At 48.1% G+C, this 70,847-nt stretch overlaps 1 protein-coding gene and 2 long non-coding RNA genes across 5 annotated transcripts; 2 read left to right on the forward strand and 1 right to left on the reverse strand.

The window, feature by feature from the left end:
- The first annotated feature begins 647 nt into the window (after positions 1-647).
- On the forward strand, positions 648-3,912 carry LOC110341381. 2 transcript variants are annotated; one of them, XR_005876238.1, is made up of 4 exons: positions 648-924; positions 1,741-2,418; positions 2,932-3,022; positions 3,238-3,912. It is a non-coding gene; the product is annotated as an uncharacterized LOC110341381 (long non-coding RNA). The 2 variants fall into 2 exon arrangements; XR_002383305.2 differs by having other exon boundaries at positions 2,365-2,418.
- Positions 3,913-9,098: 5,186 nt separating this feature from the next.
- LOC106021350 lies at positions 9,099-21,989 on the reverse strand. Of its 2 annotated transcripts, XR_005876239.1 has the most exons (3): positions 20,392-21,982; positions 19,682-20,168; positions 9,099-12,833 (listed from the first exon to the last, which is right to left on the reverse strand). It is a non-coding gene; the product is annotated as an uncharacterized LOC106021350 (long non-coding RNA). The 2 variants fall into 2 exon arrangements; XR_005876240.1 differs by lacking the exon at positions 19,682-20,168 and having other exon boundaries at positions 20,392-21,989.
- A 348-nt stretch (positions 21,990-22,337) lies between these two features.
- On the forward strand, positions 22,338-27,705 carry Zfp36l1 (ZFP36 ring finger protein like 1). The gene is made up of 2 exons (XM_005072734.4): positions 22,338-22,714; positions 24,949-27,705. Exons 1-2 carry the CDS (start codon positions 22,658-22,660, stop codon positions 25,906-25,908), a joined length of 1,017 nt encoding a protein of 338 aa, XP_005072791.1. The 5' UTR covers positions 22,338-22,657; the 3' UTR covers positions 25,909-27,705.
- The last annotated feature ends 43,142 nt before the right edge of the window (positions 27,706-70,847 follow it).

A 70,847-nucleotide genomic window follows, 5' to 3' on the forward strand; every position in this document is an offset into this window, starting at 1 on the left:
CCTCACTCCTTGGCAGGCAGCCTGGCTAGGAGCCCGTGCAGCACACAGGGGACCATTGTGGGCTCCTTTAGGAAAACAAATGCTGGCTTGCTTGAAGGATATGGTGAACTGTGTGTGGAAAATCTGGGGTGAGCCAGACCGCAGTGCAAATCCTCCGCACACTAGCCCTGTGGCCCCGGGAAGATCTTTGGTAAAAATCTTAGTGGTTTAAGAACTACATGCCTAGAACCTCGGAAGTGCTCTGTCACCAGGGATGGCACGGTGCTGGTGGCAGTGTTTTGTCCTGAGAAAGACCCCTGCCATTCAGCTCAGCCCAGCACCCCATTCTGTCTCTTGGAGTGATACCACGGGCCCCTGGTGATGCAGAGTACCATTTTTTCCTCCTCGGATTCCTTGGCTGGGCAATGCTGCCTGCCTCCAGATACGGATGCAGGCAGAGGAGCCCGGCTTCTGTTATTGGCCTGCTTTACCAGGAAGCCGGCTTTGGTGGAGATAGACGGGGATGGAGGGTAGGGGAGTGAGGAGGGTGGGCGGGGTTGTGAGATGCATCTGAGCATCCTGTCCTCACCCTCTAGCTGCAGCTGCCCACAGGTTGGGTACTTCCCCTAACCTTGCTGATCTTGCTGATGACATGTGGCCATTGCTGGTCTGGTCCTTATGCCATCTTAACACTTAGCTATGTCCTTTACTACAGGTGCATTTCTTAGCCTGAGGCAGAGGGGACTGCAGCATCTGCTTTGTCAGATAGGCATCAGGAATATCCTAGGCTGCAGACCTGGCCCCTCAACCTGTGTCTGAGTTTGCCCACTCAGTTTTACCTGCCTCAGCGGCTGATCTGTCTGTCCGGGGTGTCTGCGGAAAGTGAAGTGCTTGATCTCTGCATCTGACACGTGACTGCCATCCCTCTCATGGAGAGCAGAGACTGTAAGCCATTGACCTCCTTATCTCTCCTTCTTGGGCCTGGGGTCTGTCATGCAGACAAGCAAACCCTTCCTTCTGTTGGGCTGTATTTCCAGCACCCAGTTAGGGCCTATGGAGTACACAATGGGCATAGTAGGTGCCTGCATCTCCCCGTTAAGCATTGTCAGTCAATGAGGGAGTTCAGAAGGCCACAGCAGAGCTAGCATTTAGACCTGGCAGCCCCAAATCAGAGCCCTTTACCCACTGTGACCCACCCCATCCAGGCCCACTTCGGGCCTTGGAGCTCCTGGTACAGGAGGCGGAGCAATACCTGGGACACCATTCAGCCTTCTGATCCGTTCATCCCCCCAACGCCTTCCACTCTTAGGCCGTCTACAACCCCACTCCCACCCCCTGGAGACTTCTCAGATTCACAGCCACTGCAACCGCCTCTCTTTCCTGAGAGCCGCTGTCGTAAACAAGGCAAGGCCCTGATCTGGCCTGCCTCTCCGCCCCCGGCCTTCCTCACCTAAGGGAGCCCTGGTTATAAATATGGGGGTCACGCCTTCTACTCAAATTCAGCACCTTTCATCTGGGGCGCTCCTGGCTGCTGGGTGGCTAATTAAGCTTCTCCCTGGGTAGAGTGGGTAAGAGCTGACGTCCCAGCCCGGGGAGCTGGCTAACACACAAGGGCTGGCCCTCCTGAGGAGAGAGAAAGGGGTGAAGCATCACCTGGGCCGCCTACCTCTCTGCGTTCTTTGTCACGGGACTTTGGCACACAGGTCCCCACTCTCTGGCTTGTAATGGAGGTCATTTATTGAGTGCTTGCCGTGTGTCTAGGTCTTGCTAAACGTCGTCCACCTATTAAGTGCTAACCACGTGCACTGAGCACCAGCACAGTTGTGAAACTGCACCCGTGGCTCCCAGGATGGGGCTTGACTCCTGGCTGGCCAGAGGCCAGCACTTCCACACATGACCTCATGAGAAGCCCTGCGTGCCTGGCACAGTGCCAGCAGCGGAGAAGTGATGGCTGCTATTACTAATCTTCGGAATCTTCCAACCAGGCAGAATGCTGTGCTTTCCCATTTCCCAGATGGGGCAACCGAGGCTCGGAGAGATTAAACCACTTGCTGGAGATAACACAGAATCAGGAGCTGACTTGAACTGGTTTGAATTAGAAAGGGAAACTTTTTTTTATGTGTTCTCCCTAGCTCAACTGGCCTGGAGTCCACGGACCCCCAAAGACCTTACTTTGCCAAACACTGGAGTGGTGGGGGCCCTGGAGAGGAACTCTCCTCTCTCCTCACTCCACGACAGGGTGCTGGGGGACTGAGCTGGACCATCTAACACACGTGTCCTAACGCCATTCCTCTGACGGGGAGCTGGACCATCTAACACACGTGTCCTAACGCCATTCCTCTGTGCAAGGTGGCAGGACTAATGGGAAACGCTTCTTTGTCACAGCCTGAACAACAGCGAGGCCCTGGCTGGTGCTTACCCATCCTCTTCTCCAAGTTGGTAAGAGTGCCCTGCAACAGCATTTCATGGTCGCCATGCGCCAACCTGGCCAGCCCTGGGCTCATTAGGAAGGTGGATAAACAGGGGGTGGAAGGGAGACTGCCCTCCAAAGTGCTTGGAGCAGCAGGACAAGGACGGGGCGGGCCCCTCCTCACATGTCATAATTGTGAGACGAGTGCCAAGTATACAACAGGTGCTTAACAATGTTCACTGAATGGGGGCTGGAGAGATGGCTCAGAGCACTGACTGCTCTTCCAGAGGTCCTGAGTTCAATTCCCAGCAACCACATGGTGGCTCACAACCATCTACAATTCAATTTGGTGCCCTCTTCTGGCATGTAGGCAGAACACTGTGTATGTAATAAATAAATCTTAATATTTATATATATATATAAATGTTCACTGAAGACATGGGCCCCAGACAAAGCATAGAACACACAGATGGGTAGTTGACACTCTGTCTTTTTACCGCTACCCGACAAAACTCAACACATCAAATGTGATTCTCCTTCAGGCTTCAAGCAAATCTGATTCCGTGAGAAGTTCACGGTCCAGGAGCACAGGGCTGGGGTTCCTAAAGGCAAGATATCATCCTGGGTGTGGCTGTGAGTATTCAGGGTCCCTTCTGAAGAGGGAGGTCCCTGGGGACCAGCTCTGGGCCCTTCTGTCTGTCTTCAGCCTTCACAGGGATGGTGATGCTCTTGTCCTATCATTCCCAATGCTTTGTTAGGTTCTCCCCACGGCCTTCCTAACCCCTCTTTCTAGACGCCGCTTAAGGGTTTCCTCAGAAAGTCCTTGGTGACAGTTTTCTCACCCCCAGCTTCAGTCACAGATGCTCCCTGGTGATTTGCAGTGAAGCCATGTCCCAACGAGCCCGAGATAAACTGGAAATGCCAGGTGGTATGAGGAATGGAAAGCGCACTGGCTACCTTAACTTACTGAACATCGCCACTTAGCAACTCAGCACACCGTAGACCACAGGCTGTTTTCCATCTGCGACTGTAGGAACTTCCTGTAAAAGAGTATCGTGTTTATTGCTAGCAGGGGAGGGGGGGGCAGAATTAAAAATTCATCTCTGGTTTCTGCCAAATGCAAATTACTTTTGTACCACCTTAAAGGTGAAATCATCATAAATTGGGGACTTTGTAGTTCCCTATTCATGTGTCATCTTTGAATACCTTAATATTTCCCTTCATAGGAATTTGGAAACTTTTTCAAACTGGGGCCGGTAGGTGGTTCAACTGGTAACAGTGATGGTAACACAAGCTTGATAACCTGAGTTTGGTCCCCAGAATCTACATGTTGGAAAGAAGGTACACAGTCTTGAACACTGTCCTGACTTGATGCAAGTGTTGTGTGTGTGTGTTTTAAAGTCACACATATCAAGGCTATATAAGTGTATTTTTTTATAAATGTATTAAAACTTTTTCAAGGAACTAGAGAGACGGCTCCTCAATTAAGAGCACTGGCCACTCTTCCAGAGGACCCGGGTTCAATTACCAACATCCACATGGTGGCTCACAACCATCTGCAACTCCAGTTCCAGGGGATTCAAAGTCCTCTTCTGGTCTCAGAGTGCATTGCACACATATGGTGCACAGAAATACATACAGACAAACACCCATACACACAAAATAAAACAGAATTTCAGGTTTCCAAGCGCAGTCTTAGATTTATGAGTGTTCACACAAGCATATCCTCTCTTCTAAGTGCCATATGGGTGGGAACTTTGTCAGAGTCACAGTTTATCCTCTGTGCTCTGTCTGCAGGGCATACTGCACACATAATAGATTCCCGGCCTGGGTAAGTGCGCAGAGCTGGCGGTTCCAGGACCAAGTGGCCTGCAGCAGCCATATTCTCTCTGGAACTCCGTAGACTACAAACTCTGAGTTGGGGCCAGGCCAGCAGCTGATTTTGGATGAGCCGCCTGGGAAAGTGTGTTGCACACTCAAGTTGGAGAACCATCTACAAGGCACTTCCCCAGCTGTTTGAGCCCAGTTCCCCGGGTGGGCAAAGGCAAGTTTTGAGGGTCCCACGCATGCTGTTCGGCATACTGTCCACTGGAGGGCAGTGTTGCCACGCCCATCGCACCGCCTCCGCTCGCTGCGCTGCAGGAAAGGCCCGGGGAGGCCTGCTGGGGAAGAGCGGCGCGGCGGCCACCGTTGTCACCAGCCGCCGCCCGGGGCCGCAGACGCTCCGGGATGTCGAAGGGCCCGCAGCGGCCCGGAAGCTCCGGGCAGGCCGCCCTGCCGCGCCTGGGTCTAGAAGGTTCGCGAGGCTCCGGGACCAGGGGAGGAGGCTCCGCCGGGCTGGGTGCCATCGAGGGCGGCGGAACCTTGACCGCGGCCCGGGAGGCAAAGGGCAAGCCTCCGCGTGACGCCTGGGCGAGCAAAACAAGCCGGCCATCTTGGCGCCCTTAACCCGCTCCTGGCCGCTCTGGGCGCGGCCAGGGGTCGGGCCACCGAGCCCCGCGGCAGGTCCGGGCTTTGGAAAGCGAAGTGTCATGGGCCTGCGGAGGAATTTCTAAGAATGGGCAGAGAACCCGAGGCCCTGGCACGTTCCTCGGGGTGTTGGGAAATGCTGACAGTCAGCCATTAGCAGGCCGGGCCAGCGCTTCGGTCATTGATTGGACGTGGCCCAGTCGCCTCCTCGTTCTTTTTGCCCTATATTCACAGAGCTTAAAGTCATAGGTGGTTGAAGTAGGTCAGAGTGATCATCAGGCTGTCGTATGGCAGCCCAGGGTTAGGGTCCGAGACAAGGTGGTATAACGGTGGATGCCCTCGGGTCACACCAACCCAGGGCCAAGGACCGGCTGCCCCGTGCTGTACGCGGCCAGCTCATTACTGGCTTCTCAGTCATTCTGATGCTGTCTGAGGAGCAGAGGACCCCACTGCTCCCCCACGGCCTTCAATCGGTTGTAGTTTTCATGTTCTAGAATAGTCTTTGTCAGTTCTTCAAGGTCTGTCTTAAGTATCAGACCCACCAGAAGCCTACCTTAATTACCCGCTTTGTTTCAAATGACTGCCTCTCAGTGGCTAGCCCACCTACAGACCATCACGAGGGCCTCCTCGGTCTGTGGCTGCACCCTCCCCTTCTGAGGGTCACACCCAGCATGGAATTGGTCTTCCTTACTGGGAAAGGGTACCTGCAGGAGAATTGCCACGCGATTGAGTGGGCTCTAATCTGGATTTGGGCATAGTGTTTGGGCAAGGTTCTCATAGGTTTTGAACCTTGAGCAAAGGAAGATGTAACGGTGTTTTCTTAAGCCCCGGGATGGAATGCTTTTGTGTGTTTGACTGCTGAAAGTTATTTTGGGTGGAAATGTCAGGGTGGCGTAGGAACCAAAACCATAGGTCTGAAGCAGGCTGAGAAGGTTAACCTTCCCAGAATCCCTTTCCGCTCCTCTGTATGGTCTGGGCTGTGGGGCCCAGGGCCTGCTGAAGATTAAGCCAATGATTTTCAATCTGTGGGTCACGACCCCTTCTGTCTTAGGGGTCACCTGAGACCATAGGGAAACACAGATACTTACATTAAGATTCATAACAGCAGCAAGATTACAGTTATGAATCACAATGAAAATAATTTTACGGAGGGGGGTCACCACAAGATGAGGAACTGTATTAAAAGGACTGCAGCATTAGGAAGGTTGAGAATCCCTGGGGCTAGGTGCTTGGCTGGACTCGAGGTATAGGCTGAGGTGACAGGAGCAGGGAAGGATGGCTTGTGGCCGCTTGGAGAAGGCTGATGCCATAGGAAGGAGCCTCCCGTCTTCCTTGGAAAAGATGAGGTCCGGACTCCTCCCATGAAGGACCCCAGGGAACCCCGTCCCTGCCTCTGCCACAGGTGATTTGCTGAATGCTCACTAAGGGGAAAACAGAAGTAGTTTTGTTTATTTATTTAAGGGAAAAAATAAATGAGCTGTGACAGAACAATTTGAAACCGGGCCCCTCTGAGACCTGGGCTTTCACTTCCTTGATGGGACGCAAAACCGAATGAATCCCCCTCCAAATAAAAGTGAAGTTAATAACCAGACAGCTCAAGCCCGGGCCACATCCTGTCAACTCCCTCCTTCCCTCTCAGGGCTCACTGTTTATAGTTGCTGAGCCCTCCCTCCTTCCCAGCCCAGAGCAGCTTAACTCTTTCCTCCCTGCCTGGGGAACCCCCAGCCTGCAAGCATCACACCTCTGGCCTTGGTATGGCCTCAGTAAAGGGTGGCTGTCTGTCCCTAGGTATGTCATTGTGGGAATGTCCCCCACAGGCACCTGCCTTTCTGCTTCTGGCCATGTGCTTAATTAGCCTCGCTCAGACTGTCCCACAGAGAACCCACAATGTCCCCTTTCCACTCTAGCCCAATGGAAAAAGCAGGCGAGCCCACCACCATTGCAGACTCAAGCAGCCTTTTTAGCCTGGTGGCTTCTGGAAGCTGTATTCTGACGGATATAGGCACAGGTCTCTGGGGTTCTGAGCCTGAGTTGGAAGCAGTACTCTGCTTCCTTCAGCTGTTTTCAGTGTGTTTATTTCTTCCAGAAGGCCATGCAGTTGGCATCAGTGCGTCCCCATTGGGTTGGGGGCTTGGGCTGAGCCAGTTGAGTATTTTCTATCATCCAAGCAAAGGTCAGGCTTAATTTACAGAAATGAGCAGCCTTAGTGCCTTGGGTAGTGTTAAGCTAATAGGTGGGGTTTGAAGTCTCGATTTCTGGCTCCCAAGCCTGCACCCTGAGCCCTTGCTCTCAAGGTCTCTCGGAGATTGCTTTCCCTGGAGCCAGGAGTTTAGGAACTTGGGATAATTTCAGGAATGCATTACATAGGTCTCAAAGCCCAGAGGCTTTCTGAGTCCATTCTAGCTGTGTTGTAAGTTCTCCAGATTTCTCCCCACCCTAGGGAAGGCAGCAGGGAGAGAGGGTGGGCGGGTGGGAGCCCTTCCGTCTCCCCTTCTCTAGGTTCTGGGACAGTGGTTGTAACTCAAGATGTGATACAAACCAGCTTCGCACCCTTCATCCCTTCATGTGGCTGGCATCAGGCCTCAGAGCGGGGCTCAGACATGGCGGCTTCATCTGCAGCTCTTTGCTCCAGCCCTTATCTTTTCCCTGGCAGGCCCCTTGCCTCAAGTCACAAGCAGAAACTTGCTTTTCAGGATCCCGTTGGCCGTGTGACCTGAGGCAAAAACTTTAAAAATGATCGTGGAGGCCTCTTGCAGCCTCTGTATGCAGCCATGGTTACCGACCATGGAAACGTGTCTCTGGCCAGGTCACTGGGCCCTTTGGGGGATCCCTCCTGTTCTCGAAGGTGTGTTGTACTGCCCTTTGCTGTGTGGAGGCCTTCATGGCTTGCTTGCCAGCCAGGGCAGCCCTTTGAGTACACCGCAAATCCAGTCTTTAGGGATGACTTCATCTGTATGGCTCTACTTTGTGGGGGCTGGGGTTTCAGAGCAGGAAGTGTCCTATTCACCCACCTCCAGCTCGTTCAGCCAGAGGGAAAGATCCCATCCTTCTGGGTGACATGTTCTAAACCAGAGGCTTCTCTGGGGAGGACAGTAGTCATGACTTCTCCAATGCTTGGCAGGATGCTAGACCCAAAGAGGTTCAGAGTAGTGTGCCTTTACATTTATTTTTGATGTTTAAGAAAATCTTTGATGGGGCTGGAGAAATGGCCCTGAGGTTAAGAGCACTGGCTGCTCTTCCAGAGGTCCTGAGTTCAATTCCCAGCAACCACATGGTGGCTCACAACCATCTATAATGAGATCTGGTGCCCTCTTCTGCCCTTCAGGCATACATGCAGGCAGAACACTGTATACATAAAAAAAAAAGTGGTGTTTGTCTTTAATCCCAGCACTTAGAAGGCAGAGACAAGGGCAGCCTGGTCTACAAAGTGAGTTCCAGGACAGCCAGGGCTACACAGAGAAATCCTGTCTCAAAAAACAAAAACCAAACAAAAAAATCTTTGATATCTATGCATCATGGCTCACACCTATAATCCCAACACAGAAGCAGGAAGCTCACTGTGTGTCTGTGGCTACTCTGAGCTACAAAATGAGATACAGGCTCTGTCTGAAAAGTAAAAACAAGTGCTTGCTCTGGCAGCAAATGTACTGAGACAAAACCAAGTAGGAGAAAAAGAAAGGGGGAACATCTGTAACTTAGAGTGTCCTAGACGGGGTCTTCTGCTAATAGCTTCAGAGGCTAAGGCTGCCATCTGCAGAAGACAATTTGACAGCCACACCACTGACAATGCTTATTAGTGACAGGGACCACAATATACTAAGCCATTTTACCCTAGGAGGTGGATCCGGTATGTGTGATTCTCCCCATTTTCCTGAAAGAAAAGGGTTAATAGTTTGCCTTTTACTACAGGGGTTAAAAAAAAATCACTGTGTCTTAGAATGCATTAAACCAAAAATTGAAAAACAATTTTACAGAACCTAAAAGCAATGTAACAGTTAATTGTGCTCCACATCCTGCAATGGCCCAGAGATGGTGAGAGGAGGGGCCCATCCATCCATGGTCCTCACATGAGAATGGGGGCGGGGCTAGAACTTTCCTGACCCTGGGTAGGGCTGTCCTGTCCCTTCTCTCCTTGACATCTTTATGGCCTCATCTTTAGTCTAAGATAGTGTGCACATGGGAAGTAGTGTGCTGTAAGATCCAATGAGAAATCATTGAGTTAAAAATCATTCCAGCTTTATGAACTTAATACATTTTATTTGGGACAATTTTAAACACACACAGGAGACAGATATATTAAACAAACAAACAAACACACGGGCCCATTATCCGGCATCAGCCACGCTTGTTCACCTACAACCCAGCCACCTCTCCATGTGCTGTTTTTTGGGGGTTTTGTTTTGAAATATGGGGAAGCCCCACACATGCTAAGCACCTGCTGTTCCACTACATCCCTAGCCCCACTCTTGATGTTGAAAGAAATCTTGTATATTAGATCCTAGTCTACATAAAAAAAATCTGCTGTAAAAAGAATGTCAGTATGGGTCACTTGCCGCCCAGCCTGCTGACCTGAGTTTGATCTTTAGGACCCACAGTGGAAGGACAGAACCTCCATGAGTGCTACAGCATGTACACACCCCTCCCCTAAAAATAAGTGCAACAATTAATAGTAAAGATAACGTAAGTACAAGGACCTCTTACTCATGCCACTCACAGAAGGACCAGGTTCTGCATCCATGCAGAAATGCCTGGTTAGTGGGTCTCTAGAGTAATGCCACTCTGAGCCCACTCCAGCTGCAGTTCCCTAATAGCCCTTGAGAGTGGGTGGTGCTACTTCAGCATTGTTGGGTTTCATGCAAACATAAACACACACAAAAGTGGGGTGCAGCCGTGCTGAGTTAATGAGAGGAGACTATCCCCCGACCTTGTCAGACACCCTGGCTTTGGGCAGGTGTCCCTGGCTTTCCCATCTAGCGCTGCACCTACCAGCTGCCCGGGCCTTCTCTGGGGACCCGACTGTCTCTCTTGCTTGGGATACTTGGTTTTGCTCCAGTGGCTCCATGGAGTCCTCCTTGGTGGGGCTTCCAGCCTCCTCCTTGGCCTTGTCAGTTCCTTATTGCTTAAAGCACAACAAAAGTTGACTGGCTTGCTTGGAGGCTGCTGGTGTCGCACTCATCAACTTCGTGTCAAGGGCTTTGCTCATTTGTCCTTACAGCAGCCCCAGGAGATCGGTGTCATGGTTACTGTCATTCTCAGGGAGGAGACTAGGGGAGGGCAGGTAGGTCCCTTGCCTGCCCAGGAAGTTGCAGTACCAGGATTTGAACACAGCCTGTAATATGATGATTCCCAATGTTTAGAGTCATTTAAGAAACTATTGGGCAACTTGACTTTTGACCAGGTCTGTTGCCTTTTGAGGCCCAATCTCAAAGAAGCTGAAATCTGTGGTTGCTGTGTATTTTCCTTGTTGTGTTCACAACTTGAGAACAGAGAGTAAGGTTTATGTATACTGCTTGGGAGATTAACACATTTAGGTCATCTGGTCTCCGATTTCCTGGTTTGTCTATTTTTGTGATTAAGTAATAGCTTGAGTCAGGGATCCCAAGACTGTGACAGGTTTGGAGGTTAGCAGGGATAAGAAGACATTGAGTTAAGTCTGTAAGGCCATAGCCTAGACATTATTCCTTCCGTACTTTTTGTCATATCTTCCAGCTTGAGGTAGATGAAAGCGTGACATTTGGCATGTACAGAATCAGGGTCCAGTACTTCAGAACTCTAGGACGACTAGCCTGGGCCCTGCCTTCTTTATTTATCCGAGGAGTTCAGCCCATATGCCTGGCTCAGCAATGCTGGGGCTGAAACAAAGCCCTTCGTGCTCACCATGTCTGTCCTGCTTCTGGTTTCTCACAGCTCTGGTGTCCTAAGGAGGTAGGAGGGTGGCCAGGTGTGTGTCACTAAGGAAACTGGAGAAGAGGCAGTGGCAGAGCAACAGAAGAGGGACAACAGGGAGTGATGGAGCCCCAGCCACCAGAGGGAGCACGTCAGTGACTCCTGAATCCCTCTGGGGTCCCCAGACATAGGCATTGAAAGTAAACTTCCACAACTGTTTGTCAACCCTTGCAAGGAGAAAGGTAGGGATCTATTTATGGAATGTCGAGAAATCAATTTAAATCCTCTGTTCTGTTGTTTCCAATTGCCGGGATCCCCCTGACTTTGCAAAGAGATGAGAAGGTATGCCAGCCCTCCATACCTTCAGTAGGTTAGGTTAGCCTGTGCTAACTCCCAGACAGGAGCCTTATACTCCCAAGTCTAGCACGGGGCTCGGCTCAGATGCATCATGGAACCTTCCACAGGGTGCCATGATGGAAGCTGCCAAAGTCCCACATTGAACGCACTGATTTTTGGCCTTGCTGTAGGAAGACAAGCCCTCACTTCACAAATGGCCAGGGGTAGGAGTGACTTGGGAGAACTGCAGGAAAAACAAAGAGAAGAAGTTGGCTTTCCTAGGACTGTCCCTGCTCAGTGTTCAGAAGAGTCTGAAGTCCCTCCTAAGAGCAGTAAGACCCCCAAGAACATTCCTGAGAGCATTTGGTTAAGGATCAGAATTCCCTGCTTCTTTCCTAGACCCCACCCCATTCACTTTTATATTCTTGTTTTCACAATATTGATAACTGCTCTTTTTTTTTTTTCAATCATTCTCAGGTCCCTTCCCCACCTGCCTTGGCCTATTTCCCGGCTTTTCTCTGACGTCCTTATCTATCTGGGTTCTTGAATGATTTATTTTCCTGTTTCTTGAATTTATCCCTCCCATTTCTTAGCTTCTGTTTTCTTCCCCCCATCTCATCCTTTCTCCTGCAGATTTCCTGGGGCTGTACAACATTTATTGCTGCTCATCTGTCTGAGTAGAGCTGGCATGGAGGACTGCAACCAGCAGGCAGGGGCCATGGTGCCAGAGGCCTTGGGTGCCTGAAGATGTTCCCCTTAGCCCTGATGCCCTGGAAGAGGAGCCCTCAATCAGGCTAATGCTAGCTGCCAGGCCCTGGTCAGGGGTGGGGACAGATGGCATTTCCTGCTCAGTGTGTGGGCCTAGGCTCCTTTACTTGGGTGGATGGTGAGAGTTGACAGGGTTCAGAGAAGAGGCGGGAGCTTAGGGTGGTACTCTTTTGGGGAGATACTGTCTGCAGAGTTCGTGTTGGAGGGAAGGGAGAACTTGAAGCAGAGGGGTCTGTCTCTTGGGGGGCTCTGGTACCCTCTGACACCCCCTCCTACTGTATGCTAGTTCTGTTCTTGCCTCTAGGTCGATCTGCTGAGAAGACAGGCAGCTTTCCACTGGACCCCAGGGACCCACTGCTGGCCAGCGGGCATTGTGACGCTCAAGGCTACTGGCCACTGGGGGGCAATTCAGACCCTTCTATGGGAGGCTCTGAGGGTCAGCCTGGGCACTGATGGAGGCAGGTGGCACTTCTTGATGGGTGTGGTAGCAGAGAAATCCTAGAAGTTGCAACCGCACCCCTCTTGTCTGGAGTGACAGGGGAGTGGCCTGAGCCCTGCTCCCCAGCTGTCCAAGGCAAATTGACTGGAGTCCATCTGGCTGTCCCTACCAGTTCAGGCTCACTTCCCATCCTGGAACACCAACGCTGTTGGGCCCTGGCTACATCCTCAGCAAGCCCAGCAGAAGGCACGGCTGCATCAGGGTTTAGCCAGGCACACCTGGGGCTTGGCTGTGTCAGGGCTGGGGTGCCCAGGAGCAGCAGTGAGTACTACGGGACCTCCTTGTCTTCCTAGGTTCTGCGACGGTGGCCTGACGAGTGTCATTTAGGGCCTCCTGGCCACCTCACTCATGCCTGTTCTCTTGCCAGAATCTCCATTATTAATGTAGTCATCCATTTACAGTGTCCTCTGTCACTCTAGAAGAGCAGTTCTCAACCGGTGAGTCACAACCACTTGGGAAGTCGAATGACCTTTTCACAGGGGTCACCTAAGACAATCAGAAAACACAGATATTTATGATTCATAACAGTAGCAAATATTACATTATGAAGTAGCAACAAAAATAATGTGGTTGGGGTCACAAGAACATGAGGAACTGTATTAAAGGGTTGCAACATTTGGAAGGTTGAGAGCCACTCTTCTAGAATATATTGCTTATAAAAAGGCTTGAGAGGTATATCTGCTTGCATTTCATATCTTTGTATTTTTTCTAGGCTTCAGCCCTGGAGTACAACTCTTGGGGTTCCCAACTCCTTTAAGGCTCTGAAGTCATAAGCCACAAGGGGCTCTCTCCAGGTCCTTACCCCTAGACTCTGTCAGCTTGTTTGCTATCTGCCTCAAGGCAGACCCCTCCTCTGTATCAGTATCCATGTCAAATACACAGAGGATAGACTCAACAGTGGGAATGACTGGGACACACGTGCTGAGCTTTCTAAGACTAGGACAGGAGAACTGGAGGCCGGGAAGCAGCCTCTAATGTAGGATCATAGGCAGGGATTAGGATCAGCAGTCCTTGGCCCTCCCCGCTTGAGCCCAAGTGCAAGCTCTGTCCATCTATCCATGCCTCCACCTCCTACCACCTCCTCCGTGTAGCCTCTTCCCACGCACCATGTTGTATAAATATTTACACCCCCAGGAATCTTCCTCCAGCTGCTTCCCTGGTCCCTGCCAGTGCTCCTTCTCTCACTTAGCAGCTGCAGCAGATCTGGTTGCCTTTGGTCAGACAAGGGCAGACCCTGGTGTGGGGGCCCATGGTCCCCTTCCCCTGGGGGGAGAGTGCAGTTGGCAGAAGCAACATTGAAGAGGTCACAGGGCTGTGACTGTGGCCCAGCCACTCTCCCTGTTGGCTGGCTTCTCCTGCCACCCCTGCCCCCACCCGCAGCTGTCCATGGGCAATTTGCCAGGAGCTGTGGCCCCCTGGTCTGTTTCTTGAAGAAGTGACTCTCGGGGTTGGGATCTGTGGTATCCCCAGCCTTCTAGACAGGAATAGTCCCAACAGGCTGGTACTAGGGTAGAATAGCAGCTCGGCTGACTTTTGAACACTTCACACTCACTAGTGTATGGGGTGGTCTCCATCTGCCCTGAAGACCACCCCGAGATCAGAACAAGAACCTGCGGGCAAATCTCCATACTGGGCAGCTCTTACACTTTTCTCCAGGTCATCCTACCTCTCACTGGTAGGATAGGAGGAGGCCCCCCTACCCCGTTTTCCTTGCTGCCCTGGGGAGCAGGAGTTGGTCAGGGAATCCCACAGGCAGGCCTGGTTGGTACTCATTGCTTCACATTCTCTTCCTCAGGCCTTGGGGGCAGGCCGTTCAGAGAAGTTGGGCCTGGCGGAGCCAGGGATGCTGCGCACACAGCCACCACCTTCCCTTTCTGTTTGTAGAAGTGGCTGGCATAGCCTGACGAAACCACCCTGCCCATCTGAGGCCCAAGGTTCAGAGCAGTGGGGTTTTCACCCAAAAGCTCTTCATTTTCAGAGCCGAGAGCTTTGTTTGACTTCTGTTTGGGAGTGGGATGTTTTCGAATTAGAAGTCATTCTTTTACCACAGTCACCTAGTCTCACAGACGAATGCTTTGGCACTGTGAAAGGCTTGCTAGAAAGCCTGGCCTGTAAATGCTCTGCAGCTTCAAATAGTCGCCTGTGGACCGGTGCCTCGGCGGATTCTTGGGGGTGTTTATTGTCTGATTATTTTCTGAGATGTCTGAGTGTCCCCTACTGTTGGTCAGGTAGGGAGGTAAGCTAGCTAACATGACAGACGACAACCAAATCTTCACTTTTTCCTAGGAGTTCTTAATAAGGGCCTACTATGTTCTGGGCATTATGCCAGCACTAGGGAGACTGAGTTGAGAGTAGAGAAAGCCTGCTTTCATGACACCTACATCTTACTGGGAGGGGAGATGTTAAAACGTTGAGTGACTAAAGACAACTAGCAAGGGACCGTACTTAATGCAGAAAAGTAGCAGTTTTCTTCCTAGGACTAGGAACAAGGTGAGAGCATCCTTACCACATATGTTTAACATCAACAATGCACTGGAAAGGAGTATGTTTTCTCTAACATTAAAAACGAAATCCCAACCAAAATCTCCCAAGGAATCTACCAAAAGCTCCTCATATAACTGAAGTGATTTTTTTGGTTTGTTTTGTTTTTCGAGACAGGGTTTCTCTGTATTGTTTTGGAGGCTGTCCTGGAACTCGCTCTGTAGACCAGGCTGGCCTCGAACTCCCAGAGATCCGCCTGCCTCTGTCTCCCAAGTGCTGGGACTAAAGGCGTGCGCCACCAACGCCCAGCTTACTGAAGTGATTTTTATAAACTCATAGAAAACACAAATCAACTCTATTTCTATGAATTGGCAATAAATGACTAGAAACAGATTTAATTGCAAGAGTAAAAAATGAGAACTATCAAGGTACAAAGCTAACAAAAACAAAAAACCACATTTATATATACTAAAAAACACTACTAAATTATCATGTGGCACAGACTTATGGTTCTAGAACTCAGAAAGTGTTAGAGGAGCATTGTTTTAAATTCCAGGAAAGGAAACCCCAACCAACCAAACATAAAAACACTGATTAAATAAATCCAGTTTGTGTGGGGTTAGCTCAGTGGTAACATGTGCCTGGCTTGCTGGGTTCAATCCCCAGCAAGCTCCCATTCCCCCCCCCCCAATAAATACATATACCATATTCAGGGTTAGAAAATCTTAGAAGTTACTTTTTTGGTTAGTGTGTGTTATTCTAGGGGTTGAGCCCAAGACCCTGTGTATTGAAATATGGTGGTTTTAAGAGAAATATCCCCATAGGCTCACATATGAATACTTGGTCTCAGTGCTGTTTTGGGAGGTTACAGAACTCTTATTTAGGATCACTGCCTTGCTAGAGAAGGTATGCACTGGGGTGAGCTTTAAGGGTCTGTAGCCTTGGCCCGTCCCCACTGTCCGTTCACAGTCATGTGTGAGGAACTGTGACCAGCCAGCTTCATGCTTCAGCTGTGTGCTGCCGTGACGCCCCCACCACGGACTTGCCCTCTGTAGCCATAAGCCAAGCGAAACACTCTTTCCTAAGTTGCCTTTGGTCGTGGCATCTTGCCAAAGCAACAGAAAAGTCAGTCAGCGCACATCCCTTCCACTGAGCCACACCCCATCCCCCAGTTACTGAGCCACACCCCCATCCCCAGTTACTGAGCCACACCCCCATCCCCCATTACTGAGCCACACCCCCATCCCCCATTACTGAGCCACACCCCCATCCCCCATTACTGAACCACACCCCCATCCCCCATTACTGAACCACACCCCCATCCCCATTACTGAACCACACCCCCATCCCCCATTACTGAACCACATCCCCATCCCCCATTACTGAGCCACACCCCCATCCCCCATTACTGAGCCACACCCCCCATCACTGAACCACACCCCCATCCCCCAGTTACTAAGCCACACCCCCATCCCCAGTTACTAAGCCACACCCCCATCCCCAGTTACTAAGCCACACCCCCATCCCCCAGTTACTGAGCCACACCCCCGTCCCCCATTACTGAACCACACCCCTATCCCCCAGTTACTGAACCACACCCCCATCCCCCAGTTACTGAGCCACACTCCCATTTTCCCAGTGGAACATTTTTCATAGATAAGACAAAATGATTCTGAAATCTATATAAGAAGGCAAAGGAATACAGATTAAATAATGTAAAAAATAAAACGTTGGGAGGAATATTAGCCTTTGAACTTAAGGTTTACTATAGGCTACTATAATTGAAAGTGGTTAGTATTGATGGTATACGGATTCATACAAGTACAGCATCTGAGGTTTTGAAAGACAAGACAATTACATGGAGAAACTGAACTCTTTAACAGTACTGGGATAGGGCAAGCACAGACAAAACAAAACAAGAAACTTCAACATAAGTTTCATGTCTTTTTTAAAAGATTTATTTTATGCGTATGGTGGTTTTGCCTGCATAAATGTCCATGTACCAAGTGTGTGAAATGCCTGCAGAGGCCAGAAGAGGGCACTAGAAAGCACGTGGAGGTCAGAGGACAAGCTGTAGTCTGTTCTCTGCTTCCACCCCATGGGTTCTTGGGCATGAACTCAAGGCATTAGACTTGATGGCAAGCACCTTTACTTGCTGAGTCATCTGGCCCACCCAAACACTGAGGGTCTCAGAAGGCATCTCCTACAGACAAGGGGGTAACTACTATAGTAATGTGGAAACAAAGGACGGTAGTTCTCAGGCATCTAGAAACAAATAGTGAGGGCTGAGGGTGTGGCTCAGTGTGGAGTTTGTATGAATCCCTGGGTTTCATTCCAGCACAGGACACAAAGGCAGAAGAAAGAGAAAACAGTAAGATAGTGCAATGAAGCCCCATTCACTACTGATAATTTAAATGCAAGGAAGTAAACTCTCCAGTCGAAAGACAGATCAGCAAAATGGATAAGAAAACCCATGACTCAACTACATGTCACTTAAAAAGAACTCACTTCGGGCATTGGTGGCGCACACCTTTAATCCCAGCACTTGGGAGGCAGAGGCAGGCAGTTCTCTGTAAGTTCAAGGCCAGCCTGCTGGTTGGTCTACAGAGTGAGCTGGGAATAACCCAAGGTCCCATTGGTTCACGGTAGTCACACTAGTATATACTCATGCACCAAGATGCTAATTGTCAACAGCAGGGAATGAGCTAGCAATATATGCAACATGGAAAAATTATTATGGTGTGAAATATGTATTGTTTGGCTTTACTTATAGGACATTCTAGAAAAGACAGTATCATTGTGATTGAGAGCAGTGTATCAGTGGTTGCTAGGCATTAGGGACGAGCAAGGTATGACCACAAAGGGTACCAGGTAGTCTTTTGAAGGGTGATAAAACTGTTGTAGCTCTGATTGTGATAGCCATTACATGAATCTACTCTTCATATTCACAGATACATACATCAAACAAAAATCAACTTTACTGTCTGTTAAAAAGTGAAACAAGAGAATGGAGAGATGACTCAGCTGTTAAGTGCATTTGTCTGCTCTTCCAGAGTACCTGAGTTCAATTCCCACCAACCACATGGTGGCTACAACCATCTGTAATGGGATCTGATTCCTTCTGGTGTGTGTGAAGACAGAACACTCATATACATAAAATACAGAACACTCATATACATAAAATACAGGAATAAACACTCATATACAAAAAATACAGGAATAAATCTTTAAAAACATAAAACAAAGCTAGGACTGTGAATTATTATATTGAAACCTCACAAGGAAACCAATATTCTGTGAACACATACAAGAGAGAAGACATATTCTTTGTCTTGGTGAGGTAGGTGTGCAGCCAAGAATGTTTTTCATGGGAAGTGATGTTTGAGCCAAGTTCTAAACAGTGATTAGGAATTCAGGCATAATTCTGGCATCCGGTTTGGAGTTCAAGGTCATCCTCAGCTATAAACTGAGCTTGAGGCTAATCTTCGCTACATGAACCGGTCTTAAAAATGAAAAAAGAATTTAACCAGGTTTGGTGGTCGGCAGTAGAAGGTCTGTGAGTTAGAGGCAGCTTGATCTAAACAGTAAGTTCCAGAACAGTCAGAACTACATGGAGAAATCCTGTCTAAAAAACCAAAAAGTTCTTCAGGCAGTGATTTCAGACAGGATTTGCATGTGCAAAGGCCCAGGGGTAGAAGGAAGCTGACTTATTTTCCTTTAAGTAGGAGAATGCCCTGGGGGTGGGGGGAGTAACAGTAAAAGCCAGTCTGATTTCACTATTTTGGTCAGTTGTTCTTCTCAGGCCAGGGCTAGGGTGTACAACCAAGGGAGCCACCAGTTATGTTTCCAGCTTCTCTTCAGGGAGCTGAACAACCCAAGAAGGGAGGTCTTAAATACCCCACATAGGAAACAGCAAGGCAGTCTTTCTGCCCCAACCAGGGCTGGACTCTCAGGAGTCCTGGCAAGAGGTGTCTTCACCTTTATTTCCACCTCTCTTTAAGGACGCAGTCCCCAGGCAATGCAGCATTTACAGTAGGATCAGTCTCCTCCGGGGCTCTTCCGGGGGACAAGACAGCTGAGTACTGTTCACTAATGGAGACCTCTATTCTAGGACTCCCCCCGCGTCTAGTGTTTGCAGAAATACTTGTGGCAATAATCAGAATATTCGGAAAAGTTACATAACAGGTTCCCGTGCCACAGTCTAACCCGTTTTAGCCCCCGCGCCTCCCCCCCTCCCCGCCCCCGTTCACCTAAGTACGCAAGTGCCTAGACAATATTATTCCAGGATCTTGTGTCAATAATAATAAAAAACAAATCGCAGCTAGAAAAGGCAAAATCAAGATTTCGATCCCGAACGTCCATGTCTTGGACGCACTGGGGGAAATGCAGATTCCTGGGCTCACCCTAAAGGATCTGAATCACTGTGCCGGGCAGGAGCCACAAACCTGACAGGTAACCCAGGTGGCTTCCCTCGGCCAGATCTCCCTTTACCCTTTAACCCAGGGACTTCGAGGCTTCCCCCAGGTCTCAGGTAGCAAAGGGCTGGGAAGGAGTCAGATTTCAATCCCAAGACTTTGGGAGATTTCAAAAATGACCCGAAGCCTGGGAGGAAATGCAGCCCCTCTAGGCGCTGAGCGGCGGCGTCTAGCGCCGTTGACCGGTTCCGCCGTCTGGGGGTCCGCAAGCCGGCGCTGCAGCGGCCCCCTCAGCAGGGACCACGGCTTCGCCCCAGGCTAGGCGGACGCACACAGCTCGCGCACTTCCCTGCCTCGGAGGACTTTCACTCCCCACCCCACCCCGGCTCCGAACCTCGCGGCCCGGCCCCGCCCCGCCCCCACCCCAAGCCAACATACCTGCGCGGCCCGGGCGCGCGAACCGGAAGTCGGCGGCAGAGCGGCGCCCCCCCCCCCCCCCCGGCGGAAGCGGCGGCGCAGGTGGAGGCGGCGGCAGCAGGGCCGCCGCGCAGGACGGAGGCCTGGGCTCACGGCCCTGGAGCCTCGCCGCTCGGCTGGGGCTGCCCGGTACCTGCCGCCCACCTGCGGGTGTCGCCGGCCTCCGCGCAGGCCGTGCGTCCCCGGCGCAGGGTCAGGGAAGGGTTAAGGAGCGCTCCCTCCCGCTCCCCCTCCCCCCCTCTGGAAAGTCCCCTAAATGACGTTGCAACCCGACAATTAGAAAAAAGAGTTTAATTATAGAGACGGGCTCTGGGAGCAGGAACAAACCCGGGCGGTCGGCGGGGCGGGTAAACAACCCGGGAGCGCGGAGCCCGCGCCCCGAGGAACGGGGGGAGGGGAGGCCCAGGGGAGCAGGGAAGGCGCAGGAAATTCGAGGAATCGCCTTTTTCTTTGAGAGAGAGAGAAAAAAAAATAACAAAACTATTCAGGCAGCTCGGGGTACCCCAAGCCCGGTCCACCGCCTCAGAAGGACGGTGCTACCCCAGGAGGTCGCCCCACCCCAGCCCCGTCCCCCCAGCTGAGCTTCGCAAACACTCGGGAGTTTGGACCGGCCCGGGCGGGTGGTGCGGAATGAAAAGCCGAAATAGCTTCACATCAGGGCTCAGACTAACCTTGTGGTTTTAACGCACCCCGTTCTGTCCCGAAATCTGGAACTCATTACCTCATCACCAAGAAACTGCACGAAATCCGCACACACACACCAACCCCCTTGGAGCTGGGGAGGGGAACGAGCAAACATCCCTTTAAAAAGAGACCTACACATCCGAATGATTTAAATTAAGGTGGATGGAAGTTATTTCCCTTCCCGGCGCTTGCCAGATTTCAAGAAAAGATGAAAAATGGGAGCGGGGGAGGGAAGTAACCGGCGGCTGGACGGCAGCAAGCAGAAAAAGCCAGGAGCGGCAGCGGGTTAAAAATGGGGGCCGTCAACTTAAGTTGGAGACGAGTCAAGCAGAGACCCCCGCAGGGAATTACGTTAGCTTCGTGGGCTGCAGCAAAAGTCGGGTGTTTCGCAAAGTTGAAAAAAACACCCAAAACTGGTTTCTAAAAACAGTTGTGATTTGGAAGGTTTCCCTGGGTTTGCCCAGAGGTTGGCGATAAATAAATGCAGTTTTTAAAAAAAGTGTGTGTGTGTGTGTGTGTGTGTGTGTGTGTGTGTGTGTGTGTGTGTGTGTAAGGGGTGGTGCGGCTCGAACGCTCTGCTCTGCCTGCTCCGTCCTTTCCAGAGAAACGTCCTCGTAATGGGGTGACCTAATTACATCGCAATGGAACTCGCTCGTAGCCTCTCGGCGCACCGGGTTTCATAAGAGAGCCGGCGGCCTCGAGTGCTGGGAAGAAACGTGCGAGGAACCCGGCGGCGCGGCCCGCGATTTCCGCCCGGGTCCCCACTCCAGCACGCGAGCGAGTGCGGGCGGGAGGCAGCCAAACCTAGTAGTAAATAAACACATAGCTCGCGGTTTTTAAGGGCGGAATAATCATTGAAGGCCCTGGGTTCCGTGGGTCCCATTGCTTGGCACCCGCAAACAGGGCAGAGTGACAAGCCATATGTTCCGTTCGCGTGGGGGCGGGAGAGCAGCAAGAAGTTACGAGTGTCGCTTCCCCCACCTCTACCTTCCTTCTTACCAAGGAACTTTTTTTTTCTTGTTTTTAACATTCGGGGACGTGTGGAGGAGGTAGCCCAGATTCAAAGCGCGCGTGGAAAGTGACTGGTTGCTCTTTTATTTTTGTGAGCCGGAGGAAGAGGCGCCCATGAAAGTCTGGGTTTTTCTGTAGTAAGTTTAAACGAGGTCTGCCCGGGCAGCGGTCTTTTGAGCAGTGCCCCTTACCCTATCGGGAGAGTGCGGCTGCCGGCCCAGCACGCGTGAACACGCGCGCTGCGCGCTAAGTCTTGCTGCGCTCGCCCCCGCCAGGCCAGGCTCTCTCCGAGGAAAAAAAAGTTTTCCTGGTCGCCCCTACTCCTCCGTACACGGGTGGGAAACAAACATAAGACTCTTGATTCGAGCATTTTGGGGTGTTCTGAATTCCTAAACTCCTCGCCCAGCTCGTTTTGCGGTGGGCAACCGGGTGTGGACAGGGAAGTCAGGGAAAGGTAAGTCGTGCGGACACTTGGAGAAGTTTCAAGGGACACCAGCTCAAGATGGAAACCGCAGCCCTGGCCGGCTCAAGACCAGCTTCAGTTCCAGCTAGCAAAAAAAAAAAAAAAAAGGAGAGAAAGTCGAGCCCGCCTTCCTGCCCGACCAAAACACACACCACACACACACACACACACACACATATGCGCGCACACACCCCACCCCCACCCCCGTCACACACAAAACAACACAACAACCAGAACTCTGAAGAGGGTGGAATGAGTGATGTCACAGAGCGGGGCAGCGAGGCTGACAAAGGGTGGGCGCCCCTCCCCCTCCGCCCCGCCCGGCCCCAGGGAGGGGCGCCCCCAGCGCCCGGGAGCGGAGCCCGCAGACTCGAAACTTTTCCTCTTTAAGAAAAAAAAGTTGTGCGCCGCTCCGAGTGGTTTTTTTTTCCGCCTTCTTTCCTCGTCTCCCCTCCCCCTTCTTCCTTTTGAAAGTTTCTTTCCTCCCCCTTTACCCCTCCCTCCCGCTTGACCGCATGGCTGATTCAACCTCAGTGTCAATCAACTTTTTTTTCCGCCTCCTCTTCTTCATTTAAATAAGTTTAAAGCTCCTCCCCTCAATCCGCCAAATCTTATAAGTTGGGCTTTGCGCGCCGCAGCCCGGGAGAGTCAGAAAGGCGAGGGGCGCCGGGAGCAGGCGTGTGGGACTCCAGACCGGAGAGCCGGAGGCTGCGCCTTCCCCGCACCGGGACCTTCACGACACAGCAGATCCTATCCCTTGCCCCGTGCGAACCCCCACGATGACCACCACCCTCGTATCTGCCACCATCTTCGACTTGAGCGAAGTTTTATGCAAGGTAAACTAGGGCGGAACTTTGGCTTTCCGAAAGTTTCTCTTGTGCTTAAAAGAAACCTAAAAGTTCGGGTCTGGGGAAGCGGCGCAGAGCGAGTGAAGGGCTTTCACTGTGCTTCCCTCCGCTCTGAAGGAATTTGGCCATGTCCTCCCTACTCAGACTTTCAGGTCCCCGGTGGAGTTCCATGTGAATTTGGGAGCAAAGTTCTGGGCGACTGCTGAAGTTTGCGGGGCACGGGCTGGCCCGGGGATGCGGAAGAGTGGCTAGGATTGGGACAAATTCGGAAGGATTCTTTCTTTGCATGGTGTACCACTGGAGCTGAGGTTCGGTGGGCTCCCGGTGTGCTCTCTGGAGGAGTTCGAGTCTACCCGGCAACTTTGCCCGCCTGTGGTGTAGGGTCTCTAGGAAAAGCGAAGTCTCAGAACGATATTTGGCTGGGAGAATTTCTCTGTCTGCCTTGGAGAACTTAGAGATATGTGGCAAGTAAAAGGGGCCGATTTAAAGTTTAAAAATTGTAGGCAAGGAGAGTTTGTAGTGGAGTTTGTGCCCGCCCCAGCTGGGCTAGGCTTCCACCGCGAGAGCGCTGGTCTCTTGCTGCAAACTTTTGGCTGGAAGTGGCTGCTTACCTGTGTGTGCGGCACTACGGCTCGTTGATTGAGGAATAGGGGAACAAAATGTTGCCAGAGCTCAAGTTCCCGCCAGTTAGGACTTAAGAGGGCCTCCTTAGATGGGGGTAGTTTGCCAGTCGGGTTTTCGAAAAAAAAAAGTTTTAAAGCCAGAATGTTCCAGGAGTGCGGTTGAAATGTACAACTCCATGGATGTTGTTAAATGTTTTCCCACTCTGCTTTCCCCACCCCCCACTTCCCCCATTTGAAAGGATGAAGCTGCTAGGCTACTTTTAATTGCTGAACTGTTTTTGCCTTCCCTTAAACACGTCGGGTCATGTTGCTCTCTTCCTAGCTTGCAGCTCCTGTCGGTGCAGCTGCCAAGGCCCCGGGGCTGCAGGGCTGGGGCACAGGGGCGTGCTGGAGCTGAAGAGCAACATCAAAAACTTTGAATTTTCAGCTTTTTTTCCCCTCCCTGCGTTTCCCCAAGTCTATTTGCCCTGGCGGCTGCCTGAGCTCCTGGGCAACTCCATCCTTCTCGTCCTGGCTGCCCGCTCTTTGATCTATTTCTCTTTCTTTTGCCCCCTCCCCCCGCAGGACTTTTAAAATGAACCTCATTGTTGGGAACCGGCTCTCCACTGGGTTCCTGTAATCCTCTCGGTGGGGTGGCTGCGGTTACAGGGTTACTGATTCCCGATCCCCCGCTGCTGATCCTAAGGGACTAACTTTAGAATTTGCACAATGACACCCACATGTGTCAGGGGCCTGGAGATAACTTTCAAGTCGCCCACCCCCACTCTTTCTAAATCTTAGGTAGTTTGAGCAGGTGACTAGAGATTGTGGTAGCTCTGTGTCCTTGCTGAAGCCCCCCCATTGACCGCGAGGTGTATGGGGGGGCGTTGCTGGAGCTCGCCCATCTGCAGCTTTGGTTCAAGATTAAACACTGGTGCTCTTATCCAGACCTCTCTTGCAGCCAGGAGACCCTGTGCAAAGACGTCTTCCCAGTGAAGGGGGTGGGGAACGGTGGGAGAAACCCCTCTGGGGGGGTACTCTTCCAGAAGCTTGGGGTCCGTGCATATGCCTTTCCCAAGGGACTATGCCCTTTCCCAAGCAAGAATAAAAAGGGGGGCGCAGTTTAAAAACCTGTTGCTAAAGGAAGGGTACGCTTGTGGAAGAGGAAGTGGAGAGTTTGGGGCCAGATTGTGGGGGAGGGGGCTAGCAGGGACTGATTGGGAGGATTTGGCTCCCTGTCTGTCTTCTCCCAGGGGTTTACCTGGTTCTGTTGGGGGAGGCAAATTAGAGAGGACTGCCTTGTGTGAAGTTTTCTGAGTTGAGGAAAGTATAAACAGGACTTGGGTTTTTTTTTGGGGGGGAGTAGCTTTAGGAATGAGAGGATATGAAGCTACGTATCAGGGGTCAGCGTGGAGCAGGATGCGCACATAATTTTTTTCCACACAGAACAGGATTTTGTGGTTTCTCATGAGCAGTGCCAAAATAAACCCAGGTGGCTCCTTTTAGAGAGGAGAGAGAGACTGGCCTATCTGAAGGGGTGCTGTCCTTTGTGAACACCATGCCCTGACCTCGTGGGTGTCTTCAGTCACTCACCGGTCCTTTTCTCCCCCCTTCCCCCAGGGTAACAAGATGCTCAACTACAGCACTCCTAGTGCTGGGGGCTGCCTGCTGGACAGGAAGGCAGTGGGCACCCCTGCTGGCGGGGGCTTTCCTCGGAGGCACTCGGTCACTCTGCCCAGCTCCAAGTTCCACCAGAACCAACTTCTCAGCAGCCTGAAGGGTGAGCCGGCCCCGTCCCTGAGCTCCCGCGACAGCCGTTTTCGAGACCGCTCTTTCTCTGAAGGGGGCGAGAGGCTGCTGCCCACCCAGAAGCAGCCGGGGAGCGGCCAGGTCAACTCCAGCCGCTACAAGACGGAGCTGTGCCGCCCCTTCGAAGAAAACGGTGCCTGTAAGTACGGGGACAAGTGCCAGTTCGCGCACGGTATCCACGAGCTCCGCAGCCTGACCCGCCACCCCAAGTACAAGACGGAGCTGTGCCGCACCTTCCACACCATCGGCTTTTGCCCCTACGGGCCCCGCTGCCACTTCATCCACAACGCCGAGGAGCGCCGCGCCCTGGCCGGGGGCCGGGACCTTTCCGCTGACCGTCCCCGCCTCCAGCATAGCTTTAGCTTTGCTGGGTTTCCCAGTGCCGCTGCCACCGCCGCTGCCACGGGGCTGCTGGACAGCCCCACGTCCATCACCCCACCCCCCATCCTGAGCGCGGATGACCTCCTGGGCTCACCTACCCTGCCCGATGGCACCAATAACCCCTTCGCCTTTTCCAGCCAGGAGCTGGCAAGCCTCTTTGCTCCTAGCATGGGGCTGCCCGGGGGAGGCTCCCCCACCACCTTCCTCTTCCGGCCCATGTCTGAGTCCCCTCACATGTTTGACTCTCCCCCCAGCCCTCAGGATTCTCTCTCGGACCAGGAGGGCTACCTGAGCAGCTCCAGCAGCAGCCACAGTGGCTCAGATTCCCCTACCTTGGACAACTCAAGACGCCTGCCCATTTTCAGCAGACTCTCCATCTCAGATGACTAAGTCAGGGTAGGGAGGGACGCCCTGCCTCCTTCACCTCCCCACCTTGCACCCCATCCATACCCTCACCTCCCCACCCCTTAACGTTCCCCCAACCCCTTCATTGATACATTTAAGCTCAACCCCTTTCCCCAGAACCTTGGTATGTTGCCCCCTCCCCTAACATAAGGACAAGTCAATTTGTTGGTAGCTTCTGGCTTGAAACTCCCTCCCTCCATTTCATAGCCCACTTAACCACGCATAACAGAGTCCCATATTTGTCAGTAGATGCCTTTTTTTTTTTCGGCTTAAGCCTTAAGTGCCAAATCACAAAAGAAAAGCAGTAACCGTTTACAGAAGCAACTTAGTGCCTTGTTATCTAACTTTGTCACTGTGACTACATTACCTCTTCAACGCCAGGGGGCACCCGTGGGCCTCCCAGAGCCTCTGCCCGTGGGGTTGGGGGTGACCCGCAACCAGCAGCTCCCCCAGCTGGCGACACAAGTGCACCTTCCTTTCAGTCTCCCGCACACTTCTCCCCTCCCTTGTAGTTACCCGCCTCCCTCAGAGAATTGTTGCTGGACTTGGGGTTTGGGGGAAACCTATTTTGACATTCAAAACCTTTTTCTTCCAGCCCAAACCCCTGTTGACTAATCTTGCCCGGGTTTGTGTAGGTCTTCAGGGAGCAAGGTTGACTAGTTGGACGAAGGTTTTGACATAAGTGGGACTTTGCGATTTAATTTCTTTGTTTTTTTTGTTTGTTTGTTTTTGTTTTTTTTTTTTAAGTGGGGAGGAAGGGGAAACTAGATGGACTATGAGAGACTTGATTTTGGTGCTAAAGTTCCCCAATTCATATGTGACATCTTAAAAATTACAGCAAAATGAGAGAAAAGCTTAAAAAAAAATGTAAGGGGTGAGCAGTTAATGGTATTCATTCCACATACAATATCTGTGTAAAACGATTTCCTGTAGAAGTAGCTTTAATGGATTTTGCTCTAGAATACCTTAGGTCTACCTTAGAGCCCTCACGCCATGCTTTTTTCCCTGGGTTTAAACTTCATCTAACTTTCAGAAATTGGAGAGCAAAAATTTTGCTTGTCACTGCACATCAATATAAAAAAGCTTATTTAACTTATCAAAACGTATTTATTGCCAAACTATGCTTTTTTTGTTAATTTTGTTCATATTTATCGGGATGACAAATCCATAGAATATATTCTTTTATGTTAAATTATGATCTTCATATTAATCTTAAATTTTGTGACGTGTCTTTCCTTTTTTCCACAGTTTTAATATATTATTCTTCAACAACATTTTTGTAACTTTACACTTTTTTTGGTTATTTTATTTTAAAAAAATGAAAAATTAATTTAAAAAAATGCAAAAAACTGTTGGATTATTTATTTTAGAAATTCTCCCCTTTGTGTCGGACTGCAAATTGAGTTTCTTCTCTTTAGGCCTTTCACAGGTAGGACTGAGAATGTATGTACAAGTTCTGTGACAGTACAGAAGGAAACCACCTTTTATGTATAGCTTCTAAAAGGGAAAACAAAAAAGTGAGAAACCCTTTGACTGTACGTGCCCATCTCTAGACATTCCGCTCGCAGATTCGAGGTTCTGGATCCCAGGTTGGAGTTGTCCAATGTTAACGTAAACTGGCGCACACACATAAAGATGAATGTAATTATTATTCCTCTTGCTGGTCACTACCGTCGCTTTCTATTTCTTTTTCTTTGTGTGAATTTATTTAAAAGAAAAAAAACTTTTTGTAACGACTATTTGCAGTTTAAAAAAAATCAATAAACCCCGTTTTTCAAGAAATGGTTTTTCTATAGGCTGTTTCTCTTGTGTGTCTGAACCTCATTGGAGGGCAGGGCAGTGGTTGGGCCTTACATCCTGTGGGTGTGGATGCTGGAAGTTCACTCAACTTGAGAGGAGTGGGGGCCTTTTAGAAGTCTGCTGGGAGCAGGTCCAGGGTAACCTTGCCCAGCTTGGCTACTTTGGGAGCTGTAATCCAGGTATATCCAGTTTTCCTGTGTGGTCTTCCTTTGGGGGAGGGGGTGGTCAGGGAGCTAGCTACTGATAAGGCATGTAACCCATGCTATCCTGGCAGGCCTGAATTGAATGCTTGGCATTTACCAAGGCCCTAGCCTCTCAGTACCACCCTGAGGCACTGCATACCTGGAGAGGAACCAGGAGGATGGAAAAGGGCAGTCTGCACCTGGGTTTGACGGGAGGCCTGTACAGGGAAGATGGGGACTAATGGAGACTGATAGAAAGTGGTTGCCACCTCAGGAGCCATGAAAATGGGTAGGTGGGGTCTTGGTTACAAATCCAGCCAGGTCAGTTGGAGTGGTGAACACCAGATTTGCTGAACGAAAGCAAGGCAGGAAGATCTTGAGAAATCAGTTGGGATCAGGCAACCACTGGAAAGTGATTCTTAATGGTGAGAAAGGAGTTGGTTCTTGTAAAGATCTTGAGTCATATCTGGGAGGATTGAGTTGCACAGGCAGAGATAATACCTGAGCCACTGGCTCCTCACATGTAAGTTTTGAGGGTTGAGAGGTCTCTATCTCCACTCCACTGGCCATCTCCCTATGTAGATCAGCTGCAGACACTGTCGAGTACTGAATGGACATTTCACCTTCCCAGAAGATGTTAGTGTCAGGGTTGTGAGGTAGAAATATGGGACTATTTCCTTTATTTCCTTTCCCAGGACAGGGGTTGATACAAAGAGGAAAGAGGCAGTTATTGAGCCTGGGATCTGAATGAACCTAGGCCTCTAGGTTCCGTGTGTGTATGTGCATCTGTGTGTGGTGTGCGCGTGTAAGCATGTATTTGGGTGGGTAATGATCTTCTATTTTGACTAAAAGACTTTCAGTCATTCACCTTGAGCTCATTCTCTGTAGACACAGAGAGCCTATGGTGGATATCTAATTCTTCCTTTCACAATATCTCAAGTTGGGTTCAGAGGGGGGGGTCTCACAACCACCCTGAACATCCTCCTTTGAATTCAGTCTCTAACAAAGAAAGGATCAAATCCAGGAGGTCCTGGAGGGTAGAGAGGCAAAGGGGACTCAATGTCACCTAGGGAAACTGACTGTTTGTAGACCCTAGTCCCATAGCCCACCTAAGTGTCTCCAAGAGCAACTCAGGAGTTGTTCAGCTCGTTAGTCTGGCTTCCTACCATCTAGATCTGAACTGGTAGAGCCTGAAGCTACTTAGGAAAGGAAGCAGGAGCCCTTTCAGCCCCACTACTTCCCCAGCATGCTAGAAAGGGCTTTGGCCCAGTGGTCCTAAGCATAGACTATCGGGACATCCAGGAAATGTGGTTTCACAACTGGGGGGAGGGGAGAACCCTGAAGTGTGAGCTGAAGATAGGGCCCACACAAGGGGATATGTGGACCAAAAGACTTGCCCCTGTTTGGCCTGGGCAGCCGGGTCTTCTTTCTTAGCCCTGCCTAGAGCCTGGGCTATCATTGTTGGGCAAGGACTTAGAGCTGCCCTGCCTACTTTTGGAGCAACTCAAAGCAATGAGCTGCTTGGGCCACTGACCTTCAGGGGTCTTGATGCCTCACCATCAGGAGGAAGGTAGGCGCCACTGGGCCTCAGGGATCACAAACCCCTGGCATTTCAGGAGCTAGGGCTGCGTAGGTGACACACGGCAAGGAGAATGGCACCAAGAACGGAAGCAGTAACCTGTGTTGTGTTTGCAAGACACGGTTTCTCTGTGCATCCCTAGCTGTCCTGGAACTCACTGTGTAGACCCGGCTGGCCCTCAACTCAGAGATCTGCCTGCTTCTGCCTCTCAAGTGCTGGAATTAAAGGTGTGCACCAGCACCACCCAGTTATAATTATTTCATGTCTCTTCTCAGAGAATTCTGCCAACCATTAAAACAGCAAGATCACTTTTTTTTTTTTTGAGACGGGCTCTCTCTGCATAGTCCTGGTTGTCCTGGAACTCACTATGTAGACCAGGCTACATCTACCTCCCAAGTATTGGGATTGATGAGTGTGTCACCACACCTGGAATATTTTTTTAAGGTGTATGTGCATGAGTGCTACAACATGCACATGGATGTCAGAGGACAACTCGTGGGAGTTGGTTCTTTCCTTCCATCATGTGGGTCCTTCCCATTGAATTCAGTTCATCAGGCTTGACTGCAATCCCCTTTACCCACTGAGCCATCTTAGCAGGCCGGACAACCTGTCTCAAGGGGTTATTGTGAAGATTGTGGAAACATTAAGTAGCAGCAGCTTCCATGGAACCAGACAGTATTTTAGGACCTCAGTGTGCTAACTCAGATGCTCATGTGCTGCCAAGGAGGAAGTTCTGCAGTATCCCAGTTCTTCTGTTGCTGCGATGAGATAGCCCGACAAAAAGGCAGTTTAGGGAGGAACGATCCGCTTTAACTCCCAGTTCTGGGTTATAATCCATCGCAGCAAGGAAGTTAAGACAGTAGGTCTTTCAAACACCAGAGCCTCAGTCAAGAATAGAGAGGAACGGGTGTGATCATGTTAGTGTTCAGCTAGCTTTCTCTGTTCCTACACTGTTCAGGGTCCCAAACCAGGGAATGCTGCCTCCCTCTTTCAGCCTGGGTCTTCTGGTATCACTTAAAGCAATCCAGACAATCCCTCATAGAGATGCCCGCAGGCCAATCTAGAGGATCCTTCACTGAGACGCCTTTCCCTTGTGAGTCTAGGTTATGTCAAGTTGACAATGAAACTGACCAGCACACATAGCACCCCCACTTTCCATGGGAGAAGTGAGACACAGGGGAGATCATCAATTTGTCATACAGTGAGAGAGTCTTGGGACCTGAACCCAGACCCATTAGCAACATCATGGCATTTTTCCTCTGTCCTATGGAGTACATTGGCTGGCACACTGAAGCTATTGGGCACAGTCCCTGGCACACAGTAACTACAGATCTCCCAGGGTCGGGTTCCTATCTCCCTTGCCCTTGGTGGTGATCTGCAGAAGCTGAGAGGCACCAGCTGGATTGGACGACTCTGCACACACCTTCCCCCAGGGTCATGAGCTCATGGCCCATGAAGCTCTGGATTGGCATGTTCGGAGGAGGGTGCCGGGAGGAGGGAGCAGGCCATCCCCTTGGACTTTCCCCTTTCTGTCTGCTGTGAGGTGGCTTCTGTTAATGATCAACAGACCAAAGGGTGCCCTGGGTGCCTCAGGGAGTTGGCTCTGAGCCCTTTTTCCCCCGGGGTCTCCCACCCCTGCACGTAGCCAACCATTTAATCATGTCTGGCTGGACTGACTGGAATGCTACCTGAGTTCAGGGGGTGAAGTGGCAGGGAGGTCAGCAGGGCTCCTGCTGCCCCATGGCTGTTTTGCAGATGGTCCTGTCCGGGCCTGCAGGTTCAGAGAGCTGGGAACAGGGCAAATACCTTGGCTTGTTCTAGAGGTCAGGACCAGTTCTGGGGGCTTCGCTCTTCGATGGGTAAGGCTTGGTTTACAGAGAAACCTGGCCTTAGGAGCTGCAATGCTTTTTGCAGGGCTTCCAAATGGGCACATATAAGCCCCTCTTGAGAAAGGGCTACCTGTGAGTCGCTGCTGATCCATGGACGAGGGTATCTCTTCCTTGTGTAGGCTGTTTGTACTTGTTGTGAAATGTTGGCAAAGCCTCGGTCTCAAGGTACAGGGCTGTGAGTGACGGCTATACCTTCGCTATCAGCTTGTAATGCAACAAAAACAAATATTGGCCATTGCCAAACCTAGGGCCGTTTTCTCTCCACCTGGAGCCTCGTCTGTTTCTTCCTCTCAGTCATACTTCATGAGGCAAGAGCATGACCACAGGGGGCAGATTTCATTTCTCCTGCCCCTGGGCAAGACTGCAAAGAGGGAAGGGGCTGCTTCTGAAGTCAGAGGAACCTGGGTTCAATTTAGATTCAGTGTCAGTCTGTAACTGCCTACAAGGTTAGAGAGCAATGTGGGGCTACGTCTGCAAACTCAAAGGATCACAATGGTGATGATGTTATTAGTCATACCTGCCTCAATGGACCACCACACTGTGTATAATCACACAGTGGGATTCCATGTAGGTGTGTCAAAGAGCAACTGATAAGACATAACACAGATGGATTGCACAAAGTTGAGGAAAGAAATCAGACACAATGGAACGCATGTCAGGGCTGAGGGTGTGGCTCAGTTGGTCCAGGGCTTGCTTAACATGCATGAAGCCCTGGGTTTGATTCCCAGCACCGCCCAAATCAGGCCTAGTGGGACACACTTGTAATCCCACCCTTGGATATGTGACAAGTTTGAGGTCAGCATGGGCTGCAAAAGACCCTGTGGTGAAAAGGAAAGAAAATAAAGTGCCTACAGAATGAGTTCATTTCTAAGAAGTTGGAAACTAGACAAAACTGGTCATGTTGACACGGTAAAATTCATTGAGCTGTGGCCTGCCGGCATGAGTACTTTATTGTATTTAAGTTACACTTCAAAACAAAAAAAGAGGCTGGAGAGATGGCTCAGAGGTTAAGAGCACTTGTTGCTTTTGCAGAGGACCTGGATTCAATTCCCAGCACCCTCATGGTGGCTCACAACCATCTGTAACCCAGTTCTGGGGGGTCCAATAGATAATGTGCACATGGTGCATACATGCATGTAGGCAAAACGTTCATACATATAAAGTAAAATAGATCTTTAAAAATGTTACACTTCAAAACAAAAATCCTGTTAAGTTTGGTGTGAGTGTTAAATAGTATGCCTAAGGAAACAAACAACTCAGTACCCAACTACAGGACACTAGTAAGTTGTGGCTATTTTTCTAATAGCAACAGTCACAAAATGTAGGTACCTCTGTGATCCCCCTTCCATTCGGGGAAGGGATGAGTTTAGAGTAGGAGAGCAACCTGGCTTGGGAGGGGGGTGTGAATCCCTCCTGCCCCTCATGTGTTGCTTTTACAGGAATATTGATAGCAATGCGGGAACGAGAGAGAGATAATTAATTAGTGAACGCAATCATCCACAGTGGAAATGAATTTTCCTCTTGGCAGATTTCAAAGTAAATCTCCTGTAGCTACTTGGTACCTCTCATGATTCATGGGAGGGGCAAAAGGAGGCCAAGCTAGGGATGAAAGGAGGAGAGCTTTCATTCCCGGGCAAGCCAGCATGGAGGAGCCACTGTCCTAGGGGTCATCCATTTGGGCTGCTTGCCTGCAGGGCTTGACCAGTCCTCTCCTAAGACAGGTGAGGCTGTGGGGCTTCAGGAATCTACCCAGCTTAGGTGGGACTTGGTCCTTTCTTTCCTGGCCCTCAGGCTTAAAGATGCACAGAACTTTACCCCGCCCCCAGCTGCCTTCTGAGATTACTCAATTCATCTTTTGCAGCTGGATCCTGAGACAGATGTCTGGCTTAGCTGCTAGACCAGTCACCGTGAGGCTCAGGGATGAGCTCTTACAAGACTGACCCCTTCTATGGAGTGCCACAAGACTCAACCTCAGCGCTTGGGGAGGAGTCTAGGGCCTGAGGACAGATAGCAGAGAAGAACAAAGGTGTCCCCACTTGGGGTTGTGCTAATGAGTGGCTCCTTAAATCTTGTACCTCGGGCATCCCTTCCCGCTTGCCTTCCTCCCATTCCACAGTGCCAGGCAGCCCTGAGTTTCTGGCCCTGCAGACGGCCTTGGGCAAGGGACTTCATCTCTCTGAGATGGGAAGCATACTCTCCTTGGCCACATGACAGGACCGTAGTGAAGGATGGAGGAAGATGCTCTGGGTAAGAAAAGGTCCCATAGAGGGGTGAATGTGGAGTGTAGGCGCGTGCAGTCCTCAGGACAGTGGCCTCCTTCAGAGATGCCTGAGAGTTCACCCTGCCTTATGCCCTGGGCTTCCTGCACCCAACTCCCAGGTGGTGTGTGCGTACTGTAGGCACACTTGAAGCAGCAGGAGGCAGCACTGCGGAGACTTTCTACGCAGGCCCAGCGCCTGCTTGGCCTTTCCTCGTGTGATTACGTGTGATAGCACGTTTGAATACTGCCATCATTTGACCCACTCACAGAGGGGAAAGCCGGGCTCAGGGAGATCACTGTTTCCAATTGCCACCAGTCTGTCGACACCCAGGTTCTCAGTGCCCACATGGTAAAGGAGACAGATGTCAAGTGGCAGCTCGCTTCCCTAGGGACGCACAGTCACGGCGTCATCCTTTCCTGATCCCTCCGTCCCATCTCGTTACCGTCTCTAGCCCAGGAGGCTGTGCACTGAGTCGAAGCTGGCCTTGATTTCAGCTTTGGCAGACAGGGACAATGAGGCGTGGTGTGGCGGTGGCTGTTGTGTCAGGAGCAGCGGTCCACAGACATCAAACTTATAGCTCAGCTTGACTGTGGCATGGCTGGTGGGTGTGTGGTTCATATTTTCTTTCTCAGGGGGATGCTGTCTTGCCTGAGGAATCATCTAGAAGCTGAGGCAGAGTAGGAACTTTGTAGTACTTACAGATTCCTCTCATCCACCGCCAGCATTGTGGGCTCTCTGAAACTCAGGGCCTCCCCTGAGGAAGCTAATGCCTTCTCTTCTGGTGCTCTACTGGAAGATATGGTTCATGATTATTAAACTGTGTTCCCATAGTTCTCTTCCACCAAAAGAAGTTGTTCTTGCTAGTGTAGGGGTGTGGCGGGGGGGGGGCTCGATCCTTAGAGCTCCCTCCACCAACAGCACCCCTCAGAGAGAGAAGAGGAATGGGTTCCCATGGTGTCAACACAGCTACCACTCAGGTCTCCCCATTACCCCCTGCCACTCCTCCCCACCCCTGGGCTGCTAGCTGGGACAGGCATGACAGGGCTCTGGTTTGGTAATTGACCAAAGAAGTCCTGTTTTCTTGACTTCCCTGGATCCAGATGAGGTAGGACTAAAGGTATGGGGACAGCCTAGCAATTGGTCAGGCAGATTTATGGGCAAAGGTAAAGCAGAAATAGTTTGGGTATATCTGTATGGCCTTTGATCTCTGCTTCTCTCTCATCCTACAGCTTCTTCTAGTGGAGTTGGGAGCAGAAGCTGCCTCTTGTTACACAGAAGATGGCACCTATGATACTCACTCTGGACTCCCTTCAGGGGGTGGTACATACTCTAGAAAGGTTTATACTCTTTTGGTCCCCATGAGAAGGGGCCAGGGACCTGGGTTTTTTCTTCATATGCATGTGCTAAGTACCCCTGGAAAGTTGGAGACCCACCCCTTTATAGAGGTAAATCTGGGAGTTACACCCCAGATCTATTGAACCATGAACACCTTGGTTTGGGGCATGCAAGGAACCAGTCCTGCCCCAGCCACCAATGGTTTGGTCCTGAATGGTTACTTTCTGCATTTGAAGTTTTCTTTGGCCTGCCAACTCCCAAATAACCATATGAAGACTTATTATTAATTATAAAAGCTTGGCCTTACCTTAGGCTTGTCCCACTGGCTCTTACAAATTAAGTTAATCTTCGTCTACCACATGGCTTTTACCTCTCTCCTATTTTGTGCGTCTGGGACTTGTTCTGCTTTTCAATTGCATCTCCTACTTCATCTCTCTTTTCCCAGAAGTCATGCCTATGCCTCCTGCCTAGCTATTGGTCATTCAACTCTTTACTAAGCCAATCACGGCAATACATCTCCACACAGTATACAAATATCCCACAACAACTGCCTACTTCCAAGTCTCCAAACTCTTGCCTAGACTATATGTCAATACTGAGGCTGAACCAAAAAGAAAAAAGGAAAAAAAAAGCAAGCTTTTTAATGATTCCTTGAATACCTTAGAAAGCAAAAAGACACAGATTTTCCTTTTTGGAAAAGCCAAATTTCCTTCGCCCGTGCTGAGGGGCAGGAAGCCAGCTGTGTGGGTGTTATAAAATCCCGACTAGAGTTATAGACGGAAGGGAGGTGGTGTGACCTACCGATGTCAGTTGACTCACAGGGACAGTCAGAGAGACTCTAGAAGTCTGCTTTGTGCACATCCTTTGAAGTGGCTGAATCACTTTTATGAACTGTATGTTGAACGAGAACATGTAAGTCATTCCCTTGGCATGTTGAATTTTCCCAGACATGCTATTTCGAACTAAAACACTGAAGCCCAGTGCCTTATTTTCGGTGCATTTAAACATCCTGTCTGGGGGCTGAACTGGGTTCTCTGATGTTTGAAGTATAAGTTATTGAAGGCTGATGTCTCAGGATGTCTCAGGGAGGAAGAATGCAGTTCGGGCTACAGAAGATCTTTTTAACAGGTTGGCCAACAAAGGTAGCTGTTTGCTCCTCTTTTTGGCAATAACTAAACAAAAGCTAGGTGCTATCCTGCACTCCAGCCCAGGAAGGGTTTCTGCAGAATGCTTTCCCAACATCTGCCCAAAGCAGCCTCCCCTCTTCATGGTCATACAGGACTTTCACAACATTTTAACCCCATTTTATACTATTTTTACATATTTAATATATATTTTAATATGCATTTATTATATGTAATGACAATAAATACCTATATAATGTATAATGCTATACGTATAGTATACTTTTTAATACTGCAGGACACACAGTGTTTTAATACTGTAACTGTTTATAAGTGCTGGGTTCACTTCATTCTTCACTCTCCTGTCATCTTACTGAATTGAGGGAGAGGCATGTGTCCAGGGTTCTTTTACCACTCTGCCTCCCTAGCAGAGACAGCACTGAGTAGACTCTCAACAAACCAGTGATGGTTTCCATTAGCTAGGCTTCAGTAGGAACCCGTCCTTCGCAGGGATTTGGCCCTTTAAATGTCTAGCCGTGGACATTTGAGGGAGCTGCGGTGACTGCAAGTTCATGGGTTGTAGAGCATGCACAAGGAATGGGGTATGTGGCCCCTCACTGGCTCTGTGTCCTTGAGTGAGTCACTCAGGCTCTTGGGTCTCAGTTGCTTCATTTGTGAGAGGAGTTTGGGATTGAGCTGTCTTCCTGCCCTTTCCAGTCGGACTACTTTATGATTCAAGCACTCTGTATTTGCGCTCACTCCTCTGTTCTCAAACTGTTTGTTCAGCTCTCTTTTATTAGGGGTTCTAGGCCTATTAAAACAGAAAACAAAACACAACCAAAAACCAAGTAGCCTTGGGAAGCAAACAGTAAAAACAAGTATAAACAAATTACTGTATTCTTTGTAACAACGTATAAGGGCTACAGCTAGACTTAAGAAAGTGACTGGTTTTGCTTGTTTGCTTGTTTTGTGACAGAGTCTCTCTACAGAGACCTGGTTGTCCTGAAATTCATTATGTACATCAGGCTGGCTTCAAACTCACAGAGATCCACCTGCCTCTGCCTCCTGAATGCTTTGATTAAAAGTATACACCACCACACCTGAAGAAAAACTGACTATTTAAACAAATAGCAGTAAAAAATATGTATGTATATATATATATGTATGTAAATATATATTTTTTCAACCCAGGTGTAAATGAACAGTTAAGGATTTTTCTGAGACAAGTTCTTATATAACCAGGGTGATCTTGAATTTGCTATGTAACCCAGTTGTCCTTTAACTCCTTATCTCCCGCCTCTACCTCCTGAGTGCTGGGATTACAGGTGTGTGCCGCCACACCTGCTCTACACCCCGCTGTGGGAGTGAACCAGGGCTTCGTGAATATTAGGCAAGCATTCTGAACTGAACTTCATCCCCAGCCCAACAGATTGTTAAAACTGACATGTGATAGCCACCTAGCAGAACACTCAGCCACAACAAAGGTAATGAATGCACTTGTGCCTCACAACTCTCAGAGACTGCTTCCAGGACCTGGGTGTGGGTACCTAAATCTGAAGAAGCTCACGTAGTTTACAATATCCTCCTATAGACTGTCATTCATTCATTCATTCTCTCTCTCTCTCTCTCTCTCTCTCTCTCTCTCTCTCTCTCTCTCTCTCTCGTGTGTGTGTGTGTGTGTGTGTGTGTCCATGTGTGTGTGCCCATGTGTCTTACAGGGGACTGAACCCTGAACTAGTGTGAGCTAGGCAGGCACTTGGCCACTGGTTGACCTCCATTTCTAGTCTTCTCTTTCATACTTCAGATATTCTCTAGATGACTTCTAATTCCAAAAACAGTGCACATGCTAAGTAAGTAGTTGTTACACTCTATTGTTTTGGGAGTCGTGACAAAATGAGTCTGTTCATGTTCAGTATAGAGGCAATTAAAAATATTTGCCATACTCAGTTGGTTGAATCTGAGGACTCAACTCAAGGATATGGACGGTCTACTGTATTTTTTCATTTAAAATACACTTTATAAATGGAATCTCTTCACCCTTTCTTTTTTCTAGGCACTCTAGGAGATATGAGCCTGAATGAGTTCATTTTATTTTCTGTGAGAAATTTCAAGTAGTGACAATATTAAGACCACTGTCATTGCAGGATTGTCCATGCAGCCTGCACATGCTGATATGGGATGTTCAGAGAGGGCTCTTTCTCATTGTCAAACAACTTTTGTTGTTAAATACACACCCACCTTTCTGCATTCTTTGGGAAGAGGTCTCCTTGTCTATATCCTAAAGTGTTACTCAAATACCATCCAGAATAGCAATGAAGGCTGAATGGGTCAGCACATACACCAATGCTCCTGCTGGGTTCAATTTAGTGAAGTAGGCTTTGTGTGGTTTAAACAAGCATAGGAAGCTGGGCAGAGTGGTATATGTCTGTAATCCTAGCACTTAGGAATCTGAGGCAGAAGGACTGACATAAGTTTGAGGCCAACCTGAACTTTATCATGAGTACTGTGCCAGACAAGGCTACAAATAAGAATTTGTCTTTAAAAAATGAAACAAAACAGACAAGACACAAAGAGAAAAGTATGATGGCGAATCTTCATTGTCAACTGGGTATATCTGTAAGGATGTTTCCAGAAAGGTCTAATGGAAGAGAAAACCCCCCTGAATGTGGGTGGCATCATTCCTGTGGCTGGGCTGACTGAATAAAAAGGAGAAAGTGAGCTGAGCATCAGCATCCATCTCTCTGCTTCCGGACTGAGGATCTCACGTGACCAGCTGCTCCTGCCCAGAAGCTAGGAAGCGCTTACCCCCAAGGCAGCACACTGTACCCCCAAGCTGTGAGGCAGAATCAGCACCTCCTTCTTGAAGTTGGTTTTTGCCAAATGTTTTGCCACCGTAATGGAAAAATAACTAATTTAAAAAGGTGTGGAGGTGGTCCTCACTTATAGTGGACTTACATTTTATTTAGGAAGGCGCCCTAACTGGAGTGATGGGTAATTGATGAAAGCACAGACACACAAGCAGGAAGCCTGGGGTCAGTGGACCCTGTGCCCTGATGGAGAAACACCGACAACCTGGAAACGAGGGGCTTTGTTTTTTTAATGCACATTTGAAAGAGGAGGCAAGACAGCTAATTTTGGCAGGGGGTCTCTAGGGGAGCAGTCTCAGGGGGCAGTCACCATGGAGGAGAACGTTGTGGTTGACACTTTCTACTCTGAACGAGGGAAGACCTTGCTGTTCCCTCAGGTCTGAGGCATCGGCATCCTTGACATTGCAGTGCTTGTGTCTGAACACTCATTCATACAGGGGTACACTTGCTCCCCACAGAAACTATTCATTAATCAGACTACATGGTGTCCCTTGAATAACAGTATTAATGTTTCAAAAAGGACTGACTTGGGGAAGTAACAGGAGGTAGCTCTGCTCTGGCTTTGGCTCCTTGCACTTCCTCAAAAGCTTTTACTTTCTGGTGTCTCTTAAAAAAAATCAGGTATCTAGTCACAAAAGGCTCACTGTGTGCAATCAGCCATGTGAGTCAGGTCGCCTCTGTTTCTTTTAAGATGGGCTTTCCCAAGTGCCCTAGTCCCCACCACTCCCTGTGACTCCCAGGAACTCCTGAACGTTTTCCTCAAATGATAAAGAAATGTTTTTCTGGACTCTTATCTTTAGCAAAATAAAAGTAAGTAGCCGAGAGGGCTGTGTGCTTTTAAAAGGAGGCAATAGAGCTGGGTGTGGTAGTGTGTACCTGGGAGCCCAGCACCCAGGAGGTAGAGTAGGAGGGACAGGAGAGTAAGTTTTATCCTCAACCATATCTGAAGGTTAAGGCCAGCACAGGCCATATGAGAATCCTGCCTCAAAAAACATCATCAATCAACCAGTCAATGAGCAGCAAATTGAAAGGGGGGGGGGCTGGAGAGATGGCTCAGTGGTTAAGAGCATTGGCTGCCCTTCCAAAGGACTAGGGTTAAATTCCCAGCATCTACATGGTGGCTGGCTCACAACCATCTGTAACTCCAGTTCCAGGGTATTCAGCTCTCTCTTCTGGCCTCTGTGGGCACCAGACATGCATGTGATACACAGATATAACATGCAGGCTAAAGACCCATACATATAAAATAAATTAATTAGAAAAGGAAGAAAACAATAATGAAACAAAATTTAAAAAATCAAAATAAAAAGTCAAAGAGAGGCATCAGGAAAAAGCCTATTGTTTCACTCGTTTACCACAGGTGGGTCTGCTGAAGGGATTAGTCTATTGCCTGTCTCATGTATGTTCCTTGCTAGTTTCTTGTGCTTGCTGTGTTTGTGGGTAATACCATATACTGTTTAACCAAGAAGTACCACCTTAACCATAATCTCGATAGCTGAGATTTACTAAGTGCTAAAACATGCCAGGTCACATTATCTTTGCAGTATTCCCTGCCTGGGAGATAAGAAGAAAGACTCAGAGAGATTAACCAACATATCCAAGATCACACAACTACTTCAGGGCCCAGGTAGGGTTTGAGTGCAAGCTCACTGTTTCAAAAAGCAATGCTCACTGCTGCAACTTTGCGTCACAAGGCTGTAAGATAGAAGTCTCTGACCTCGTGTGACACACACCTGCAGTGTTTGTGTGTGCTCTGTGTCTCTCCTCTAGGATACAAGCTACACAAGAACAGGAGTTTGGTCCATTTAATCCCTGCTCACATGAAGAGTAGTTCCCAAAGAAGAGCTTGGCCTGTGACCAGCACTTGGTGAATAGCTTTGAATGTGGATGTTGGCCCGAGGAGCCTTTAGTTGCTCAGCTTGGGCCTTTGAGTAGCTCAGCCTGCTGGGGGCTCAAGTGGGACGTTTTGTGTGTGTGAGCAGGAAGAAAGTGGCAGGTGTGTCAGCCCAATTTTCTCCACACCTTTCCGTTCCAAGTCTGATCCTTCCGTTTTTCTAAGTCTTTCCTACTCCACCCTCTGGAGCATGAGATAAGACAGTTGGTGGGTTGGAAATAGAAGAAGGAGGAAGATGAAGAGGAGGAGGAGGGGGAAGAGGATGAGGAAGACAAAGAAGAGGAAAAGGAGGAAGAAGAAGAAGAAGAAGAAGAAGAAGAAGAAGAAGAAGAAGAAGAAGAAGAAGAAGAAGAAGACGACGATGACTGTTTACAAAGTCAGCTGGCCAAGGAGATCACCCTTTCAATTCCATGATGGGCTGTGGAGAATGTTTGTGCCTGGGGCAGTAGCCAGTGGTTAGAAGGCAGTGTTTGTCCAGTTGATTCCTGAATGGAGCAGAAACAGTGGAAGCTTGTAGGGTTTGATGATGCAATGCCTGTGGGTGAGAGCTTCCTTCTGGTGTCTACTTGCTTTAGGTGTTCAGAAGAAAACCTTGTGATAAGTCCAAGGTGCGAGTTTATTTGAGAGTTGATTCCAGGAAGCACCAATAGGCTTGGAGGGGCTGAGTTAGAGGAGAGTAGGTAACCAATAAAGAATGCTTTATCAAGACAGCCATCACCAGGGTGGCCCTGGGCCTTGATGCCACTGGTAAGATCTGGAAACTGGTGAAGGACGTGTGCCTTATGTGTACAACATGTCAGGGGCAACAGAGTTTCTGTATTTAGTCTCAACTTCCCTCAGTCACGGGTTGAAGTCTACTTGGCACTTTTAGCCCCCTGTGAGGATGGAGGGAGCCTACAGACAGACACAGGGATGACAATTAGAATTGGACAGATGTACATCAAAATGGTGAGGATGAATGGGTTGGATGTGGTTGTATGACTACATCTGTGTCCCTCTGTGTCAACACAGACCGGCCATGACCACTGGAGTCTAGGACTTTTGCAGAGGAGCTATCCCTGCCCTGGGTCAGTTAGCTTTTGCTTTATAATAGAAGATCATTCCAAATTTGAACTTAAAATGACCATTTATTTAGCTTTCCATTCAGTGGTGGACAACTTGAGCTGGAATAAGCTGGGTGGTGCTGGACTCAGCTGGGCTTATTTGTGTTTCTGTGGTCAGCAACTGGGATCTGGGAAATTTAAGAAGGCCTCGGTAGGACAGCTATCTCTTGAGCTCTCAGGCTAGTTGGGACTTGTTGGGTGGCAGCAGTGCTCCAAGAGAATGGGAGTGGGTGGGCGAGGGCTCTGGAGTGCTGGGTTTGGAACTGGCACCTCTCCTCCATCAACTTGTATTGACCAAAGTCACAAGGCAAGCCCAGAGTCACGGGGTACTGAAAGAGTCTCGTTCCTGATGGGAGCCAACTGCAAAGTCATGTTCAGGAGGGCAGATTCAGGAAGAGGAACACACGAAGCTATTTTTGCAAATAATCTACCATGGCCCATGCCCTTCGGCATCTTCTGATCACCGGTGGACAATCAAAACCAGTGTGTGTTCTGCTAATTTAGACACAGCAGGGGTTGGGAGCTTTCTGGCTCAAGCATGGGAAAATATGTGTCCTGTGTTATCTCCTTCAGGACTCCTTTTAGATCTTATTTCCTTTGGCTGCTTTCATAAAGCAACTGTTTCTGAGGGGTAGCATACAACGTGTCTGCTTCCTGGGCCTCAGTAAGAGCAGAAAAGAGCTGGGTTGAGTTGTTAGTACAAAGACATGTTGGCAACTTAATTTGCTGTTGTTGTTTTGACTGGACTTAAGTCCCTCCTGCATGGGAGGCACTCCATTAAGGAACCTTGTCCCCAGTCCCCTTATCTTCAATGTTAAAGAAAGCCCCTCCTTCCAAGCCAGGAGGTAGTTTTGGATTATCTCTACCTGGGAAGTCAAGTGTGAATTGAGCAGGCCGAGTGCAAACGTTTAGGGGTCAAAGGTGATCTGCCTGAGGGGTTCCCACCTGTGGTGCTCCTGATCTGCCTGGGAACCCAAAGAGACCTTCTTCCTGGTTCTGGGTACCATTTCAGGAAACCTTCAAATGGCAAATGGTCATTCACAGCCATTGTGAGCGGTGTGTGGAAGCTTTGCCCCAGTTTTGGGGGGGGGCTCTCTGGTCTTTGCTGCTCTTCTGGTCCACACTTCACAGATGGAGAAAGTGAGGCTCTGGGAGAATTTGCCCAAAGGGATGAAGGCTGTAACACTTACTTATCATTTTCAGACTTCCTCATTGATCATCTGTTGGTCCAAGCAGTGCACTGAAAGGAACCGATTTTGAGGTTTGACAGTTGTCATCCTTCGGTGTCAGACACCTTCCAGCCATGCTTTGCAAGGACTCAGCCTCAATCCCCCTGCCTCACATCCTCAGCACGTGAAACTTCCCACCCTTCCAGCCTACACAGCACCTACTGTGACCAGTGTATGAGCATCCTCCCCTCCTCCCATCTCAAACACTTGAGGAAGTTTGGGCAACCACAGGGTTGACCGATCCATCTCTGCTGTCCATTTCCAGGAAAGAATCAAGCAGGGAGAATAATGGATCCTACAGTGAGCATCTGTCTGCTGGGTAGCAGAAAGCACACTGGGGGAGTCGTGCCTTCCCACCTTTCAAACTAACGCAGAGACCTTGTTTACAGCAGCTGCTCCCAGAAACAGTCCGGATCTTCTTGAGCTGGGTCAGTTCCCTCAGCAGGCAGTGGGGCTGTTTGCTGAAATTCAACTCTCATTATCTGAACGGCTCACTGGGCATTTCCCATATGCCCTGTGACAACAGGCTTTGCTGTCTGTTTCACTCACGCACATACTAGATAAGTTTTCTCTTGCTTGCCGCTGCTACGCCATACTCTCCTTGAAGCTCCTGGAATAATATCAGCAACCACACTGTGTGACAGGAGCGGGGCTCAGATGAGGTGGAGGCAAGGGAAATGCCTCACATACCAGCCTTGTATAGGCAGGGCTTGCACAAGACAGGGCTCTGCGAGCACCGCTGTCACCAGGTCCCTCTGCAGTTCTCCGTATTCAAGCTCACTTCTAATCCTGGCAACAGCCTCACTTTAGAGATGGCTCACACCTGCAGCACAGGGTGGTTAGGAAATTTGCCCAAGGTGGCACAGCTGGTTCCAGTACTGGGCTAGAGGACACAGACATTATCCCATTTAGTTTTACAAGAGCCTTGAGAAGTAATTGGTTCTTTATTGTATTGGATCATGAGAGCTGATTGCTAAATGTCCAGGTATTTTGTGAGTCAGCCATTACTAAGTGTGAACTCACACAAATGTGAAATCATACAATTAGTTAGATCAATTATATTAAAAGCAAATTAATAATTTCCCCCCAAGCTCATCTCTTCCTAATTCTTTCTCCCTGTCCAAGGACAAAGCAAAGCAGTTGCTACTTTGTATTTTTTTAAAAAGTCTCTTTTTCTGTAGAGTGGGAAGAGAGTGGCTTCTCCCTGCCTTAGCCGGAAGGCACTTCTTCCGGCTATTCTCCAGGGCAGATCACAGTAGGAAACAGCCACCCAGGCCTCGAGGAAGAAAAACACCCATTTCCCATGCTCCCGATACAGGCAATAGAAAGCTCTAAGCTTGAACTCTGAGACCCCTATCTGGTTCCTAGGAATAGCAGTCTTTTCTAGTGGGATGGGGTGGGAAAGTGTGTGTGTGTGTGTGTGTGTGTGTGTGTGTGTGTGTGTGTGTGTGTGCACGAGCATGGCTTCTCTAGTCCTTGCTCCAGAGGGTTTTCTTTGTGTCACTTGTAATTTGAGGTTTCAGATGCAGCTGATCTAGAAGAGTCCACCGTATTGGGCACTAAGAGACCTGAATTTCTCTCTTGGTTCTCTCTGCCTTCTGTAAGGTGGGTGACCTTGGTTAGGGCATCTAAGTTCTCTCAAACTTTCCATCTGTAGAACTGGAGAACTTCACCTTGTGGAATCTGAAAGGGGGTGTGGTATAAAAACCAACCGAGCCAGAAGCACGTAAAGCACCATGTTGAATAAGTGAATACCAATGGCAACTGTGTCCCAGTCACTACGCTAGCCTAGGAGGAGTACCACGTAGTTGGGCAACAGTCCTTTATCCGGGGATTGGTGCAGAGAGACAAGAGGCTATGGATTCGGTGGAGACAGCAGTGGAAAGATAGGCTGGGAACATAGGAGATGGGTCCTTAACTCGTCTTCTTCAGGCGCTGGCTGAACAAACGTTTGCGGGGACCTATTTGTGCCTATGGGAGGAGATAGTTATGAAAAATAGGATTCAGCCACTTCCCTCTCAGGACCAACACTAAGACAAGACGAGTGACAAGATCAAAGATTTTACAAGCAAGACAATCCAGACGAAATAAAGTTAGCCTTGACTATTGGAAGATGAGACCCCAGGAAGAGGCCTTTCTGGAGGCTGGCTCACGGGAGGGAGGGGCTTTCTGGGAGACCTCTCCCCCAACCCAGTTTTTCACTCTGTTTCAGCAGAGTGGGGAGCAGGACTGGCTGAACGCAGCTGGCCTTATGCACATGAAGTTTGTTCTGTGTGTCCCCTTGCACTGTTACCAAGCACTGCATCTTTCCACCATTGCTTAGGTTGAGGGCTAATGCAAATCCATGCCTGTTTCCATGAGCTCTGAAGCCAGGCCAGGGCCCTTCCCAAGATGCCACCAATAATATCCACAAGGAATGCTGGAGACATAGAGAGGGTATAGTTCTTAATCCTTGGGTAGGGAGGCGTTTGTCATGTGCTTTGTTAACCTCTACCTTCTGCTCACGGTGCCTTTCAGTACTCTCAGGTGAGTAAGATTAACTTCCCTGGTTGAAGGAACAATTCCAAGAAGAGTCTGGAGCTGGCGTGAGACTGGCAAGCTAGAAAACAAGGTTTTCCTCAAACTTTCACCATTGGAGGCTGGGTCCCCTTAGGCAATCAGGCCCTTTCTGGCTTCCTTCCTGTGGTTCCCTGGCTTCTCCTGGAGTTGTGAGTGCCTCCAGCAGACACTCTGCTGTGTGAACTGAGGAATTCTGCAGGCTGGGTCAGGTATGGTGTTGTACTGGTTTTAGGGTGCCTAAGCTCTTGGCAGGTTGTCATTGTACTTTACCAAAAGGTACCTTTTCTCCCAACCCAGGACGATACATTCCTCAGCTGTGCTCAATGGTGTTGCAGAGGGGCCTGATTTTAACCCTACCTGAGGTAAAAAGCTGACAAATGCCAGGCTCACTTCATAGGGTGAAGTCATAGAGAGTGTGCCTTCCCTTCTCCAAACTTCTCCCACTGTTGTCTGCATGCCTTGATCATTTCTCAGTAGACGTTGGTAGAGAAAGAGAAAGTATATTCAATTTTACTGGGCCACATCTAGTGAACAAACATGAAGTAAGGATGTTCTGTGGCGACAAAAAGATTATTTTCTTTTTTTTTTTTTTAGTTTTTCGAGACAGGGTTTCTCTGTGGCTTTGGCAATTTTTGGTATTTTCAATGTTATTTTAAGTCTGTGTGAGCTGGCAACAGCTCAATGGCTTTCTTTACTGTTATTTTATGTGTGTAGGTGTGTTACCTGCATGTTTGCTTGTATATAGCTTGTGTGCCTGATGCCCAGGGAGGTCAGAAGAGGGTGTTGGATCCCCTAGAACTGGAGTTACAGATGACTGTAAGCCATTATGTGAGTGCTGGGAATTGAACCTAGGCCCCCTGGAAGAACAGCCAGTGCTCTTTGTTTTGTTTGTTTGTGTGTTTTTTGAGACAGGTTTTCCTCTGTGTAGCCCTGGCTGTCCTGGAACTCACTCTGTAGAACAGGTTGGCTTCAAACCCACAGGGATCCACCTGCCTCTGCCTTCCCAGTGCTGGGATTAAAGGCACGTGCCACCACTGCCCGGTATCAACTAGTGCTCTTAACTGCAGAGCCATTTCTCCAGTCCAACTTAATGGTTTTCACTTGTGGACTGGCAGAGTAACAATGAGGACACATCATTTTGGAAAACACAATTTCATAACAGTGGGGGAAAGAGAATGATAAGCTGAACCACCCATTAATACTTAAAATATCACCATAGGTGTGATCCTCTGTTAATTCTACTCACACTTCACTGGTCAGAGCAAATCATATAGGCAAATTTATTCTGTCTGATACAGAGTCCAATACTCTTCCAATGAGGAGTAACAAAATCTATGACACGAAAGGCTTTTCTTTGTTGTTGAGCTCGGCCTGGTCTTGTTATGTACTTATTATGTAGCTGAGGATGACCTTGAACTCCCGATCTTCTGCCAAGTGCTTGGGCTATAGACGTGTTTGTGATCCAACCCAGGGCCTTGTGCATGCTGGATATACACTACCAACTGAGTTACACTCCTAGCCCAACCATGTGAAAGGTCTTTGAATATACACTGCGTTAGTGAGGTTCAATCTCATGGATTTTTAAAAGAAATTATTTGAGTTGATTTTGAATCAGTGTATACTAATTGTACATACTGGTGGATGTTAACGCTCTATTTCTATACACACACAGCAAAATCTTGTCACATTCTTTATTCACCTTCCTCTGACACTCCCTCTGTTCTACATTCATATCTACTCCGGCCCCATGTCACATATGAGAACATACTGTACTTATCTTTCTGTGTTTGCTTAATTTTACTTGAAATAATGTCACCCAGGTTCAGCTAGTCTTGCTGTAAATGACATGATTTCACCCTTCCTTATGGCTAAGTAACACTCCACTGTTTATATGTCATTATTTCTTTATTCCTTCATCCACTGATGGGCACCTAGGCTGATTCCATATCTTGGCTACTCTAACAGAGTAACAATAAGCATGAATACAAAGGTGTCTCTTTCTGTGTGACTTCATTTCCTCTGGATCATGTGATAGTCGTATTTTTATATTTTGGGGAACTCCATAATAACTGACTAGTTCATATTCTTTCTATAGAGTTCCCCTACCTCCATATTTTTGCCAGTATTTATTTGTTTATGTGTCATACTCATTCTAGTTGGGGTGAAATGGTTTCTCACTGAAGCTATGATTTGTACTCCATTGATAGCTGGTGATATTGGCCATTGTTTTCCATGCATTTGCTGGCTGTATGTATTTTTTTTTTCATTGAGAAGTGTATGTTCAGATCATTAGCCCAGTTTTGAAAGATTTATTTTTATTTTTTGGCTTTTTGAGACAGGATCTCTCTGTGTAGCCCTGGCTGTTCTGGAACTCATCATGTAGATGAGGCTGGCCTTGAACTCACAGAGATCTGTCTGCTTCTGCGTCTTAGGTGCTGGGATTAAAGGCATGTGCTACCACACCTGGCCTTTATTTTTAAATTATGTGTACGTACGTGTCTCTGTGTGGCTACGTCCATGTGAGTACAGGTGCCCAAAGAGGACAGAAGCATCAGATCTGGAACTGGAGTTACAGCCAGTTGTGAGCCCCTAGCCGGGTGCTGAAAACGAACTTGGGTCTTTTTCCTAGCGCAGTGTGTGCTCTGAACTGCTGCACCATCTCTCTGGCCTCCATCTGCCCATGTTTTAGATTGCATTGTTGCGGTTTTTAAGTGTTTTGAGCTTCTTATACATTCAGGACCTCCTTCAACAGATGCATAGCTGGCAAATATGTTCTCCATTCTGTCTCTCACTCTGTTGATTCCTTTGTTGTGTGGATGCTTCTGAGTTTGATGTCATCCCATTTGCCAATTTTTTGTTCTTTGTTTCCTGTATCTTAAAAAGTATTGCCTGTTCCAACATCTTGAGGCATTTCCCTTATTTTTTCTTCCAAGTTTTTCCAGTGCTTATATGTAGGTCTCGATCCATTTTGAATTGAGCTTTGTAAAAGATGGCAGATAAGGGTCACACTTCCATCTTCTACATAGACTAGCCCATTTCCCCAGCACCATCAGTTGGAGAGTTCTCTTTTCTCTGCTGTGTGTTTTTAGCATCTTTGAGTAGAAGCAGCTGGTGGTACATATGTGAGTTTATTACTGGGGCTTCCAGTCTGTTCCATCACTCTATGTGTCCTTATTTTTCTTTCTCCCAGTACCATGTTGTTTTGGTTACTATTCCAGTTACCAATTCTTGTGCAACATATCTCAGAAACCAGAAACCAGTCGGTGAACTTGGGATAGAATTACAAATAAACATAAGAATAGAAGTATCTTGGTTTCCTTTGTTCACAAGTGTATCCCAAGGGCCCCAAACATACCCTTTAACACACATTTGTTTCGGAAAGTTATAAATGGGTTTGAGAAGTCATCGGATCCTTCCTGCCTCGGGGGAGGAGTGTGTGTGTGCCATCGCCTGAAGTCTCCTGATGTGGTGATGCTCGACTACCACAATCACCTCCTCGTCTGTCCTGGAGCCAGGCTGGCTGCACCTCACCTTTGCCTGGGATCGCTGTTTCAGGTCCGGAATGTTATAGTCGGTTAGAGCAACTCGGATCTATGGTAATCTGAGAGCTGCCCAGAAACAGATGCAAGCAGATGAGCGTTCCCATGTCCCAGACTAGGCAGTGCTAAGACTTGGGGGGACAGGCTGTAGTTTGCTTCCTTCTAGTTCAGTCACAGGGCTGGCTTCTGAAGCTCTTTCTTCCCCTAAAGCCCCTTTCAAGGCTATTTTTGGGGGTATATACATATATAATATATTCCCCCTCTCATTTTCATAAAGTTAAGTATCTTAGTACCCATAGTGTCACTCTCCAGGCATCTGCTCTACGTATCTAGAGTTTGTGTTTCTTAGTCTTGACAAACATTTCCGCCTCCACATGTCTCTGACCTGGTCAGGTTTTAAATCTTGCTGCGTTGTACGTCTGAAAAAAAAAAAAAGCTCCCTCACCCTTGACCTTCTGCAGGAAGCACTTTTGTTATGGTGGAAGGAGAGAAGGGCAGTGACTATGTGAGGGATAAAGAGCTCGCTTCTCTCCTCTGTCCACTGCTCAGTTTTTCTGGGAAGTTTGGGAATCTATTTTCTTAGGGATGTGGCTCAGATATTTTTATTTCATGGAACCCAACACCACAGATTTCCAGATTTATTTTCAGTCTGGAATCGCTCCAGTGCAGTGTGACAGCCTGGGTAGCATTCATCAGCCGCCCCCTGTCTCTGGGTCAGTACCAGGCAGTCAGACTCACTGAGGAGGCCACATCCTTCATAGCCTTCTATCTCTCTACACAGCGTTTTAGAGCAGAAAGTGATGTTGTCCCGAGCTGAGGACCCACATGCCAGCCTCCTGGCCTAGATGTCTAAGCCAGAGCGGAGGACTCCAGAGGGCTCTCCACGACCCTCAGCCAGCTGACAGACTGCTACCCACCACTTCTGCTCACCTCTAGCAAGATAAACCCGGCTATGTCTCCCTCCCCCCATTCTGACAGAAGGAAGAGGGAAGTGGGAGAGGAGGATCAGGACTTTCTTCAGCACTGACAATCAGAGACTTGGCCTTGCCATGGGTTGTTAAGATAACCTCAGCCTCCCTTCTCCAGCTGGTAGGGATCAGTGGCCTGGGAGCCCAGCCACCATTGGGGGAGGAGGAGCCGACAAGGGAGGATAAAGGAGAGAGGGGAGGAGTCCTGGTGGCTCCCTCCTCCTGCCGTTCCGGCCATGTGGCTGCGCGGGAGAAGGAGGGCTGATAACAGATAAGCGCCTGGTTTTCCTGTGGCCTTGTTTACACAAGCTTCGGTTCTTGTTGGCTGGTTCCTGAGGTGGGGGCGGAAGGCGGTGTGGGGCTCCCGGACGGAGTTTGCTTTCAGCTAGCCGAGGCCTTCAGGGTTTGTAGAACCCACCCCACTTCGGCCCCCAAACTTCCATCCAGAAGCTGGCTAGCTGGAGGCTTGAACCGAGAGGCCAGCCTCTCCACCCTTGGCGTGGGGGAGGGGAGCCTTAACCGAGGAAATGGCTGGTGTAAATAAACTGCCTCTTCCCCTGGTCTGTGGATCTGTGGGTCTCAGGGCAATTGAGAAAGGATTTCCAGCCACAATAGAGCCAGTGATAACATGTTTACGCTAACTCAAGAATTCCACGAGCTGCCTGCGAGCTGCGTTCCTTTGCTTCCCTGGAACAAGCAGAGATTGCAGTGTACTGTCTGAGGACATGGAAGGTTGTGAAAAGCAAATATCATATGCTACGCTAGGGCTCAGCCTGGAGTCATAGCAGAACAGACTCAGGGTGGTGATGTTATTATAAGACTCATGGTCCAGGCGAGGGTATGCCATGGAAGCCTTGGCAAGGCCCTAACCCTGGGAAAGATTCTTTAGTTGGACCGATATGGAAAAAGAAATTTGAAAGGTAGATAGGACTACCATACAGTCACCCGGGGTCCAGTGGGAGAGCCCCCCCCAAGCAGAGGAAACACTACAAGAAAAGAAAAAAAGTGGGGTGCCGGGGGACCCCGGAGGAAGAAGAGTGAGGACTTGAGGAATAAGCAGGGGGAGGGCACAGGGAAGGAAGGCAGAAAGGGGACCTGGAGGGAGTGGCAGCAGTTAGAACAGGAGATGAGGGGCCCAGGAGACAGAAGTGGGGGGCACAGCCATCTTGGGGCACCTCTCATATGGGAACTCCTTGAGCAGGGGCTTGTCAACTTCACCTGGCGGTCCTTGCTTGCCAAAGCTTAGCAGATGGTGTGTTGGGTGCTTGGCGTCTCAGCTCCATCTGTAACAACCGGCTTGGAGATACTGACCTGGGAGGTCTACATCTCCAGAGCAGGAAGAGTGGGGGGGGGGGGGGGGGGCAGGCTGAGCACTGAGAGGCAGGGCCTGCTCCCACAGAAACTCTGCATCTGCCCAGGAGCCCTGTCATACCCTCTGGGGTGCATTGAGAAGGTGCTTGACCCTCACAGATGACCACCTCAACTCCTCCACGTGCAGAAACCATCCTGAAGGCTGACTGGCTTCCCTCCGTCCATCTTCCCTTTCTCCCTCTGCCCCATCCTCCCTTCCACTGTATTCGACGGTTGTCGAACCTCACTCGGCATTGGCTCTCTGACACCTGCACACACTAGGTCCCTCCATTGGGTTAGTCATTGAGAATAATGGCTATAACCTCAGATTATTAGGGTTAAATTCCCCACTAGCTCAATGATCTGCAGCAAACCTCTCCATCTTGGTTCTGCTCCTCTGTAGCAGATAGCAGTGCCTGCTGTACTGGCTGCTGGTGGATTGGACGGGAACACTCTTGTAAAAAGGGGCTTTGTTTTGTAGTCAAGTGGTCCGTAGATATTAGTTGCTGCTGTTTATGTGCATCAATTTTTCACTCTGGGAGAAAACAACAACATATTTTTCAAGACAGGGCCTCCCTGTGTAGCCTTAGCTGTCTTGGAACTCTCCCTCAAGACCAGGCTAGCCTCGAATTCAGAGAGATCTGCCTGCCTCTGCCTCCTGAGTGCTGTGCACCACCACTGCCTGGCATGGAAAAACCAATGGTTAGGAAGAGAACTTTTTTTTTTCATGCTCATCTCCAATATGCGATCCTAATCTTAGAATTCAGAAGTCTAGAGAACTTTGTTTTCTTTGATTTACTCCAATAAATCTGCTGTGAATAGACTCAGCAGATGGCTGTGCATGTGGGATCCACCCTTGTACCTAAGCTGAGGGTGAGAGCCCTGGATTTATATTTCCCTTCACTGCCCTATGCCTTGCCTGGGGTGGATCTGGGAACCTGTTTCTCCTCATCTGTTCAATGGGAGCAGTAGTGCTAATATGGGCAAAGAACCCAGCACATAAAGAGGATTAGGAAACGCTAGTTCCTGGCCTCTCCCTTAGATTTAGGGTGTGGTGTGTAGAGAATGGGAGGAACCCAGGGATGGGGCCCACAAGCTGGCCCAAGCCTGCCCACTTTGAGCCTCCCCGTAGCGATGCCCCTAGGACACACAAGTGAACTGGAGACCCCGTTCTGCTCTAGGGACACGGGTTAGCCAGCTTGTGGTTTACTGTGGTCATACTTCAGCGGGGAAGGAGGGAATGTGGGAACCCCCACAGTTTCACAAAGGATGGGGGCAGAGGGAGGCCAGGGGAAGCCTGTCCTGGGAGCTGCCGAGGGCTCTGTTGGGGTTGGTTGACATCTGTTGGGGAAAGGGATCATGGGCATATGTGGGTAGGGTGAGCTAGGGACTGCAGGGGTCAGGAAGAGTTCAGAGAGAGCCAGGCACTGGGGGAGAGGCTACAATGATTAAGAGCTCTCATTAAAGCAGGCTGGTGGGAGCTACCTGGCTAAGTTACCTAAGTAACTTCCCTTCACTCCCTGACCCCTTCAGACTGTGTTTCTCAAGTACCAGGGGAACATTATGTGAATAATGAATAATTGCCTGGGCTTGTAAAGCATTTTAGAAACCAGGCTGCTTTAAAGCATTATTTTAATTTTACGTCTATGAATGTTTGCCTGAACATACATCAGTGCACATGTATGCAGGGTCTGTGAGGCCAGAAGTGGGTATTAGATCCCCCGGGACTGGAGTTACAGACAGTTGTGAACCTCCGTGTGGGTGCTGGAAATTAAAATACTGGAAGAGCAGCCAGTGCTCTTAACTGCTGAACGATCTCTCTAGCCCCAACCAGGACATTTTTAAATGTCTGCTTTCCAATTCCAATCTCATAAGGGAGCAGCCAAAGAGAGGCAACCGTGCTGTTTCACAAATAACAAAGCAGAGTTAAAAGGGCTGAGAAATGACAGGGCCTTCTGGTGTCAAGGAACCTACAGCTGGCGGGTGAGTGGAACTTTCTCAGAAAAGAGGGATTTGGTCCACAGAATAGCATAGGGTTTTTCTCCATTATTGTTGCTGCTATTACTGTCATTACAAGTCTCAGGTAGTCTAGCTGGCCTTGGTTTCTCTGTAACTGGGGCTAGCCTTGAACTTCTGACCCTCTTGCCTCCACTTCTTGGGTACTGGGACTGCCTGTGTGTGATGCGTGCCACCTCTCTTTAATTTTTTTTCTTTTTTTGTTTGCTTGCTTTTGGATTTTTGAGTTTGGGTCTTGCTTTATAGCCTAGGCAGGTCTAGAACTCACTATGTAGCCCAGTCTAGCCTTGGATTTGCTTCAATCCTCCTGTCTTAGCCCCCTGAATGCTAGGATTCCAGTCATCGGTCACCAGGCTTGGCTTCCATTACATGTTTTAAAAATAGAAGTAGTCTTTGGCTTTGCTCCTTTGTAGATTCATTAGTTTTGCTCTTTCAGTCTTGGGAAATGAATTTCCATGTGACAGGGCACCCATGGGTGCCAGCGCCTCTCAGAGGAAGAGCAGAGGTGCAAACAGAGCCTGTGGATGGAGGGCGTAGGACAGTGCCACATGGGTTAGAGTTGCTTGTTAATAGGTGACTGAGTGAGGCTTGCCAGATCACAGTGTCTGGGCATCAGCTGTCACCAACAGGATTAGGGGCCTCTCGACTCTCGAGTCTATATCTAAGACACCACGCGAACAGTGAGCATGGGGCCTTGGGAAGATTCCTGTATCCCTGGGACTTCGGTTGGCTCATTCACAAATGGATGAAATTTGTTCTCCACCCTCCCCCACCTGCCATTCCAATTACCGTTGTTGACTTTCTGAGTGCAGGTTGGTGGAGCAAACATTTCCCCAATTCCTGGAAATCCATCCAGCTCTGTTAGTACCAAACAGTGGCCCCGAGTCTGTTGGTTGAGTTGCTGGGTCACGGTCTCCTTCTCTGTCATGTGTATCGTGTTGCTCTTCAGGGACCTTCCAGCTCATTCTCTGAAAAGTGAGGCCCAGGGGCTTGTCTGGGTAGGATTGAATGAGGGGTTAGTGAGTAGGCTGCAACCATAGAGGCCAACAGAGGGGAAGGGTCTGGAGAAACCTGGTAGGTATAGCAGGGGTCTGGGTTGGTGAGGAGGCAATCAGGGCACCAGGTTAACCTGTAGGGCTTACTTTTCCTTCTGGCCTATCTTATACAAGGTTCCCAGGACTCTGGGGCAAGCCTCTATGGAGGCTGGGGGTCAGCTACTTCTCTTGTCTTGCAGGCTTGTGAGCCATGTGGTCTGCTGAGGCAGCGTTCCCCACTTCAGAGGCCAGTAGCCGACAGAACCTATCCTGGCTTAGCCTGGGCTCTCCCAGCTCACAGATCTTTGTCATCTGGTGTTTGGATCCCAACATGGAAGTGACAGAGAGCCAGTTGTGTCCAGAGGTCTGTGGTGCAGTAGAGTTGCAAAGCAGCAGGGGACACAGCAGGCTTGTCAGAGTGGCCCGAGAGTTTCCTCTGTGGTCCGTGTCCTTTCCCATTGAGACCATTGTCTTTACTGACTGAACTATCTCCCCAGCTGCTGCTTTTTTTGAACAATCGTGCAAAGTCAACTCCAGCCTAGATGCCTGAGGAGACCCACAAGCCAACCCTTCCTTTGACCACCAGAACAAGGAGGAATGAAGGGTACTTCTCTCTTGGCAGATAACTGGGCCTGTTTCAGTTCTTCCTTTTCACTGTTGGTGACTCCGTTTCCCTCTATGATTCAGGGGCTCCAGCATGAAGAAAAGGGTCCTTCTGGCTGCCCTTTCCCCTGGAGCTCATGAGATGTTGCTGGGATACATGAAGTCATGTCTGTCACAGTGCTGTGTGACAGCAGACCAGGGATATGCTAGCTGCTCTACTTGCTTGTGGATATTAAGGTTTAGAAGAGCCTGGTGGGGATATTACTCGTGAGATCCCAGCCACTATGCTGACCCCAGGCAGGACATGGTTAGCCAGGCCCAGACTGAGCAAGAAGCCAAAAGAACAAGAGAACTTCCTTTTTGCTTAATTTTTTTTTTTCGAGACAGGGTTTGGAGGCTGTCCTGGAACTAGCTCTTGTAGACCAGGCTGGTCTCAACTCACAGAGATCCGCCAGCTTCTGCCTTCTGAGTACTGGGATTAAAAGCGTCCACCACCACTGCCGGGCCTTTTTGCTTAAAAATTTAAATAGTATACTTTCATAAACTTAGGGTTCCCAGCTCTTAGAAGTAGTTCACACTCCTTATCCAGTAGCCGTGTTATTAGTGAGGGCACTGGTTTGTGACACTGAGTTTTCTTGGGAAATGTCAATAGTCATTTCCATAGGCCACAAGTGTTGTTGAAAAATATGACTGTGGAGTCATTTGCTCCCCCCACCTCCTCTCCAAGTTTAGTGCCCTCTGAGGTGGAAGGGTCACAGGTGGGGAAGCTTGAGAAAGGAGAGTCCCACAGATGGAGGTCAAAGTATTGAACATAGAATCTAAAGGCCCACCCAGTTATGTGACCCAAGAAAGCCATAAAAGGACTGTGTCTCAGTTTCTCTCTTTAAAACCAGTGCCACCGTGATACTGCATTTTTTGTATCACCATCGCAAGAACTAAACATGATCTAGAATGTTAATGGCCTCGGGAATAGTTGATACTTGGGCAAATGCTCACTAGCTATTTGAAAGGACGAGAAGATGGGGTATGAGGGTAAGTTAAGAGGACAGGGGGCATGGCATGAAATTCCCTGAACACAGCTCAGGGTGAGGGTCCCCCAACCATAGACTTGGTTTGGTTGATGGCATCAGGCCAGAATGTCTGGCCCAGGTAACACTATTCTTTGCATTTTGCAAACGAGTTCCTGAGTAAGAATAGATTCCCAGGGAAATAAGCCTTCCTTCTCTTGGAGCCTATAAACATTTCATCTGTGGATGCCCAGAGCCAGAGGCCTTGGAGACAAGGCTGAGGAGAGAAGGAGAGCTGTTTCTGAGGTCAGTGCCCAGCGCTGGACTTCTGTTCTCCTGGAGCTGTGGGTTATATGGCCTGGAACACATTTCTCAGCCAGTCATCTCCAGGAGAGGGTGAAGCTGAAGACAGCAGGCTCTCAGTACTTCCAGCCCTGTGGACTTGACTGTGTCACTTGACCCCTGGAGCCATGGTTGCTCAGCTGGAGTTAGGAGTGGCTGTGGGGATGAAGGCAGTTATGCTGAGACACCCATTTGTTCTGGCAGGTGGACAGAAGGGGTATCTGAGAAGAGTTACTCATACTTCTGCCAAGGGACAGGGACAGTCACCACCTGGAGTGGGCAGAGAGGGGAGTCTAGGGTCCTCCACTCTAAACATGGCCTTTGAGTGCTTGGGTAAGGGTGGGCAGAAGCACCAACTTGGGACATCAGGTGGGTCAAGGCTAAACCTGAGTCCAGTTCCCATGTAAATTTTTCAGTAATTTTTAAAAATTACATTGAATTATTAATTATTTGGGGGGGATGTGTGGGCCATATGTAGAGGTTGGATGACACTCATGGGAATCGGCACTTCTACCATGTGGGCCCAAAGATTCTCACTCAGTCCTCAGGCTTCATGACCAATGAGCCGTCTAGCTGGCCCTCCAATAACTTTTGGTGCCACTGTAAGAGAGATGGATCTGAAGCTTAAGCTCATCTGTAAGTCAGGCAAACCTTACCCCTATTTCCTAACAGAAGGGACAAATGAGAATTCATTAGTAAGCTGTGATGGTCAAATACTGTTGGCATTATTATTAACTTAATAGGTTTGTTTAAAAGGGGGAGTCTGCCTTGCTCCAGTGTGTGGAGTGAGCTGCCTGCTGGCCTGCCAGGCCTGCCAGGAAAGCCTGGAGATTTTTTTTTTCCCACATGCACATTTACCATATGAAGAATTAGCTGCAGTGGTGGAAGGCCTTAGGACCGGGGAGGATGGATCCTGATGGAGGCATCCTTCAGATCAAATGCAGAGATGCTCCCTCAGGGGAAGGATTATGGTACAAGAAACCCCTCAGCTACCCCCACCACTCCCCAGGGCTCAGGTACTACAGTGTGAAGTTGCATGGTCACCAAACGGGTCCTCTCTGCTATTCTGAGGGTCTCAGCTGATGAGGTGGCATGAGCGGTGCTGTGAACAGATCTTATGGGTGCACAGGGTCTTGGGACACATACTCATATGTACCTTCGGGGGTTTGTATGAAATGGATCTGTGACTGTGGAAGACATAGGACCCTCAGCCAGCTATTGCACACTGCTCTGTAGGGCCTGTATACAAAGATCTGGGAAGACTGAGGCTAAAATGTTGGGTTTGTAGTGAATAGCCTAATGTGACTGAAATGTGCTAGGTGTGAGGGTCTATAGTGTCTCTGCTCTGAAAACCACTTTTGTTGACTCGGTGGCTTCAGCCTCATCCATTGATCTTACTTCCCATATACAGAGTTCTTATATGTCCTAGTCCTTCCGTAACTAAAAAGCACGACCATCAGAGCAGCGACACTTAGATTCAAGCATTGGCTCTGCCACTCACTAGCTGTGTGATTTGGACGACCTAATCTCTCTCTGTCGTTGGCATGGGTATGTTTGTGTAGACTCTCTGTCTCTGTGTCTCTGTGTGTGTGCCTGTGATGTCTCTTGTTGAACAGGGAGCTCACTGACTGTAACTAGTCTGACTAGCCAGCTTGCTCCGGGGAGCCTTCGTCTTTGCATTCCGAGCACTGTAATTACAGGCCGGCTGTCATGCCCATTTACGTGCATTCTGAGGATCTGAACCCTGGTCCTTAACACTTGTGTGGCTTACTCATGGAGCCATCTCCCACCCTTCACTTAATCTCTCTGTGCTTGGGTTTCCTCCGTAGAATGGAGGTGATGCCACCGCGTAGACTTAGTTTGAGGATTAAGCCACAGTTTATAGAGCTTTTAGATGAATGCCGAGCACATGGTGGATGCTGAGCACAGCAGATGGCTTTAGGTTAGTGGTGTCTCTGTGTCATCTCCTTTCCCCTGAGTCATTTTAGCATGCAGTCTATAGACGATGAGTTGGTGTAATTTGACATTGTATTTTGTGGTTCCTCCTGACCCTTTAACAGCTCGTAAATCCCATGTGTAAAGAAGCTGTCCTGATCTCAGGAGATGATGGATCCCTAAACCAATTTCCTGTACAGAGGTACCGAAACCTGTCTGTCATTGTGGCTGTTCTTGGAGAGGCAGGTCTTAGACCAGTGGGCCCAGCCCTACCTGCACACACATCCTGGTTGTGTAACTGCCTTTAAACTCCTTGAGTTGAGAAGTGCACTGTTCCTGTGCAACACCAGGCAGAGGCTCTTTTGAGAGTGGCCTGGATGTTTTGGGGTTGCATCTCATTCTGCACGGTAGGGAGGCCAGAGTCAGCGTGTGTCAACAAAGGATCTGTTACCTACCAGCTTCTCACTCCTTGACTACTTTATTGTGACCTGTCAATAATAAAAATGGAAAATAGAGACAGTATAAACAGAAACACAGATCTTCCTGAAACCAGAGAAGGCTGTGCACCTAAACGTGTGTTGTATGTTTACCAAGTATCTTCAAAAGGTTCACATCTTGGGTATCATCAAATCAGTTGTTAAAAACCATCTCAAGGAAATGCTGTGAAGTTTGTAAAAGGGCTCTCTGCACAAAGATGTCTGCTAGGCAGTTATTTGTGAAACACCAAGAACAAATGGCAGTGTCTAGCGTTTCAGATAAGGTTATGGTGAAACTAGAGGCATGCCAGCTCTGGCAGCCTCCATCCTTTCATAGGCTTGTGAGTGCCTGGAAAAGTTAGGAGAAGGAAGCTTCCCAGCCTCTGCGACCAGAGATTCTGATTTAATGGGTCTGGGATGGGGTCCAGAAATCTGTATTTTTAACATGCTTTATGCTAAAGACATGACTCTTCCACAGATGTTCTGTAGATCAACATTTGGAAAACTGATCAACTTGATGGGATTTTGCTGTCATTTAAAACGATGTTTATAGAAAGATTACAATAGTGTGGAAGAATGTTTTATAAATAAAAAAGTATGTAAAATTGTATATGTTACACTGTACCCAATTATGAAATAGTTGTATAAAGCAAAGTAAAAATAAACAAAAGTGTAAACAGTGGTGGCCTCAGGGTGGTTGATATAGTGGAGATTTCTTTCTACATTCTCTAAAACTTCCAAAAATAAATTAAGAAAAGAAAAGCCCAAATCCATAGGGTTGGAGAAACGGCTTAGTCAGTAAAGTGCTTCTACAAGGACACAAGTTTCACCCCCAGAACGTACATAAAAATCTAGGTGTGGTGGCACAGGCTAGTAAACCCAGAGGTGGACATGTATCCCTGGACACATGCAAGTCCAAATGACCCTGTCTCAAAGAATAACACACACACACACACACACACACACACACACACACACACACACACACTATTATCCCTTGGGAGATAACAGGACTTCAAGGTCATTTTCAGCTTTGAGCCAGCCTGGGCTACGTAAATCCCTGTTTCAAAACAAAACTAACGTCATAAACCTGTTATTCTAAAACATATATTGTTCTTGAAGCAAATTAAATGATGTTTTATTATTCTATTTCTTGGATTTACACGGGGTGTGGAGGAGTTTCATTTTCTTTGTAAATAATCTGAAACTTGCCAACACTGGAACATCTTCAATTGGGCCCCAAGTCCTCATGGAAATGCTCCTGCATACAGCTGCACCTCTGACATTTCGTAAGTTTTTTAGAGTTGTAGAAGGTACTCTACATCCCTTTAGTTCTCAGTCAGATAAAAAGAATCCTAGGGGCAGGGATTCTTGGCAGTAAAATAGGAGCTTAGCATGTACAAATCCCTGGGTTCAGTTTCCACCAACAGTAAGCAAAGACTAAGCAAAGTAATACATATACGTACATACATAAATAGTAGATAAAATTCTTTTTTCCTTTTTTTTCCGAGTCAGGGTTTCTCTGTATTGTTTTGGAGGCTGTCCTGGAACTCGCTCTGTAGACCAGGCTGGCCTTGAACTCCCAGAGTTCCACCTGCCTCTGTCTCCTGAGTGCTGGGATTAAAGGCGTGTGCCCCCAACACCCGGCTTCCTTTTTCCTTTTGTTAATTAATTTTTTTCATTTATTTTACAATTCCATTACAGTTTCCCCTCCCTCTTCTCCTGTTTCCCTCCCTCCTTCCCTTTGCCTCCCCCCATCCACTCCTCCTCTGTTTCTGTTCAGAAAGGGGGCAGGCCTCCCATGGGTGTCAACAAAGCATGGCATATCAAGTTGAGGTAGGACTAAGCTCCCCCTTTTGTATTGAGGCTGGGTGAGACAATCCAGTATGAGGAATAGGTTTCAAAAGTCAGCCCAATCATTAGGGACTGGCTCTGATCTCACTGCTACAATCCCACAGATAGACTAAGCTACACAACTGTCACATATATGCAGAGGGCCTAGGTTGGTCCCATGCAGGTTGCCTAACTGTTGGTGTAGAGTCTGTGAGCTCCTATGAGCTCATGTTAGTTGTTTCTGTGAGTTCCCTTGTGATTACCTGAACCCTCCTAAATCTGGGACAGTAGTGCTTTTTATTTTGTAGTGTGGAATTAGTATTGAAGATTTTTGTTCTTGTTGTTTTGTTTTTCAAGACAGCGTTTCTCTGTGTAACCTTGACTGTCCCAGAACTTCTTCTGTAGACCAGGCTGGCCTCAAATGATAAAGTCTTTAAAGAAAAAATGCAGTAATACAAAGGAAAAAAGTCATGCAAAGATGGAAAATACACAGGGAGTCTGGGTTCTGTCTGTTATTGTGTTGTCTTTAGATTTTCTGGTTGCTAATGAAGGAGCAACAGCTGCTAAGACACATTGGATTATGAAAACTGCTGTATTAAATCAGCCTATGTATTTTAAAAATGTCTTGACTTCAAAATGGAAGTTAAAAGATATATTACTTTGTGGAAAAGGTTATGCTTTTATTTCCACAGGAAATGAAAGACTATGGATTCATTCCAGGTTGATATAGATCAGGTTTGATGGGAAAAGACCCCCTGAAAATCTTGACTACTGACATAAAGAGCCCTAGAAAAACTATAAAATATGTGCCATATATTTTACATGCTCATACCTAAAACAAAAAAATCATCTTTGGCTAGCTTATATATAACACACAATCTATACTTATATTAATACAAAAATGTATGTCACCTTTAAAAGTTTATGTATTTTCAGAACAAGGATGCCAGACATCAATAGAAACAGATGGCCCAGGCAAGCCAGCATCTCAAAATGCCTCTGTTACAGCTTTCTCAGAATTCTGCATCCAAAACAGCTTCAAGGCTGCCTGCGAAGATGCTCTAACCTTACAAAATACTCCAGTCAAGACTCAACAATTATCCTGAATTTCTCAAAATTCCTCCAAAGATACGAGCACCCACACACAACAGGAAGTACTCGAAGTACTCTAGAGAAGGATGCCCGCATTCCGAAGAGATAGGATATGGGTGGGTTTTAGTTACTCAGTGGATTATGAGTGTTTGTTTAGGGAGTTTGATTATAAGTTGTTATTGATCATAGTTAGGAAAAAAGCTAAAGAAAACTTAAATTCAATGATCTCTTTCTAAAGGAAAAAGGGGGAATATGATAGAAGAATAATAGGAAAAAGGGGTAGATTATTGAATCTACTTGAATCCAGAAAACAACTGTTAACCTCAAATATTTTACATTGGAATGGATTTTGGTTTATTGATACAAATTTAAAGTTATTTTAGCTATACTATATGTACGTTTCTACTCTTGTTTGTGATATTAAAATGTAATGTATAATTAAGAAATACAAGTTAATAGGCATCTATAGCAATCAAACTTGTAGCTATATTAAGTATGTTTTCAAGGTTAAGCAGATAAATTTAGATAGATATACTGTCTTCAAACACTTTAAGAACCTACAGAATTTAAAGTGTTTTAATAACATAAGGCTTTTCTTGACAGTGAGTCACGTCTGCTCCTGGTAGCACCAATTTATTTCAGAGAAGATGATGGGCATCAAAGAAACTCTATATGACAGTTTGCTTTCTTTGTGGCAAAAGCTAGCCACTTGGCAAAGAAACTACCCTTGCCTCAATTACTGACAAACTGGATCAGGAGGATGCAAAAAAAGTGACTGCCAAACTTTGACAAGACAAGATAGGACAGTCCTTCAAAAATCCCCTGGTTCTCAGAAATGTCTGTCAGACATACTAGGCCTGTAGGCTAAAGTTGGATGCTTCAGTGTTACAGAACTTTGGATGACTGTCTAAGCAGCCAGATGTCCTTACCTTTAGGTAACATTACAGCTTTCTGGGGTCTTTGAGGGAGTTAAAGACTAAATAATTAGACTTGAAGTTTTCCTTAGTTATAATAAGAAGGTAAATTAGGTATAAAACTCTAGACTCACAAAGATAAGATAGATAGAATATTTTCTATAAATTTGCCTTGTACAAATGCACTGGATATTGTAACTGTAATTCTTACTTGATAACTCTTCTTGTTGTATATAATTTTACTATGTTAAAGTTAAAACTTTCCTTTTTTGTTTAGGCAAAAAGGGAGAAATGCTGTAGAATAATATTTTTGCACATTGTGAAAATGTGATGCTCTCATTGTTAATAAAAAGCTGATTAGCCTATAGCTGGGCAGGATGTTTGGGGCAGAGAGAATGGTGGGAAGAAGTTGAGGAAGCAACATGGGAAGTTCATAAATAAGGTAAATGAACCTTGGGGCAGCACATAGATTAATAGAAGTGGGTTAATTTAAGTTGTAGGAACTAACTGGAGACAAGCCTAAGCCATAGGCTGAGCATTTATAATTAATATTAAGTCTCTGTGTGCTTATTTGGGAACTGGCTGGTGGGACAGAAAAGTCTACTTATACAGAGCAACACAGAATCAGGAGGATCTGGGGGCTTGCTGGCCAGTAAGGCTAGCCAATTATTGAGTTTGAGACCCAACTCAAAAAGTAAGGTAGAGAACAAGGAAGAAGCTACCTCACATTGACCTCTGGTCTCTGCATGTTCACCCTCACACATGTGCTCATACATGCATAGAGCATACAGACACACAGAAAATCTTTTTTCTAAATATGACTATGTTTTCAGATTATGAACATCAGGACTTCAATACATAAATTAGGGGGATACTAGCTAGCCCTATAAAACGATACATTACGGTACCAGATGGTAGGACCCAGAGCCATGCAGACATTTAGGTCCCTGAAATGTCAGACTTAATATGATTCTCTTCCTACCAATTACATAGCATTATTTTTTACATGGCTGGAAACATTTCATTGTGTATATATGCCACAAGTCACAGCCTTCTCACTAAGGGAATGAGAAAACAATATGAGCCCAGTTCTTAAACATATTTATTTACTTTTTAAAAATGTTATTTTTATTAATTTTTGAATAATTTCATACAATATACTCTGATCATATTTGGATCCATCCCCATAACCACCTGTTTTTGTATCATTTCTCTTTTAAAAAAATATTTAAGGTTGGGGAGATTACTCAGTGGTTAAGAGCACTTGTTGCTCTTGCAGAGGACCCTGGTTCAATTCCCAGCACCCACATGGTGGCTCACAACCGTCTGTAACTTCAGTCCCAGGGTATCCAACACCTGCTTCTGGGCTCCATGGGCACTAGGCGGCCATGTGATGCACACACTTCCATGCAGGCAAAACACTTATGCACACAAAATAATAAAATGAATGAAAATTTTAAATCAAAGAATAGTTTATTCTTTTTATTTTTCCTTCTTCCTGTGTTTCTCTATGTGTGTGATGTGTATGTGTGTATATGTATGGAGGTTGATGTCAAGAATCTTCTCCTGTCATTCTTCTACCTTGTTCTTTTGAGACAGGGGGCCTTACATCAATCCCAGAATGCCCTGATGCATTTTGTCTCACTACTTAGCTTGCTCTAGGGATGCCCTGTTGCTGCCTTCTGGGACTGGAATTACAGGGAGACTGTCGTGTCCTCCAGTGTGTATGTGGGTTTTAGGGACCCAAACTTGTGGCCTTTTACTTGTGGGGCAAATGCTCTAGCCTCTGAGCTGTCTCCCCAGCCCTGTTTTATTTCTTGAGACAGTGTCTTATGTATCCCAGGCTGATCCCAAACTTGCTATTTAGCCAGCCTTGAGCTGATTGCTTTAAATAGTTGCATACTTTTCTCGTAGAACATCCATAGGGTAGGTGTATCATGTAACTATTCTCTCACTAATTGGTACTTATGTTATTTATGTTTCTCAAACTATAATAAGCATAACCACAATTAATATATCTACTCATTTACCTTGGTATTTATGTTACTTCCATTTCTCAAACTATAATAAGCATAACCACAATTAATATATCTGCTTATTTACCTTTGAGAGCTTGTGTGAATGGATATCTGTAAAATAACTTTTTCATACATGAAATAACCAGGACAAAGGGGACTTCTATACATTTAAAATATTGATAAATGTTGTAAACTGCTCTAAAGAGTGACTGTTGGTTTACATGCCGGATTATATGTCTGTCATTTTTAAAAATTTATTATAGTGCTAAGTAAGGCCTGTCACTTAGAGCCCAGGAGTGGGTACAGAGGAACAAAGAAGCCTCTGTGATTGTCCTGGTTGCTGTGAAGTTCATGACCCTCTCCCTCCCCTGGTCGAGGCTCTCCAGGATATCCAGACTCTAATGTGTGGGCAGCTCCTAGGTGAGGCCATACCCTAGTCAAGAACCCTAGGGCCAGAGGAAGCCACCTTCGGAGCTCATCCATTCATGCTGCCATTGTTCATTCATCCAATAGGACTACTCTTTGAGGCTTCCCCTCCCCCATCACTTCATGTCCCGGATAGAGGAGGAATGAAGGCAGGCCTTGTCCTTGGTCTTCTGGAGATCAGGAGATGCATCAACAGCCACCAGCTAATGATAACTAGAGTGCAGACTCATCAGCACATGGGTGATATTTACAGCAGGGTGGGGGTGGAGCTCCCTCACTCCACCTCTGCTACAGTGTGAGAGCAATCAGACCACAGGAAAAGGCCTGTGGAAGGGGATCCCAGGGTGTTCCCCCCTTCAGGATAGCCTTATCGAGGACGCAGAACATAATTCCCCAGGAGGCTGGGGTGGTGAGGACCAGGAGGAAATTCTTCCAAAGAAAGGAGTGACCAATCGGACAGGTCAGGGGGACAGGGATCATCTGAGAACGAACCAGGAGGTTATCACTGTGGCCTGGACAAGGCAATGGGAACAAAGTCCAGTTACAAAGACTTCAGGGAGAAGTTGGGAAGGGACGATGTGACAGCTCACAGAATAAAAGCCATCTGAACAATTTTATTCTGACAGGAAGAGGAAAAGCAGGGTGCTGGCTGGCTGAAGGGCGGCGCACTTCTAATGGCTTTCGTGCTTTGCATGGGAAATCGTGGACCATTCCTGTGCGGAGTGCTTCAGAGGGGAAGGGGAAGCTGAGCCGGGGGCCGGGCGTGTGAACCAGGACTGTGCCAGGCCGAGGACTTTAGGGTCCCGTGGAAGGCTGTCCTCAGATAGGGGGGCGGTGGCATCTGCACACTTCCTCCAGAGCCTGCTGAATGGATTTGCCCCTGGTCTTCTCGGAGATCTTAGCAGAGCAGTGGAGAGCGAGGAGACGTTCTCTCTCTGCACACTACTAGGGTTGTTGGACATCCCTGGGCATCTGTCCCCCACGTGTCACAGCCTTTGTTGATGGTACAGGCTGAGAAGGGGGTCAGCTCTGTTCCTCTGGAGCTGTGAGCTGGGGCCAGAAGATAAGCCAAGTCAACTAAAGGGAAAGGACTCTGGAGCTTAAAGGACACAGGCTGAGAGTCCTGTTGTCTGGGTAATGGACACTATCAGTTTATTCAACTAACAAAATGGCTGTGAACCAAATTCCAGGTATTACCTTAAACGTACTTCCCAGAACTCCTATGCACAAAATAGGCTGGTCCAAGCTTTAGATGAAATCTCTCTCTCTCTCTCTCTCTCTCTCTCTCTCTCTCTCTCTCTCTCTCTCTCTCTGTTTGGACCTCAAAAATTTGTGGCCCACAACTGGCCTACCCCAGCATATCTTCAGCCCAGTTGTATTCAAAGATAAATACACAAAGAAAAAGAGGTGAGGGACTAAATTTGGAGGGCTTTGAATTAGGGAAAAATTCCTTTGGTTACCCAAAAATAATTGGGTAAATGAGGCAGAAACATCAGTGAAATAAGACAACTAGCTCGCCACAAACCTTCTTATGTCATTAACCATTTCCTTATTAAAATGTTTTTAAAATAATATGCAAGTTTAACTACCCCCCTCCCAGGAAGACGGTCAATTTTCCTTTTCCTCGGTTTATTACAGGCTGTCCTACAATGGTTTTCTTACAAAGTAATAAAATGTAAAAGTGGATTTTAGGTATGCTAATTAACGCTTTAGGTTGGCTGAGCGCTTCCCAGCCAGCTCTGCTCTGAGGGGCCTAAATGAGGCTATGAGACCTGAGTGGGCAGTGGGGAGGAGAGGGGATACCCAAGTTCCCTGTTCTGGTTTGAGGAAGCTGGGATCTCCAGGGGGGAATCTATAGATTCCCCGCACAGAGTGCTCTTGTCTTAGGAAGCAGCAAGCAGCCAGAGCAAGTTCCCGCAACCACAGAATCTAAGAGGCAAGCTGGCCCACCTCATGGACCAAGAGGCTGAACTTCACTCTCCCTCAGGCATCTGTCCCTGCAGTAAGGAGGCCAGGAAACAGCAAGGGGGAGTAGGCAGGACTCCCTATTGGACAATGCAGAGCAGGAGTCTGCGGGTGCTGGGTGCTTACGATGGGGCCCCGGTTGCCTCCGCAGGATGCTGGGACGCCTGCCATGTGTCCAGTCCCTTCAGACTCACTTTTCTCTTTACAGTAGTCGTCAGGGGGCAGTTAGGATCCCAACAGAAACTTGTGAATGGAGAGTACCACAAGCTCCAGGGTGGAACGTCTTCATGGAAGAAGCTGACTTGGGTTTCATAGTTTCGGGTGGTACATTTGAAGGGTTCAGGGCTGAAGAGATGTATGGATGCGGACATAAATGAAGGAGGAGCGGTACATGAAAATGCCTGAAAGTCAGGAGAGCTGAGAAGACCAATGAGGGGGTGAGAGGTTAGAAGACTCTGATTAGCAAGCTAGAGTTTCATATTAGTCAAGGGCGTCCACAAGCTTCAGAGAAAGTGGCTTGGTTCAAAGAGGCTATAGAAAAAGGGAGGCTGAGAAGACCCTTCAAGTCTGAAGGTATGGCAACATGTTTTAGAACTGTGACTGGAAAGATGTCTGCAATATATTGAGACAGAATCCTTTGAGTGGTAGAGGCAACCCCCTGCAAAGGACACGTAGTTGTTATCAGGTGAGGCAAACTCAATATGAGAGACAGCACTGAGACACAGGAAGCAGCTAAGCAGCTCCAACTGTTCATTTGACACTTTTGCTGGTACCCAAGGATCTAGCACATTCTGTTCAACTGACCTCCCCATGTGTCCCTAGAACCTAGGATAGTCTGAGCATGGCTGTTGAGTCAGTGGCTGAAGAAGTAACTGAGATGCTGCGAAGAACAGTGTGTCCATTCCTGAAACAATGAATGAGAATTATCACATGACCTAGAAATTACACACCTAAATATATACACAAAGAAATTGACACTGGGGATGGAATGGGCATTTATACTTCCATGTATGTGGCAGCAATAGGTACAATAGACAAAAAATACAAGTTAATAACCCATCAATAGATGAATGAATAAATGAATGTGGTAGGCCATATAAGAGAATATTATTTAGCCCTGGAAAGGGAGGAAATTATGATATATACTACTATATGGAAAAATGTTGACATTATACAAAAATCATTATACAAAAGAATCTGGTCATGAAGGGAGAAATATTATGTAAATCCACTTATATGAAATATCTAGAATGGTCTAATTAAAAAAGACAGAGTAGACTGAGGTTACCAGGAGTGGTGGTGGAGGGAGTAGTAAGGTGGGCGTGGGGGCGGGGAAATGGGGAGCTATTGTTAGCAGATACAGAGTTTCATTTTAGGAAGATGAGAAAGTTCTGGAGATGGATGATGGTGAAGGTTGAACAACAGTGGGCATGTCCTTACTGCCACTGAGCACTTAAAGTGGATCAAGAGTAAATTTGATATAACATGTATTTTACCACACTAAAAAACCTAAACATTATAACCCTCAAACAAAGTGTGTGGAGCACATACAACATGCTAGCGTCTTTGTTAGGCCCCTTAATGGCTTTTTGAGGAGTTCTCTGGGAAGCAAGCGCCTCCCCGCCTCCTCCCATCCCAGGCTCCAAGCTCTGAACTCTACATACAGCTCCTTACAGGGAGACCATGGCACGTAAGTTACTGTGTTCTTCTCGCAGATCCTTAGTAGATCTTTGGAGACATACACAGCCAGTGAAGGGCCTGGGCGGGCTAATGTCTCAGGCTTCAGTATTCCCGGAAGCCCATGGTTTCCTCATATCCTCTGACTTCTAGTCTAGCCCAAGCAGGACAATCAGAATGGCTCCCAGGAGGCATCTATTCAGCGTCTTGTTGTCCTTAGCGGTGTACTTGCTCCTAGAAGGACTGGAGTAGAAATACTGGTCATGCCCTCAGGGTTGTCTGAAGTATATTGTGTGCTCATCTGTATAAAATGAGTGTGCTTGGTCCACAAGTAGGGGGTGAGATACATAAGGAAGACTTTCAGAGTCAGGACCTCCTAGAAAGGAGTCATTAAACACATAGTAGGTGTCCTAGGCGGCCGAACAGTTTCATTATGTGAATTGTGACTGCTGTACATTTAACCTTATCTGCAAGTCTGAAATCAAAAATATCCTTCGAGATCTCTCTCCTCCCCCATCACTTTGGAGTCAAACCTAATTTGGCAACAAAGTGTGACCCGTGTGGAGAGGCAACTTTCAGTCTGATGCCCTCTGACTCCTGAAACTAGGCTGGTTTCAGGGCAAGGGCCTGACCCAAGGAGTGTGTGTGTGTGTGTGTGTGTGTGTGTGTGTGTGTGTGTGTGTGTATGTGTGTGTGTGTGTGAACTCTGATTTGTGGTCCCAAGGAGTTAGACTGAGAGACTGTTAACTTCACTGCTTGGTAGGCATTCACCAAGTATTTTTCAAACTACTTCCTGTAATCTTTATAGCCACCTTGCAGGACAAGGTACATTATCATTCCCATTATATAGATGAGATTGGGACCTCCCCCCAAATAAATAAGTTTGCCATTAAGGCTGAACCTAAAATTTCACTGTCTGTAATTGCAGTAATGCCCTTTTTAAATCAAGCTGAAAGGTTAGGCTGGTGGTACATGCCTTTAATCCCAGTTCTGGAGGGGCAGAGGTGGGATGAAGTCTGAGTTCAAGGCCAGCCTGATGTACATAGTCAGTTCCAAGGTAGGTATTGCTACACAGTGAGACCCTCTCTCAAATCAAGCAGACAGACAAAACTCACAACAAAAACAAAAATTCCCTAAACAGCCAACAAAACCGAAAGGCAAACAAGATGACAACCTAAAAACAAGCCCTGGCTGAAGATGGGAGTCAGGCCATGAAGGCTCAAGGAGGGGAGACAGGGACCAAAAGGGAAGGTGAAGGTGGACGGGGATCCGAAGTGACATCTCAGGTCAGGTGGGTGGCCAGGGTTGGAGGCTGGAAAGGGCCTAGACTTCTCTGGAAGTGTAGCGTCGTGGAGAGGAGTTTCAGTTTGGACCGCACAGCCTGGCTCCCCAGCCTCGCCTTTAACCTGTCTTGGCCTTCAGTCATTCATTCCCCTTTCTGTCGAAAGAGGAACAGCCACAGAAGAAAGATCCCCTTCACCCACTCAGTGTGGCCGGAAGAGGAACCTGGTCGTGATTTGGATTTTTTAAAAAAGAAATCTTGCTTTGGTGTGGCCCAGGATAGCCTTTTCACTTACTGGTGGTCTGACTGTGACCACAAGTGGCTATGCCTCTGAGGGGATGAACCAAGGGGACTCTCAGCCAGGGACCTCTGAGGATGGGGTTTCCCAGCCTTGTGACTCCTCAGGTGCCTCCAGTTACCTTCGAGCAACCGGAGACTTCTCAGACAAAATGGAAGTACAGATAGAAACACGGTGCAAAAGAAGCCTACAGCAACCAGTATTTTTTTTTTCAGAGAGTAGAGGGGAAAGAGAGAAATCATCTCTTAAAAACATGTCAGCATTCTAGCCGGGTGGTAGTGGCAGTGGAGCATGGCACACTTTTAATCCCTGCACTCAGAAGGCAGA

This window comes from Mesocricetus auratus, unplaced genomic scaffold (assembly GCF_017639785.1).
Source record: "Mesocricetus auratus isolate SY011 unplaced genomic scaffold, BCM_Maur_2.0 Super-Scaffold_15014, whole genome shotgun sequence".
Taxonomy (NCBI): Eukaryota; Metazoa; Chordata; class Mammalia; order Rodentia; family Cricetidae; genus Mesocricetus; species Mesocricetus auratus.

Bases quoted from the DNA above. Each gene is read 5' to 3' on its own strand.
- Zfp36l1 (XM_005072734.4), top strand. From the start codon at position 22,658: ATGACCACCACCCTCGTATCTGCCACCATCTTCGACTTGAGCGAAGTT. The intron at 22,715-24,948 runs GTAAACTAGGGC...CCCTTCCCCCAG, and splicing joins TGAGCGAAGTTTTATGCAAG to GGTAACAAGATGCTCAACTA.